Source organism: Thermobia domestica, chromosome 13, assembly GCF_964235325.1.
Source record: "Thermobia domestica chromosome 13, izTheDome1.hap1.1, whole genome shotgun sequence".
Classification (NCBI taxonomy): domain Eukaryota; kingdom Metazoa; phylum Arthropoda; class Insecta; order Zygentoma; family Lepismatidae; genus Thermobia; species Thermobia domestica.
Window position 1 is genome coordinate 125,560,851 of NC_137466.1, and position 58,174 is coordinate 125,619,024.

The 58,174-nt window shown below is 37.3% G+C and overlaps 1 protein-coding gene across 3 annotated transcripts; it reads right to left on the reverse strand.

The window, feature by feature from the left end:
• Positions 1-701: 701 nt before the first annotated feature.
• Positions 702-41,307, reverse strand: LOC145669281 (uncharacterized). Of its 3 annotated transcripts, none has more exons than XM_081737600.1 (5): positions 41,213-41,307; positions 35,768-36,187; positions 31,647-31,916; positions 29,875-30,051; positions 702-1,627 (listed from the first exon to the last, which is right to left on the reverse strand). In XM_081737600.1, exons 1-5 carry the CDS (start codon positions 41,216-41,218, stop codon positions 1,100-1,102), a joined length of 1,401 nt encoding a protein of 466 aa, XP_081593726.1. In that variant the 5' UTR covers positions 41,219-41,307; the 3' UTR covers positions 702-1,099. The 3 variants fall into 3 exon arrangements, with proteins under 3 accessions (XP_081593726.1, XP_081593725.1, XP_081593727.1); XM_081737599.1 differs by having other exon boundaries at positions 41,207-41,262; XM_081737601.1 differs by lacking the exon at positions 31,647-31,916 and having other exon boundaries at positions 41,207-41,262.
• Positions 41,308-58,174: the final 16,867 nt, after the last annotated feature.

The window sequence follows — 58,174 nt, forward strand, 5'->3', positions numbered from 1 at the left end:
CATCTACTGAATGAATAAAATGCTTGTGTGCACGCTCGTTCATGACAAAGTAAACAATTGTTCCATCTTCTCCTTAAAAGCGTACTGAGTTTGTCATTTTTTAACAATTAATTACCATATACATAGAAAATAGTTTCCATATTATACCTCGGTAAGTAATATTTTTCGAAATTACTTGTATAAAGTATCCACAATTAAATAAATTCAATGTTTGGTATTTCATCTGCACTTCATTTATTATATTTTAACTTAGTCTATGTTTCGAACGTAGTCAGTGCTTTTGAAATCTACGTTAAAATAAAATAAATAAGGTGTGGATGGAATACCAAAAATCGAATTTTTTAATTACATATATTACCATGAAAATTATGGAATATATCTACAACTAATTTGAAGTACAGAAAATTATTATTGTCTAAAAGAAAGTAAAAAAAGAATATAAATATGCTGAACTCGTATGTAGTCGAGCTCAACAGAAACTTTTAGAATATTTCATGTCCAATTTTATAATTGTCATTTGCAGTAAAATAATCCTGCAATCATAGAATACAATAATCATTCATATATTTATATAATATATATTTTATCTAAGTTGAATCGTGAAACGAATAATCTCTTCAGTACTTAAAAAGTTATATTTAGAAATAACTTTTAGAAACAAAGTGTGAATATTTGTTTAGCAATATATTTTTTCACTTAAAAGTTACAAATAAAGGACTAGTTGCAAAAGTTGTCTGGTGTAAAGGATCAAGAAGGATTTTTTTTTTAAATATTAAGTTATAGTGTCTTCTATTCAAATTCTAGAAAAGTAAAATCAAAATGAGTTATCAATTGGAATCTAATATTTCTTTTATCAAAAATGTTACACATTACAGTGTACCGATAATTGTATGAAATGCAGTCTCTTGTATCATTCCAGTTCAACTGTTTTACCAACTGAGTATCAATCCGTAATACGCGTGTTAAGATGTATTTTATTTTGTGTTTCGTAAAACACAAAGAGTACACGCTGGAGATGATATAAACATGTGTGTAACTAATCACACAAGAAACCTAATCTTTTTTTTTTTTTTAATTCGTCCATAAAATTACTTTATATTTACTTGATATTCCTGTAATCAGGAATTCTCTTAGTATAACTAGTGGCTGCGATAACATTCTTGACTTTATTCGAAGTTATTATCTCTGTTGAAGAACATTTTTTCACTCCAAATTGATTGTTTAGCGGTATACCGGCGGAAGAATAAATATAAGCATCGCTTACTTGAACAGTGCGATGATTAACTGTATGATTTCTCTGGATAATACTGTATGGCTTTTCATTACTGTTATGTGATGGCAAAACAATTACCAAATTTTTTTCCTTTTTTTGTAGCGTTTCAGGTTCCATTTTAGTGGTACCTTTTTCATTCAGTTCAGGAGAAAATGAATTGGAGAGCATGGATATTTCATTGTCTTTGTCAGGTATTGCATTATGATTTATTTCTCCGTGTAGAACATTGAGTGCTTCCAAATTTAAAGCACACAAACCACGCATTAAAGCCTGTCGCATTGAAGTTTCACAGTCTGCTTTGGCACCTAACAAACGGACTCGATCTTCCTTCAAGGTTTCTACTTCATTCGTTAACTGAAATTAAAATGAAGATACGGTGTAAATACAGAATTGTCCTTATTTCTATCCAGTAACAATATTGAAAGGTGTTTTAATAACAAGCTTGTACATAATTATAATTATTGAAAATAAATTACAAATAAAATATACGCAATGAACGTTAGTAATGACAAAAACCCCATACTAAAATTAGCAACAACATGAGAGCAATTCTGATTTCATACTACACATGTATTAGTTTCGATAAAATGAAATAACAAAACCGAGACAAGATTCATAAGTTGATGTAGAGAGAAACTGAAACACGCACAATGAAAAGTTGAAACCAATGGATGCCTATTACACAGAGATTCAAAAATGATGCAGAGAGAGAGAAGAAAGAAAGAGAAAAGAAAAAGAAAAAGAAAAGGGAGAACAGATAAAACTGTGGAATTCAAACGTAGTAAAAAGAACCTAACATTATAAAGTTCCGTTTCCAGAAATCCAACAGTAATATAGAAATAACGTTTCTTTTTACATATTGTTTTTTCAGAACTATTCGAATATATAGAGGATGTTTTAACATTCATTATGTCACTCTCGTAATGGATAACATACTCAATTTCCAGTAGAACTGTATATCTCCGAGACACATCTAGGATCATGCCAAAAGTTTAACACTCATGCTTTGTTTCCGCGTGGTTCGATTGCAAATTCGGTAGTGTTTATTGGACGTACAGATTCAAAACACAGTCTAATATACCCACTAAATAGCGTTGGTCATATCCTCCATTTCAGACTACTAATGCAAACTAAACAAGAAAAATAAAACGAAACCAAAAGAAAAAGAAAGAAAGAGAAAATTGAAGAGTGCTATTTACTGCTAAATTTCTATCAGAAATACCCTATATTAAAAGTCCAAACTGTATCGTAACGAAAAGTTACAACTGTTCGAAAGGAAAAGTTCATGTTTCTCATAGATGTAGCATGTTTCAAATTTCAACGTGAATAAACCCATTGAATTATAGGATGGGAACAAATTTTGTGTCGAACTAGTATAAATAAAACTTTGTTTTCAAATAACCAAAGAGATTACCATTTTCTAGTCTTTTCCGAAGATTTATTTGTTCAGAACATCCAGCATTGATTTCGTCTCTTCCGGATATAACGTAATTTGCACAGATAGAATGAACACGCTAAGAGCTGAACCGGATCATCGTGTCAGTCGGATGATGTAGACCACCACTGGGTCGAGGATTCAAATCCGTAGTGACCCAGTAATTCGACTGAGACTCGGTAACCCAGAGGATAAAAAAGGGATTTTATTTATTCACTTGCGTTTAAACAGTATTTCTGAAGATGTTATTCCCAGAGCACGAAAAACACGACGCCAAAGTTCCCAGTTAATTAGATTCTCCTGGTATATCGAGCTCTTGCTCCGTTTTAACTGTGGAACATAAAGTGCGTGTGTGTGAAAAAGAGAGAGGGAAGAAGTGAAAGATGCAAAGACAGAATAGGGAAACTTCAAGAAAGAGAGAGAGAAGGAGGACGAATATAAATATGAAACACACTTATCACTGCAGTGTATGATGTAGAACGCACATACTGTTTACTCGAATTATCTCTAGTGATGCTTTTTAAGTTTTTCATCAGAAGATGAATCTTTGCAGCCATTATTTTATGCTAAAAGATCATACTTCCTGATGGGGAACCGAACCAAGATTTTCCATTTGGAAGTCTAACACGCTACCACTACACCACCGATTGCTTTATCCAAACTTTGTTTAACAAATGGTGTAGTGTTTCTTTCTGAGAACGATAACATGAAAAGTGTATACTGCAGATCAATGATGTCTTTGGAATGTCTTGTAATTCCCTTGCTCTTTCCCAACCAACATTCCTAAAGCGTTTCTATCATGATACAGGTGTTTGCTTCCACATTCTTACGTATTGCTTGTGCAGTATGATAAGTCGATCCTTCACAATCACTTTGTAAAAAAAATAACGTTGGCGTGAACAAGATTTGAAGCTGTTACATAGCTGTATTATTCACAAGGCCATTACGTTACCCCTACACTATCATGCTACCTGAAATTACAAGCCAAATATTACTTACTTTAGCCCTGATCTTTGGAAAAAACCGGCTTCTTCCTGTAACGTAATTTGCACCAAAGTGCACAGATAAATTCATTTATTCGACGGCCTACAGATAAATCAGTGCCCACTAATAAAGAAAAAACATACAATCCAGGAAAAATAGAGAAATAAAACATATTTTGCAGTAATTTAATCGTGCAAGTTCAAAAGTATAATAATAATAATAATAATAATAATAATAATAATAATAATAATAATAATAATAATAATAATAATAATAACCTATATTATAAAATTGAAAGTAACTATGTTTGTGGCTCCTAATCTCTTGATCCATCCAACCGATCTCGACCTAAGTTTCAACATTGATAAGGTTTGGGCCTGGGAAGCTTTTTTATCATTTCATTTTAACGGTAGAACTTAGGGGAAGGAGGGTTGATATATAAAAATGAATAAATCGTAATAATTCTTGAACAACCAGACCAATCTCTATCGATCTTTCAACATAGATAAGGTTCAGATCTTTGACGACTTTTATCATTTCAGTTTGACGGTGCAACGTAGGGACCGGAGAGAAAGAGATAAATCTAGAAAAAAATGAAAATGAAAGTGACTGTCTTTGTGACTTCATCACTCGTGAACCACCCGACCAATCTCGATTAAATTTTCAACATAGATGAGGTTCAGGCCTAAGATAGTATTTATCTATTTACTTTGACGATATAACTTAGGGTTGAGGAGAAGGAGGAGTTAAAAAGAATAAATAAAACTTGATAACTCGTCAAACAACGGATCAATCTCGATCAAATTTATAAATTAGGTGAGGTTCGGACCTAAGATGATTTTTATCAGTTCACTTTCACGGGAGAATTTGGGGATGGGAATGGGAGAGGGAGATATATAAAAATAAATAAAGCTTAATGCCTCTTGAACTACCAAACGAATCTCGATCAAATTTTCAACCTAGATGAAGTTCGAACCTGAGATGTTTTCTGTCATATTACTTTGACGGTGTAACTTAAGAGATGGGGAGGGGAAGCGACATTTAAAAAAGAACGAAAAAAGACCGGTATTAGTGGCGAATCTATAATTTTTGGAGTCGCTGAGATAAACAGTAACGCATCTGATGCTGTTTAAATCCAAATTCAGCTCCGCAACTTGGAGGAAGGGGAGACATATAAAAGTGATCGAAATAACCAATATCAGTGTCGAATTCATAGTTTTCCGGCTCGCTGAGATGAACAATGACACTGCAGATGCCGTGCCCCACAACATAAGTTGGGGAGGGGATATATATAAAACTCATCGGAAATGACCGATATCAAAGAGCGCTTTAGTAATATTAAACAATGACTGAGTAACGGAACATATTACTATTTTCTCTCAATTTAACCCAACGAAGCGGGTAATTATTATTATTATTATTATTAATAATAATAATAATAATAATAATAATAATAATAAATAATAAATAATAATAATAATAATAATAATAGACAACCATACTGTGAATGTGAACATTCATCATCATCATTATTATTATTATTATTATTATTATTATTATTATTATTATTATTATTATTATTATTATTATTATTATTATTATTATTATCACTCACGTACTTTTGAACTTGCACGACGAAATTACTGAAAAATGTTTTATTTCTGTAATTTTTCCTGGATTGTATGTTCTTCCTTTATTAGTGGGCATTAACTTCTCTCTAGGATGTCGAATAAATGAATTTCGTTGTGCACTTTGGTTCGTTCCAAAGATCAGGGCTAAAGTAAGTAATATTTGGCTTGTAATTTCAGTTGGCATGATATTGTAGGGGTAACGTAATGGCCTTATGAATAATACAGCTATTTAACATTGGTTCAAATCTTGTTCACGCCAAAGTTAATTTTTTACAAAGGGATTGTGAAGATTCGACCTATCATACTGGACAAGCAATACATAAGAATGTAGAAGCAAACACATGTATCATGACAGAAACGATTTAGGAATGTTGGTTGTTAAAGGGCAAGGGAATTACCGGGACATTCCAAAGACATCGTTGATCTGCAGCATACACTTTTCGTGTTATCATTCTCAGAAAGAAACAATACACCATTTGTTAAACAAGGTTTGGATAAAGCAATCGATGGTGTAGTGGTAGCGTGCTAGACTCCCAAATGGAAAATCTTGGTTCGATTCCCCAAATGGAAAATCTTGGTTCGGCGTTCTACATCATACACTGCAATGATAAGTATGTTTCATATTTATAATCGTCCCCCCTCTCTCTCTCTTTCTTGACGCTTCCCTATCCTGTCTTTGCGTCTTTCACTCCTCCCCCTCTCTCTCACGCACTTTATATTCCAAAGTTAAAATGGAGCAAGAGCTCGATATACCTGATCTGGAGGATCTAATTAACTAGGAACATCGACGTCGTGTTTTTCGTGCTCTGGGGATAACATTCCCAGTCCTGGTCACCTCTGTCAGAAATAACGTTTAAACGCAAGGGAACGCAGTAAAATCTCTTTTTTATCCTCTGGTTTACCGAATCTCAGTCGAATTACCGGGTCACTACGGAATTGAATCCTCGACCCAGTGGTGGTCTACATCATCCGACTGACACGATGATCCGGTTCAGCTCTTAGCGTGTTCATTCTATCTGTGCAAATTACGTTATATACGGAAGAGATGAAATCAACGCTGGATGTTCGGAACAAATAAATCTTCGGAAAAGACTAGAAAATGGTAATCTCTTTGGTTATTTGAAAACAAAATTTTATTTATACTAGTTCGACACAAAATTTGTTCCCATCCTATAATTCAATGTGTTTATTCACGTTGAAATTTGAAACATGCTACATCTATGAGGAACATGAACTTTTCCTTTCGAACAGTTGTAACTTTTCATTACGATACAGTTTGGACTTTTAATATAGGGTATTTCTGATAGAAATTTAGCAGTAAATAGCACTCTTCAATTTTCTCTTTCTTTCTTTCTTTCTTTTTCTTTTCATTTCGTTTTATTTTTCTTGTTTAGTTTGCATTAGTAGTCTGAAATGGGGGATATGACAAACGCTATTTAGTGGGTATATTAGAATGTGTTTTGAATCTGTACGTCCAATGAACACTACCGAAATTGCAATCGAACCACGCGGAAACAAAGCATGTGTGTTAAACTTTTGGCATGATCCTAGATGTGTCTCGGAGATATACAGTTCTACTGGAAATTGAGTATGCTATCCATTACGAAAGTGACATAATGAATGTTTAAAACATCCGCGGTGGCTCAGTGGTTAAGCGTTCACCTCTGGTGCTTGGGGTCCCGGGTTTAAACCCTGCTTTCGCCAAGTAAACTTTGTGGTGGACAAACCGCGTGCGTGGGTTTTATCGGGGTTGTCCCGTGTCCTCCCACTTTAACATTCCACCATTTCATTCATCTCTCATCATCACCGTCCCCTTTAGTTTAACCGGCATAAGCGTGGGACGTAAAACTCAAAAAAATCATTTCATTTTTTTCGAATAGTTCTGAAAAAATATGTAGAAAGAAACGTTATCCTGTTGGATTTCTGGAAACGGAACTTTATAATGTTGGGTTCTTTTCTTACTACGTTTGAATTCCACAATTTTATCTGTTCTCCTTTTTCTTTTCCTTCTCTCTCTCTGTCTGTCTGTTTCTCTCTCTGACTCATTTTTGAATCTCTGTGTAATAGACGTAATCTGTGTGTAATTGAGTAATGGTTTCAATTTTTCATTGTGTGTTTCAGTTTCTCCCTACATCAACTCATGAATCTTGTTTCGTCTCGGTTTTGTTATTTCATTTTATCGAAGCTAATACATGTGTAGTTTGAAATTAGGATTACTCTCATGTTGTTAGCTAATTTTAGTATGGGAGAGAAGAAAGGAGGAGAGAGAGGGAGGTCTCTTTACCTGACACGATTATGGGATAAGAAGGTGTATATTGGGTGGCCTAACTGCACGGCGTTAGCTGTCGCAATTTTTTTGATGCGGAGTGTACAGTACAGTCTTGAAATTGCATAATCATGCATCTAACAAGTGTCAACACGTCTTAAGAGGCAGTGTACGAATATGTAACTGAACGAAGCAGCGTGTAGTAATTAGTTGGCGCAATTTCACAGATCAAGCAACGCTTAACCACCAAGTTCATGTGCAAATGGGCAAAAATCGGCTTCAGAGACTCTGATAGCCTTAAAAATAGTTTAGCGCGAAAGGATGTTTGGCTCTTCTCAAAGTTAAAAATGGGCCCAAAGGTACCCGTCAAAGAAGAGATCAAAGCCACTATGTGAGCAATTTATTGCATTGCATTTATTGCATTTTAAAAACAAATTCTATTCAAGAATAAACAAACAGAACGCAAACATTTCATGCAATTCCCATCAAATTCAAAATAAATAATAAATTAGAGGAATGTTGCCAACGATTTTTTTCAGTTTATGTTTAGTAGAATTTTTGTCATGGGCTGAAGAAGTCTTACCCGAAAGTTTCATCCGCATTTGCTGTGCATTTTTTTTAAACGTAGAACGCATTGTTAAATCAGCAACAAAGTAATCATTAATATATTTTAGGAAGGTAAAGAATTGAAACAACCATATACGTATAATATTTATCTCTGATCTGTCAGCTGAAATACTCTAAACTCTCCCCTTTTATTTTAAACGTAAAGTTTCAGGTGCGTGAAGCTGGCAGGACCACTAAAAGCTCAAATTCTGAAACTCGGTGCAGAATTTGAGTAAAATTTGAGCTCTCAGAAAAACCAACTCCCAGAATTTGAGCTTTCAATTTAAAGGCTCTAAGTCCATTTGAAAGGTGGTCCTGCCAACTTCACGCTGCAGGACCTCCGAAAGCTCAAATTCTCAAACTCCGTCCAAATATTCACTAGAATTTGAGCTTTCAAACAAACCAACTCCCGGAATTTGAGCTTTCAATTTAAAGGTTCTAAGTCCACTTAAAATCTGCAATTTTGAACACATCGTACCAGGAAAAAAAAAAGCTCAAATTCTGAAACTTCATGCAGATATTGAGTAGAATTTGAGCTCTCAGAGAAACCAACTCCCAGAATTTGAGCTTTCAATTTAAAGGCTTTTAAGTCCATTTGAAAGGTGGTCCTTCCAACTTCACGCTGCAGGACCACCGAAAGCTCAAATTCTCAAACTCCGTCAAGATATTTAGTAGAATTTGAGCTTTCAAAAAAACATCCCGGAATTTGAGCTTTCAATTTAAAGGGTCTAAGTCCATTTGAAAGGTGGTCCTGCCAACTTCACGCCGCAGGACCACCGAAAGCTCAAATTTTGAAACTCCGTCCAAATATTCACTACAATTTGAGCTTTTGAAAAAACCAACTCCCGGAATTTGAGCTTCAAATTTAAAGGGTCTAAGTCCACTTAAAAGCAGCAAATTTGAACACGTACTAGGACACCAACGATGCAGATATTGAGTAGAATTTGAGCTCTCAGAAAAAACAACTCCCAGAATTTGAGCTTTCAATTTAACGGTTCTAAGTCCATTTGAAAGGTGGTCCTGCCAACTTCACGCTGCAGGATCACCGAAAGCTCAAAATCTCAAACTCCGTCCAGATAATCAGTAGAATTTGAACTTTCAAAAAAAAACAACTCCCGGAATTTGAGCTTTCAATTTAAAGGGTCTAAGTCTACTTAAAATCTGCAATTTTGAACACATCGTATCAGGACACCAACAGCTCAAACTCTGAAACTTCGTGCAGATATTGAGTAGAATTTGAGCTCTCAGAGAAACCAACTCCCAGAATTTGAGCTTTCAATTTAAAGGCTCTTAAGTCCATTTGAAAGGTGGTCCTTCCAACTTCACGCTGCAGGACCACCGAAAGCTCAAATTCTCAAACTCCGTCAAGATATTTAGTAGAATTTGAGCTTTCAAAAAAACATCCCGGAATTTGAGCTTTCAATTTAAAGGGTCTAAGTCCATTTGAAAGGTGGTCCTGCCAACTTCACGCCGCAGGACCACCGAAAGCTCAAATTTTGAAACTCCGTCCAAATATTCACTACAATTTGAGCTTTCGAAAAAACCAACTCCCGGAATTTGAGCTTCAAATTTAAAGGGTCTAAGTCCACTTAAAAGCAGCAAATTTGAACACGTACTAGGACACCAACGATGCAGATATTGAGTAGAATTTGAGCTCTCAGAAAAAACAACTCCCAGAATTTGAGCTTTCAATTTAACGGTTCTAAGTCCATTTGAAAGGTGGTCCTGCCAACTTCACGCTGCAGGACCACCGAAAGCTCAAATTCTCAAACTCCGTCCAGATATTCAGTAGAATTTGAGCTTTCGAAAAAACCAACTCCCAGAATTTGAGCTTTCAATTTAAAGGGTCTATGTCCGCTTAAAAGCTGCAAATTTGAACACATCGTACTAGGACACCAACAGCTCAAATTCTGATACTCGGTGCAGATATTGAGTAGAATTGAGCTCTCAGAAAAAACAACTCCCGGAATTTGAGCTTTCAATTTAAAGGCTCTAAGTCTATGTGAAAGGTGGTCCTGCCAACTTCACGCCGCAGGACGACCGAAAGCTCAAACTCTCAAGCTCCGTCCAGATATTCACTAGAATTTGAGCTTTCGAAAGAACCAACTCCCGGAATTTGAGCTTTCAATTTAAAGGCTCTAAGTCCACTTAAAAGCTGCAAATTTGAACACATCGTACTAGGACACAAAAAGCTCAAATTCTGAAACTCGGTGCAGATATTGAGTAGAATTTGAGCTTTCAGAAAAACCAACTCCCAGAATTTGAGCTTTCAATTTAACGGTTCTAAGTCCATTTGAAAGGTGGTCCTGCCAACTTCACGCTGCAGGATCACCGAAAGCTCAAAATCTCAAACTCCGTCCAGATAATCAGTAGAATTTGAGCTTTCAAAAAAAAAAAACAACTCCCGGAATTTGAGCTTTCAATTTAAAGGGTCTAAGTCTACTTAAAATCTGCAATTTTGAACACATCGTATCAGGACACGAACAGCTCAAATTCTGAAACTTCGTGCAGATATTGAGTAGAATTTGAGCTCTCAGAGAAACCAACTCCCAGAATTTGAGCTTTCAATTTAAAGGCTCTAAGTCCATTTGAAAGGTGGTCCTGCCAACTTCACGCCGAAGGACCACCGAAAGCTCAAATTCTGAAACTCCGTCCAGATATTCACTAGAATTTGAGATTTCAAAAAAACCAACTCCCGGAATTTGAGCTTTCAATTTAAAGGGTCTAAGTCCACTTAAAAGCTGCAAATTTGAACACATCGCACTAGGACACGAACAGCTCAAATTCTGAAACTTGGTGCAGATATTGAGTAGAATTTGAGCTCTCAGAAAAAACAACTCCCAGAATTTGAGCTTTGAATTTAAAGGCTCTAAGTCCATGTGAAAGGTGGTCCTGCCAACTTCACGCTGCAGGACCACCGAAAGCTCAAATTTTCAAACTCCGTCCAAATATTAAGTAGAATTTGAGCTTTCAAAAAAAATCCACGAATTTGAGCTTTCAATTTAAAGGCTCTAAGTCCATGTGAAAGGTGGTCCTTCCAACTTCACACTGCAGGACCACCGAAAGCTCAAATCCTCAATCTCCGTCCAGATATTCAGTAGAATTTTAGTTTTCAAAAGAACTAACTCCCGGAATTTGAGCTTTCAATTTAAAGGGTCTAAATCCACTTAAAAGCTACAATTTTGAACACATCGTACCAGGACAGAAACAGCTCAAGTTCTGAAACTTCGTGCAGATATTGAGTAGAATTTTAGCTCTCAGAAAAACCAACTCCCATTATATGAGCTTTCAATTTAAAACCTCTAAGTCCATTTGAAAGGCGGTCCTGCCAACTTCACGCTGCAGGACTAACGAAAGCTCAAATTCTCAATCTCCGTCCAATTCCTGGAGTTGGTTTTTTGAAATCTCAAATTCTACATAACAAAGTTTCAGAATGTGACCTGTTAGTTGTGCAGCTTTTAAGTGGGCTTAGATCTTTAACATTGAGAGCTGAAATTCCGGGAGTTGGTTTTTTTGAAAGCTTATATTCTACTGAATATCTGGACGGATTTTCGGAATTTGAGCTTTCGGTGGTCCTGCAGCGTGAAGTTGGCAGGACCACTTTTCAAATGGACTTAGAGCCTTTAGATTGAAAGCTAGAATTGTGGGAGTTCGTTTCTCTAAGAGCTAAAATTCTACTCAAATGCAGCACCGAATTTCAGAATTTGAGCTGTTAATGGCGCAGCTTTTAAGTGGACTTGCATCTTTTACATTGAGAGATCAAATTCCGGGAGTTGGTTTTTTTGAAAGCTCAGATTGTACTGAATATCTGGACGGATTTTGAGAATTTGATCTTTCGGTTGTCCTGCAGCGTGAAATTGGGAGGACAACCTTTCAAATGGAATTACAGCCTTTAAATTGAAAACTCAAATTCTGGGAGTTTGTTTTTCTGAGAGCTCAAATTCTACTCAATATCTGCACAAAGTTTCAGAATTTGAGCTGTTGCTGTCCTGATATGATGAATTCAAAATTGCAGCTTTTAAGTGAACTTAGAGCCTTTAAATTGAAAGCTCAAATTCCGGGAGTTGGTTTTTTTGAAAGCTCAAATCCTACTGAATATTTGGACGGAGTTTGAGAATTTGAGCTTTCGGTGGTCCTGCGGCGTGAAGTTGGCAGGACCACCTTTCACATAGACTTAGAGCCTTTAAATTGAAAGCTCAAATTCTGGGAGTTGGTTTTTTCGAAAGCTCAAATTCTACTGAATATCTGGACGGAGTTTGAGAGTTTGAGGCTTCGGTCGTCCTGCGGCGTGAAGTTGGGAGGACCACCTTTCAAATGGACTTAGAGCCTTTAAATTGAAAGCTCAAATTCTGGGAGTTGGTTTTTTCGAAAGCTCAAATTCTACTGAATATCTGGACGGAGTTTGAGAATTTGAGCTTTCGGTGGTCCTGCAGCGTGAAGTTGGCAGGACCACCTTTCAAATGGACTTAGACTCTTTAAATTGAAAGCTCAAATTCCGGGAGTTGGTTTTTTTGAAAGCTCAAATTCTACTGAATATCTGGACGGAGTTTGAAAATTTGAGCTTTCGGTGGTCCTGCGGCGTGAAGTTGGCAGGACCACCTTTCAAATGGACTTAGAGCCTTTAAATTGAAAGCTCAAATTATGGGAGTTGGTTTTTTCGAAAGCTCAAATTCTACTGAATATCTGGACGGAGTTTGAGAATTTGAGGTTTCGGTGGTCCTGCAGCGTGAAGTTGGCAGGACCACCTTTTAAATGGACTTAGAGCCTTTAAATTGAAAGCTCAAATTCTGGGAGTTGGTTTTTTTGAGAGCTCAAATTGTACTCATTATCTGCTCGAAGTTTCAGAATTTGAGCTGTTGGTGTCCTGGTACGATGTGTTCAAAATTGCAGATTTTAAGTGGACCTAGACCCTTTAAATTGAAAGCTCAAATTCCGGGAGTTGGTTTTTTTGAAAGCTCAAATTCTACTGAATATCTGGACGGAGTTTGAGAATTTGAGCTTTCGGTGGTCCTGCAGCGTGAAGTTGGCAGGACCACCTTTCGAATGGACTTAGAGCCTTTAAATTGAATGCTCAAATTCTGGGAGTTGGTTTTTCTGAGAGCTCAAATTATACTCAATATCTGCACGAAGTTTCAGAATTTGAGCTGTTGGTGTCCTGGTACGATGTGTTCAAAATTGCAGATTTTAAGTGGACCTAGACCCTTTAAATTGAAAGCTCAAATTCCGGAAGTTGGTTTTTTTGAAAGCTAAAATTCTACTGAATATCTGGACGGAGTTTGAGAATTTGAGCTTTCGGTGGTCCTGCAGCGTGAAGTTGGCAGGACCACCTTTCAAATGGACTTAGAACCGTTAAATTGAAAGCTCAAATTCTGGGAGTTGTTTTTTCTGAAAGCTCAAATTCTACTCAATATCTGCACCGAGTTTCAGAATTTGAGCTTTTTGTGTCCTAGTACGATGTGTTCAAATTTGCAGCTTTTAAGTGGACTTAGAGCCTTTAAATTGAAAGCTCAAATTCCGGGAGTTGGTTCTTTCGAAAGCTCAAATTCTAGTGAATATCTGGACGGAGCTTGAGAGTTTGAGCTTTCGGTCGTCCTACGGCGTGAAGTTGGCAGGACCACCTTTCACATAGACTTAGAGCCTTTAAATTGAAAGCTCAAATTCCGGGAGTTGTTTTTTCTGAGAGCTCAATTCTACTCAATATCTGCACCGAGTATCAGAATTTGAGCTGTTGGTGTCCTAGTACGATGTGTTCAAATTTGCAGCTTTTAAGCGGACATAGACCCTTTAAATTGAAAGCTCAAATTCTGGGAGTTGGTTTTTTTGAAAGCTCAAATCCTACTGAATATTTGGACGGAGTTTGAGAATTTGAGCTTTCGGTGGTCCTGCGGCGTGAAGTTGGCAGGACCACCTTTCACATAGACTTAGAGCCTTTAAATTGAAAGCTCAAATTCTGGGAGTTGGTTTTTTCGAAAGCTCAAATTCTACTGAATATCTGGACGGAGTTTGAGAGTTTGAGGCTTCGGTCGTCCTGCGGCGTGAAGTTGGGAGGACCACCTTTCAAATGGACTTAGAACCGTTAAATTGAAAGCTCAAATTCTGGGAGTTGGTTTTTCTGAAAGCTCAAATTCTACTCAATATCTGCACCGAGTTTCAGAATTTGAGCTTTTTGTGTCCTAGTACGATGTGTTCAAATTTGCAGCTTTTAAGTGGACTTAGAGCCTTTAAATTGAAAGCTCAAATTCCGGGAGTTGGTTCTTTCGAAAGCTCAAATTCTAGTGAATATCTGGACGGATTTTGAGAATTTGATCTTTCGGTTGTCCTGCAGCGTGAAATTGGGAGGACAACCTTTCAAATGGAATTACAGCCTTTAAATTGAAAACTCAAATTCTGGGAGTTTGTTTTTCTGAGAGCTCAAATTCTACTCAATATCTGCACAAAGTTTCAGAATTTGAGCTGTTGCTGTCCTGATATGATGAATTCAAAACTGCAGCTTTTAAGTGGACTTAGAGCCTTTAAATTGAAAGCTCAAATTCCGGGAGTTGGTTTTTTTGAAAGCTCAAATCCTACTGAATATTTGGACGGAGTTTGAGAATTTGAGCTTTCGGTGGTCCTGCGGCGTGAAGTTGGCAGGACCACCTTTCACATAGACTTAGAGCCTTTAAATTGAAAGCTCAAATTCTGGGAGTTGGTTTTTTCGAAAGCTCAAATTCTACTGAATATCTGGACGGAGTTTGAGAGTTTGAGGCTTCGGTCGTCCTGCGGCGTGAAGTTGGGAGGACCACCTTTCAAATGGACTTAGAGCCTTTAAATTGAAAGCTCAAATTCTGGGAGTTGTTTTTTTCGAAAGCTCAAATTCTACTGAATATCTGGACGGAGTTTGAGAATTTGAGCTTTCGGTGGTCCTGCAGCGTGAAGTTGGCAGGACCACCTTTCAAATGGACTTAGACTCTTTAAATTGAAAGCTCAAATTCCGGGAGTTGGTTTTTTTGAAAGCTCAAATTCTACTGAATATCTGGACGGAGTTTGAAAATTTGAGCTTTCGGTGGTCCTGCGGCGTGAAGTTGGCAGGACCACCTTTCAAATGGACTTAGAGCCTTTAAATTGAAAGCTCAAATTATGGGAGTTGGTTTTTTCGAAAGCTCAAATTCTACTGAATATCTGGACGGAGTTTGAGAATTTGAGGTTTCGGTGGTCCTGCAGCGTGAAGTTGGCAGGACCACCTTTTAAATGGACTTAGAGCCTTTAAATTGAAAGCTCAAATTCTGGGAGTTGGTTTTTTTGAGAGCTCAAATTGTACTCATTATCTGCTCGAAGTTTCAGAATTTGAGCTGTTGGTGTCCTGGTACGATGTGTTCAAAATTGCAGATTTTAAGTGGACCTAGACCCTTTAAATTGAAAGCTCAAATTCCGGGAGTTGGTTTTTTTGAAAGCTCAAATTCTACTGAATATCTGGACGGAGTTTGAGAATTTGAGCTTTCGGTGGTCCTGCAGCGTGAAGTTGGCAGGACCACCTTTCGAATGGACTTAGAGCCTTTAAATTGAATGCTCAAATTCTGGGAGTTGGTTTTTCTGAGAGCTCAAATTATACTCAATATCTGCACGAAGTTTCAGAATTTGAGCTTTTGGTGTCCTTGTACGATGTGTTCAAAATTGCATATTTTAAGTGGACTTAGACCCTTTAAATTGAAAGCTCAAATTCCGGGAGTTGTTTTTTTCGAAACCTCAAATTCTACTGAATATCTGGACGGAGTTTGAGAATTTGAGCTTTCGGTGGTCCTGCAGCGTGAAGTTGGCAGGCCCACCTTTCAAATGGACTTAGAGCCTTTAAATTGAAAGCTCAAATTCTGGGAGTTGTTTTTTTTGAGAGCTCAAATTGTACTCAATATCTGCACGAAGTTTCAGAATTTGAGCTGTTGGTGTCCTGGTACGATGTGTTCAAAATTGCAGATTTTAAGTGGACCTAGACCCTTTAAATTGAAAGCTCAAATTCCGGAAGTTGGTTTTTTTGAAAGCTAAAATTCTACTGAATATCTGGACGGAGTTTGAGAATTTGAGCTTTCGGTGGTCCTGCAGCGTGAAGTTGGCAGGACCACCTTTCAAATGGACTTAGAACCGTTAAATTGAAAGCTCAAATTCTGGGAGTTGGTTTTTCTGAAAGCTCAAATTCTACTCAATATCTGCACCGAGTTTCAGAATTTGAGCTTTTTGTGTCCTAGTACGATGTGTTCAAATTTGCAGCTTTTAAGTGGACTTAGAGCCTTTAAATTGAAAGCTCAAATTCCGGGAGTTGGTTCTTTCGAAAGCTCAAATTCTAGTGAATATCTGGACGGAGCTTGAGAGTTTGAGCTTTCGGTCGTCCTACGGCGTGAAGTTGGCAGGACCACCTTTCACATAGACTTAGAGCCTTTAAATTGAAAGCTCAAATTCCGGGAGTTGTTTTTTCTGAGAGCTCAATTCTACTCAATATCTGCACCGAGTATCAGAATTTGAGCTGTTGGTGTCCTAGTACGATGTGTTCAAATTTGCAGCTTTTAAGCGGACATAGACCCTTTAAATTGAAAGCTCAAATTCTGGGAGTTGGTTTTTTCGAAAGCTCAAATTCTACTGAATATCTGGACGGAGTTTGAGAATTTGAGCTTTCGGTGGTCCTGCAGCGTGAAGTTGGCAGGACCACCTTTCAAATGGACTTAGAGCCTTTAAATTGAAAGCTCAAATTCTGGGAGTTGGTTTTTTCGAAAGCTCAAATTCTACTGAATATCTGGACGGAGTTTGAGAATTTGAGGTTTCGGTGGTCCTGCAGCGTGAAGTTGGCAGGACCACCTTTCAAATGGACTTAGAGCCTTTAAATTGAAAGCTCAAATTCTGGGAGTTGGTTTTTTTGAGAGCTCAAATTGTACTCATTATCTGCTCGAAGTTTCAGAATTTGAGCTGTTGGTGTCCTGGTACGATGTGTTCAAAATTGCAGATTTTAAGTGGACCTAGACCCTTTAAATTGAAAGCTCAAATTCCGGGAGTTGGTTTTTTTGAAAGCTCAAATTCTACTGAATATCTGGACGGAGTTTGAGAATTTGAGCTTTCGGAGGTCCTGCAGCGTGAAGTTGGCAGGACCACCTTTCGAATGGACTTAGAACCGTTAAATTGAAAGCTCAAATTCTGGGAGTTGGTTTTTCTGAAAACTCAAATTCTACTCAATATCTGCACCGAGTTTCAGAATTTGAGCTTTTTGTGTCCTAGTACGATGTGTTCAAATTTGCAGCTTTTAAGTGGACTTAGACCCTTTAAATTGAAAGCTCAAATTCCGGGAGTTGGTTCTTTCGAAAGCTCAAATTCTACTGAATATCTGGACGGAGTTTGAGATTTTGAGCTTTCGGTGGTCCTGCAGCGTGAAGTTGGCAGGACCACTTTTAAATGGACTTAGAGCCTTTAAATTGAATGCTCAAATTCTGGGAGTTGGTTTTTCTGAGAGCTCAAATTATACTCAATATGTGCACGAAGTTTCAGAATTTGAGCTTTTGGTGTCCTGGTACGATGTGTTCAAAATTGCAGATTTTAAGTGGACTTAGACCCTTTAAATTGAAAGCTCAAATTCCGGGAGTTGGTTTTTTTGAAAGCTCAAATTCTACTGAATATCTGGACGGAGTTTGAGAATTTGAGCTTTCGGTGGTCCTGCGGGGTGAAGTTGGCAGGACCACCTTTCAAATGGACTTAGAGCCTTTACATTGAAAGCTCAAATTCTGGGAGTTGGTTTTTTCTGAGAGCTCAAATTCTACTCAAATTCTGCACGGAGTTTCAGAATTTGAGCTTTTAGTGGTCCTGCCAACTTCACGCACCTTAAAGTTTCTTTGTCTTGTACTCGTACGTTTGATAAAGTCCCTTCTTTGCAAACATTTTTCTTACGTATCGTTTATTAATATTTATCGTTTATGTAACATTTAAATAGCTTGAACGCTTAACTTCAGATGACTGTACTTATCCACAGAGTAAAATCATCTTGTCATTTTCTTATAATATTGTAGTATGTTTTTATACGCATTTTTTGTTCACTTGTTTAAGTGAATCTGATACCCGAGACAGATAGTACCTTAAACTGGGCATACTTTGCCCCATTTTTTTGAATTTTTAAAATTCCCATTCTAACATCACCTAAGATCAGGGAGATCTTGGCATTTCTCCTTGTTAAAATGCAATTCTTTGGCTTTCTTTTGAAAGCAGTGAAAACTCAGTGTGATCAAGAATGATTATAGTTCCAATTTTTTGATGCCATGCAAGATTTTTCATGATCGGGGTAACTTTAGCCCATTTGTCAAAATGACTAATTAATACAAGAAAGTATTATCGTAACACTGTATTTAAGAAACAGAATAGAACAGAGTATTATAAACACATTGGTGAATTATCAATGTTTTTACTCAATTTCATTGGAGCGAAAAATATCGTCTGATGAAAATACTTGTATTCTACTTGGGTGAATATGAAACATCTATAAAAGAACGCTACAAATTTCTGAATACTGAACTTAAAATACCTATATTACAAACATAGGGGTGAAATCATCTTGTTCAATTTAGAGGCAAACAAAAATAACGCTCAATGAAAATCTCTCCAAGTGGATGAATACTTAACATCCAAAAATAAGAGCACCATACTGCTGTTTTAGGAAGAAAATTCTTGCAATTCAGGCACTATTTAACATCCTCTTTTAGAAGCTAGAGGGGGTTAATCTTCCTTATTACATTGCACTATTTGTATACCACTTCATCTTTAATATTTGACCTTTACCAACACAGAAAATATAGGCCAATATTACTCCCAAAATTGGGCCAATGTTACCACACGCACAAGGGCGCCGATTTCTCTGTAATTTTTGGGGGGCCTATATATATATTATATATGTATATATGTATGTATATATATATATATATATATATATATATATATATATATATATATATATATAGGCCTATATGAGGATTTTAAGACAAATTGAATTCATATTATGCCAAACATTGTATATTCATAAATACAATAGGGGGGCCCACACGAGCTTTGGGGGTGCGGGACCCCCACAGGATCGGCGCCCTTGCCCATGCAATTAAACGGTACAATTTGCAGTGTTATAGCAGAAGAAAATAGAATCGACCACAGAAAATAGAACGTCTTTCCATTCAGTTGCTAGTCGATTAGTCGCTTTCGATCAACAAGCGACGGTCGATTAAGTTGAAAGTGACGTCAATTCAACTGAATCGAACGCAAATCGACTAAGTCTAAACGCCCCATAACTGTTACTTGTGTGTATGAAGTTTGGAAGTACATGCATCTGAAGTCCTGTCCTGATATCAATGGGAAACTCCAAACCGAATACCTGTAAAATTTGTTTTAATCACAGTTATCCGAAATTTCTCTTCGAAAATTCTTTGCTTTTGTTTTTAAAATAAAGAAAACGTTGTTTGTCTGAGAAAGAGGGCTGTATCCGCTCACTGGCATAACCTTGTAACTTTCGGTTGCTTAAAGAGGGAAACATTGACATTTCGGAATGACTGAAAGTTGCCAACTAATTATTTTTGTATATAAACATTGCTTGTCTAATAATCTAACTTTCTACATAGGAGTATTAGCTGTTATTTTCGTAATGATAAGTTTTAACATTGCTCTGTGTGTGTGTGTGTGTGTGTGTGTGTGTGTGTGTGTGTGTGTGTGTGTGTGTGTGTGTGTGTGTGTGTGTGTGTGTGTGTGTGTATGGTGTGTGTGTGTGTGTGTGCACACACACTCAGGTGAGCAGAAGAGTTGTGTTTCTGCAGATATCGCCACCGTGGAGGGTTGAGAAAGGAAGACAGGTGATGTGCTTTCTAAATAGTCTTTATAGGCTTTATGCAGAGTCGTTCTGATTCGTGATTAGTGCCATACTGAAGAGTTCGACTGATATATGTTTCCTGCAGTAGTCAAACCTTTAGTATGAAGCTAATCACACGTCAAAACGACTCTGCATAAGGCCCTATGCGTTTATCTGTTATTTGTGGCTTTATTATAGTGATATATATTACAGTGGTCGAAGTGAGACGGTATGCGGTGGTATGCCATACCGCCTCTGGTTGTTCAGTGATGAAGACATACCATCTCTGGTTTTTCACTGATCAAGACATACCGTCACTGGAAAGTGGATGCTAATATACCTTTAGTAAAACCGTCTTTATACACAGTAATTGACGAGTAACTTTGCATGTCAAAGATTTTACTTTATTTAGAAATAATTTCTAAGTTGCCAACACTGAATTTTTTTGTTATTTTATCTACCTTTTGCTTTTAAAATGAGATGTCTACAAAGAAGTTCACCTCTTTCTCCTATACAAGAATTCGTGTTGGTTACCGATAAGGGTCGTGACAGAAAGGAATGCATTAGGCCCAATCCAAAGGTAGTGTATTGAGGCGACTCGTTTAAACTGACATCGGAAAGGATTATAATGAAACCTGTCAACTTTGCCACCTCTCTAAGTTGGCTACCTGCTTATCTTGGCCTAGTTCGTCTTGAACCTGGATTTTCCCATAAGACATCCGTTACTTACTACTCTATAAGTTGGCCACCTGTCTATCTTGGAAGTTGGCCACACTGAAGCAATGTTTATCCTATGATGATAATGAAAATTTACCTGCGTATCTTGGCCATGCAAAATACCGTTTTGTTATTTTTCTTAACTCTTCGTATTGCCGTATGAGAGGCAGTTGTTCTGTATTTGTGACTGGAGGAAAGAAGCAAGGATTCCCGCGATTTGCTCTTGGAGACTATCCTGATAAAGGGATGGTGAAGGAAGATGTGAATAAGAAAAAGCATGTACAGGAATTCAGGAAATGGTTGTACTTGTACGTGTTTCTTTACCCTGTCTGTTTTGGTAAAACCATTAGCTATATCAGTGGGGAGCTTTAGTAATTCCGGAAAATTCTCAAGGTTAAAACCTAACCATCTCAATTGTCAACTATTGGCACCTGTCGGCTTACGAAGTTTTTGAGATATGAATTCCCTCAAGATTTTCTCAAAACATCTTTTGCTCCGAGGGAAACACTTCTAGCTCATTATCAAGAGGTAGTTAACTACAATATTAGAATGTGCATATCTGCCAAAAAGAATAAAACAAATACTGTACGTCTAGAATAAACCACCATTCAGTGAGAACTGAAATGAAGTCATATAAATTGCATATTAATTTCTCAATATATAACAGCTTTTCTTGTTTTCAATCTGAATAACTCAGTGTGCTATAATATCAGTTTCAATAAACTGCATACATACGCTTCTATTTCATGGTTGTTTGTGTTATTGTGTTTTCAATCCAAATAATCCAATGTACCAGATTAGTTTTCAGGAAGAGAAACGTATGCACATATATTAAACATACTATATTAATATTTTCTAGTACTGTATATTTTTATGACTACTCTATATACATTATTTATAAGTAGCTATCGTGCCACTGCTTATTACAATGTTACAATCAAGTAATACTAGAAATCCTATTCTAAAAGTACACAAATCACACTTATTTTCTGTAAGTTGGCCACCTGTCTAAGTTGGCCGCTTTTCGATGCAACCGATGGTGGCCAACACAGACAGGTTTCACTGTATTATGAATTCATCAGGACCAGGAGCAGGACCAGAGCCGGCATTAGGCAATTTGGCGCCTTTTACAATGACATCATTTGCTGCCCCTTTCTTCAGAAAAAACAAATCTTAAAAGCCACGATTTTAAGTGTGCCACCCCATCATGAACAACGAACGGGAGGGAGAGGGAACGTACTCAGAAAGGCCTAAACATTACAAATACAATCTCATTGTGTTTGTTTTTCTTTAAATAATAATCTATTATGTTAGTGAAAGATATAGCAAACACGCCTGCAGAGAAAAGATGGTAATCCTTTTTACAGAATTCAATATCAAGCTTCAATCGACCTAAATATGATTTACCAATATAGTATTCAAATAGAAAGTCAGCTTAGTAAATTTAATTATCATCATCATGGAGTCTGTTTTCGACAAGAAATACTTATTTTAAATAATATAGTTATAACAGATTTTGCTGCCCCGTGCAAATGCACGTGTTGCATTTGTGGTATAACTGGTCTTGGTCGGTATTTCTTTTGTACATACAGTGATAAAGAAATACGTAAGTAAGTCCGGTATTTATGAGAAAAAAATGTTATCAAATCCAAAAAAAAATGTTGTTTTCATTTTAAAAATGTATTCTTGCGTCTTTCTAATAATTGGATAAAACTGTGAATACGTATGTGGTCATTATCTGTGTGCATGATTATCCCTAATATTTAGATCTTTGTGGCGATTACTTTTAATTCAATCTGATATTGGTAGTAAATGGAAGTTAAGTATTTTCAACATGGAGAAGTTCTTAGTTCCTTACATCCTTCCTTAGTTTCTTAGTAAAAAATCATTCATGAGGAACTTAATTCTGATGACATGAATTTTGCTGCATGTCTTTATTATCTTACTAAAGCACAATGGGAGGCCAAATTTAAAGAACATAAGTGGCTGACATAAAATCTGAAAATTTGAGCATGAACGGATTTAGGGGTTGTCTGCTATGGAGGCAGGCGAACTTTCCGAGGATCTGAAATAGACCTACCCTCAGTTAAGTAGGGATCCGGAGTAGTCCCGCGAGAAATTGTTTAAAAATCGCTCATACAAAAATTCGGTTTTTGACATTTTTGTGTATAATTATCTATATATAACATAAGCGAATATATTTTTTTTTCAGAAAGTTGGGGCGGGGAACAAAGCCCCTCCTTGCTCCCTTTCCTCGTAACTACGGAGAAGTTCTCCAGTGGTTTTGAGTCATTATATAAATAGAAATACAAATGCAATCTTTGAGGCAACATACCCTTACTGTATTTCAACATTTAAATAGCCTGTATGTCGAGTGAAAATTGTAATAAAACATATTGTCTCTGCGTTTCTCCGCTTCTCCATATTATATATATATATATATATATATATATATATATATATATATATATATATATATATATATATATATATATATATATATATATATATATATATGTGTGTGTGTGTGTGTGTGTATCATTGTACTTAGTAAACTATGAAGGACCTTTGTATATAGTTGGCTCTTGATAAAGAGCACATGCGAGGATTTATATTTGAGTACAAAAACACATGAGGGGTTAACTGCATTTGGTTTTTGATATGTCGAAAGCAAGTGACTTCCAAAACAATACTGATGCTACATAGGAGTTATATCCGATATTGGATTCGTTCTCAGCGTTCATACAAGTGTTGCGCTATAAAATAATAATATGCTCTTGGTATACTAGACATGTGAGTAGAAGGACTGATACAATGTTCACTCAACACAAGAGTAACTATATCGGCATAATTTTGAAGTCGAAATCTATACGGTCACCCTAAATCTTCCAAAAAACTGAATTCATTCTCAATGAGAAAAGGAATGAGGGAATGAAGACATTCCAGAGAGCTACGGTTCGTACTAATACGGAAGAGAGTGTGACAAAGACCAACCAGCCAACGAGGATAACCCTGAACATGGCTACAGATATTTCATGGAAGATTTTAGTATTATTGTTGATATCTGTTATATACATATTTACATATTTTGATATATGTTTATTTTATTAAGCTAACTCTCAAGTGAATGCTTGATAAAAAATATCTTAAATTAATTCCTTATGAATAGTGTGGCATGTGAATTGTTAGTGTGTATGTGTTGATAACATATCACATATGAACTGGAAAATAAGTACATGTTTAGCAGCATTCTGTTGTTTGGGTGTTCGATGTTCCTGTCTTTGACCAGAGAAAGTAAGTTCTCAGTGATTGTATATATGTTTTCTTGCAAGAACAACTAATGTGCCTGTGACTTATGTGTATCTGCCAAAAATACTGCATGTATGGCACATCTCCAACGGGGTAGGGGATGAGAAATACTTTACCCAGAATTCTGCAATTATTATGTGAAGGAGATAAGTTAAGTGAGGTAATTGAAATTTACTTATAATTCTTTTTTTTTTCTTTTTTAACTGCAACTCCAGAGTTAATATTTCAGGAAACGATATTTTTCCCTATGGATTTGATAATAATCTTTCCTGCCCTCCCTTAATACTTTTATTATACTACAATCCCATGTTTATTAGCATAATTAATGACCTTACTCATTAAGGCTCGTTACATAAATCTTGCCACCCGGTGTAGTGATTATTTACAAACAACATATGCGCCCACAGCTACAAAATTGAATTAATTTCCTTATTGTGCTGTCGTTCTACAGCTTAAAGGTTTGGCTTTGTGAGTTTCATTGATTCTTTCAGATTTCGATGCTTGGCTTCGTCGGCAGGGGAGTCACTTTAGACTTTGTTTGAGGCGGGCAAGAGTACCATCGACATAAGACTTTCATGTTTTGTACAAGTATATTAGTAGACAATCGATTAAGGTATAGGTATTCCACAAACTCTTGGGGGAGCAATTGCCCCCTTCTGACCCCCTAAATAACGTCCTTGTTTGTCGGAACTAGATTTTAGTTGTCACGCATTTCCAATTAGATGCTAGAGATGATTGCCCCGAACTTCCGGGAACTATCCAAAGTAGTAATATTTTGCCTTTTCGTTTTCCTCTTGTGGATTTCCGTAACCGAGGTATCAAAAGAATTGTGTTGAGATAGCAAAAGATTTTGCTACCTGTTGACTCCTTACCTGAATCACATGGCTATCATTGCAAGGGATGAAAACCAAAGATCAATAGCACTGGCGGACCCACGTGGGGGGCGGAGGGGGCGACCGCCCCCCCCCAAAGGTCTTCTACTTCCAGCATGTATCGTTCGGAAATACAAATATTCTCTTTTCCCGGCTGATCCAATCTGTGTAACAAGCCTAGTAGATCAAAATGTGTGGTACTTAATGGTACTTCATCATCATCATAGGTATTCTGCCTTTATTGGCAGGTCACTTGCCGCAGCTGAGAAGCTTCCATGCTCCACGGTCCTCCGCTAACTTCTTCGTCTTCGCGTATGATCTTTCTGTTTTTATATCATCCATTAATTGTAGTCTCCTTCGCCCCCTCCCTCTCTTTCCCGACACCATACCCTCTAGGACGTCCCTCATGATACAATCTCTTCTTAGGCAATGTCCCAACCAGTTTCTCTTCCTCTTCCTAATAATATCTAAAAGCGTTCTTTTCTCACCCACCATTTCTAACACTCTCTCATTCGTTTTGCGCTCGACCCAACTAATTCTTTCCATTCTTCTCCACACCCACATTTCGAAGGCTTCCAGTCGATTTTCATCACCTTTACGTAATGTCCACGTTTCCGCCCCATACAGTACAACAGTTCACACGAAGCATTTTATGAGTCTTTTTCTCAACTCTTTATTCAAGGTCCCACAAAACAGACTTTTCTTCCTCCTAAAGGCTTCTTTCGCCATTCCTATCCTTGCCATTTATTTCACGTTCGCACTTCATGTTATTACTAAGAATACTACCCAGATATCGAAAACTATTCACTTGTTCTATTTTCTCCCCTCCTACTTTTATATTTGACACAGACCCCTTCGTTCCAATAACCATGGCCTTTGTCTTTCTAACATTTATTTTCATCCCATATTCTTCAAAGCCCTTTCTAATTTTTTCTAACATTTTATTGATTTTCTTTTCAGATTCTGCAAGAAGCGCCATATCGTCTGCAAATCTTATGCATCTAATCATTCTACCTCCTACCGAAATGCCGTCATCATTATGTAAACTCTTTTTCACTATCTCTTCTAGATAGACATTAAATAGTGTTGGCGAGAGGCAGCATCCTTGTCGAACTCCCCTTCCAATTGCTCTCTCTTCCGTCAGTTCTTCCCCTATCCTAACACTTACTTGTTGGTTCATGTATAAGATTCTTATAAGTCTTCTATCTTTCCATTCCAACCCTATCTTCGTTAGAACTCCCAACAACAATTCCCAATTCACGCGGTCAAAAGCCTTTTCTAGATCAATAAATATAACATACACCTCTTTCCCTTTTTCTATAAATCTTTCACCGATCGCCCTTAATAATCCAATTGCATCTCTTGTGCCCTTGCCTCTTCTGAACCCGAATTGCTCCTCCTTAACTTCTTTATTTGTTCTTTCACATAACCTTCTGTTCAGTATTCGGAGCAGAATTTTAGCTGCATGAGATATGAGACTAATAGTTCTATAATCCTCACATCTCTTTGGGTTCGATTTCTTAGCCATAGGTATCATGATCGTTTTCAGAAAGTCTTTTGGCCATTGTCCTGTTTCATATATTTCATTACATAGTCGGAACAATTTTTTCTTTCCCTTGTCTCCTATATTTTTAATGAATTCGATTGGTATGTTATCTATTCCGGTTGCCTTTCCATTCCTAATCTCGGATATAGCCTTTTCAAACTCATCTCTAAGAATACTAAATCCTTTATCATCCTCGCCTACTTCATTTTCTACTTCAACATTTAGGCTACACGGTCTATCCCTACTCTCATAATGGTACTTAATACAGACATATTTGAATTGTGAATACTTCTGTCCCTAGTACCTTGGGACGGTTACCGTAAGCCGCAAACTAGACAGAATGATTCACACGTTAAACGAACAGCTGTAGGAAGAAGGAAAGACGGCTCACTCTGGGAACTAAAAGATATTTTAAATTGTGTCCTAAGGGAAAAAAAAATGTGGGGATGCAAATCAAAACCTGAAACTTCAATTATCTTTACCTTGAATAAAGAGAAATATAGAATATTCAGCGCTCCTTACTGTAAAGCTCTCTGAATCTGAGATGAGACTTTTAGGTTGGTTGATTGACTAATATGTATTTACGTCGTTCGTCAAAAGCGATGCTTTACAGAACGAGAACTAGAGTTTAAAGTTGGATCTGAAACGCTGTAGTGCGTTTGATATTCACTCACCGGGTATCAAACCACAGAACCTCATGCATCAAAGATCAAAGGTACTCTCGCTCAACAAAGAACTGTGGCTTTTGAGGTTCAACACAGAAACATTCATTGTGACTTTTAATGGCATTTCATCTTTTCTTGGGAAATAATACAAGCTACAAACCGTCATTGTAATCATATATAACAGAAGTCGTCCTGATCTTCGCACAGGCCAAACCGCTTAAGCTAAAAACTTGAAATTCGGACAGTAGATAGGATTTGTGATCTAGGATACCACTAAGGAAGGCTTTTGGGAAATTCAAAGAAATTAAGGGGGAAAGGGATGGAAATTATTTTAATAAGATGGTCATCCCTCCACATCCTTTAAGGTTAGAGACTTGAAATTTGGATTTGTGTTTCTCATTTAAAGTAATTTGACACGCGTTTCAACATTTTTGATACTTTGGTAAAAAGGGAAAAAGAGGTGAAAGAAAAGGGGGTTGAAATTATTATAATAAGATATCTAAGAATCTTTGAAGATTAGAAACATGGAATTTGGTATATTGACTTCTCACTTAAAACAATTCAATACATATTTCAGCGTTTTTGTATTCTTCTTCTTCTTCTTCTTCTTCTTCTTCTTCTTCTTCTTATTATTATTATTATTATTATTATTATTATTATTATTATTATTATTATTATTATTATTATTATTATTATTATTATTATTATTATAAGATGCCTGTATGTCGGGATTACTTACGGCTAGATATATGAAAGTTCCTAGTTTGATTATTCATTTAAAATCAAGAAACATGGATTTGAGCATTTTTTGCCACTTAATGTAGAAGGGCAAAAACAGAGGTGAAGGTTCACTAAAATGTTTGTGAGGTGTTTGAATTTCGTGACAGCGTTTTAGCTCAATCCAATTCTATATGAAAGACACAGAAGGGAGAACGCGAAATATTGTGCCACAGTACAACGTATAAGCATTTGCTGTATTGTGCGAAGCCGTATTCCGAACAAATTGGGGCTCTGGGAGCGAAATCCCATCTAAGCGAAGGCTACTATAATATACTTTTATTGTTGTTGTAAGCATAACTATAATTATACATGTTTCTAAATGCTGCTTTTAAGAAATTACCTAATAGAGCCAATTTCCAATCCCCTATTCCTAATCTGGTCTAATGCGTTTTTTTTCTTTACATACTCAATTATACCACTGTAAAAGCGGAGTATTCGGACAAAATACCCTATACGGTGCTCATGGGCCCGGGTTCGATTCCCGGTGAGGGTACATTTTAACGAAAAAGGTGGTTCGAATTCCACTATAATCAGTAGGTGCACGTCTTCTTTAGCCGTCATGTCATTACCGTGGAACGTTAAACTCAAGCAACAAATTAAAATACCCTATGTACAGAGGTCTATACTTTTGTAATAATGTCCTATATTTGTCTTCTTGCTCTCTCCTGTTTAAGTGGAAAATTCCTGGATGTACCAGGAATTGAATTCCTTATACACTCATCTTTAAATACACCAATTGAGTACAGTTGGGAGCTCTTCTTGAGAAATGAACAATTCCATGGGTGTCAAAGTTTATCAGTCAGTGACTCTCCAACTCCTCGGGAATCCTGGGTCCTATACCAATCATAATGTTTTCTTCACCTTTGATACATCAGAAGATTTTGGTACGATTTATATAGCCGCAATCTTAACGCACACTTAAGAAAACGTCAACAATGTTGACAAACTGAAATCATGGTGAAAAACGAAACGTAACGGAAATTCAACATCTTGTCCTCAGGAAATGTTATTCGCATAGCGCCAGAGATCAAAGATAATGTCCCTCTCAGAGAGGCACTGAAAAAATGTCATGGATACGGATCGACGACCGGAACATACCCTCTCATTCTATTGGATAATGAAATTGATAGATTTATGTCAAGCTTCATGTTTTCTTGCGATCACTTTAGTGAAACAAAGGGAAGCTATATTTATATACACAGAGGAGAAATGGGACAGGCTTCGTGGCAGATAACAGATGACAGGACAAATACCATCGTCAACATAGCACTTTCTTTTGTGTAAGTATTGTTCAATACAGCGCATCTAATAAATCGCGGTGACTAAATGTGAAGTGAATCATGATACTGCCATGCCTCCGAAACGGAAGTGCGTATTTAATTTAAATCTAGAGAAAGAATATAATTTCATTAAAAAAAAAAACTTACAAATTCGGGTCATAAAATATAGTCTGGGAATCTAGTTTACACCCCCCTCCAGCCCCGGATTATGTGTCCCATTTTTGCAAATTGAAATTCTGGTCACTTTGAGGCTATGCTCATCTTCCAGGAAGCGAACCGCCCCCTCCAAATGATTCTTCTGAATACGCTAGTGATCAATAGACAGAAGTAAACTCTTCCCAAAAAGGGTTAAATCACTTATACAAATATACATTTTACTTTATTTCGAAGGGCTGAAATAAATTGGCCACAATTGAAACAAGGAGTATATATACTAAATTTTCAGCGTATATAAGTATTTGTTCATAAATTAAGGTAAGTATAGTCTAGACTACAAAAATATTAGGTGGTTATACGCTATACACCTTTCATTACATTCCTAGTTAGTACCGAACCTATTGGTTCTGCTGTATAAACTATTATATAATCGCTGTTCATGTAATATTTTTCAGTTGAGCGACCGTTTTGTTTTATATTTAGTTTACTTCGTTTTACTTCATAACTTTATCTTAACAACTTACTTGTTCTATGTGTGTTTGACTTTCTTTTAGTTTACAATCAATCTCTTCCAGCTGCTTCTCATGGCATGCGACTACCTGTCCTTTCCAGTGGTTGAGAGCGTTTGATTGCAACGCTGAAAATGATTTTCGTTTCAATTTTTGGTCATAGAATCTGCATACAAATTTGACTGACATCCTCTGCCACATAGAAAAATATAAAAAGTATAGTAACATCACCACATTAAGTCCAAACTTAAAGTAATATTTAATTGAATATGTGCAGAATAAAACCATGGGTAAGACTTCTGCCGAAAACATGAAAAAGTGAATTCTAAAGGTCCATAGCTCCAAAACTATGAGGCCTACTGTAGTCGGGTCAATACTTTACTTAGGTACTAGTATGTGCTTTATCCAAAAATACGTGTTTTAGAATCCTAAGGTACTCAAGCAACAATTTTTATGGAGGTAGTTGGAGAGTACTTTATATCATAGGCCCGTAGTCAAACTCCCTCTATAAAAATTGTTGTGGAAGCACCTCAGGAGGATGCACTCCAACTAAAGAAGCTGAAAATTAACGACAGAACATATGTATGAGTTATGAGTCAACTTACATGTTTTGCAACAAAAAAAAAAAAAAAAAAAAAAAAAAAAAACTTCGGTTACATCTGGTAACACTGTGTTGTTCCTAGTGTACTTCAATCGTTGTTTCCTAGTTTAAAAATATATGCATGAACAAGGCTTCATTTTGGTATAACTATTATTTGTGTATCACTTCAGGTTCAAAAGTTCTACTATCCCAAATTCCGGGTTGCATTGTATATTGGACACCCTGTAGAATGTGTCACTTTCAATTAAAAATGATGCCCCCAAAAGAAAACTCATTGTGTAGAATATTTCCTCGTCTCTTAGGCATTCTTCTTCATACGTTCTGAGGCCGCGGTGGCTTAATGGTAGAGCGTTCACCTCTGGTGCTTGGGGTCCCGGGTTCAAACCCTTCTCCCGCCAAGTGAACTTTGTGGTAGACAAACACCGTGTGCGTGGGTTTTCTCGGGATTCTCCCGTTTCCTCCCACTTTCTTCATTCCACCATTTCATTCATTTCTCATCATCACCGTCTCCTTTAGCCTAAATAGCATAAACGTAGGACGTAAAACTCAAAAATTTCATTTCATTTTTCTCCATACGTTCTTTTTTTTTTTTTTTTTTTTTTGCGATGCAAACGCTGAAGCCACTTTGCCGCTAACTGTGAGATGAAGTGTGATTGACTTGATCCTTTTAAACTCGCTTATTTATTTATTTTTACATCGCGCTTCCGATTAGTGGTCATCCTACATTTAAAATAATTATGAAGGGATCGGAGGAATGAAGATGTGGAAGGAAACCGAAAAAAGTCGAGAAAACCCACTAACACGATGTCGTCCCCCACAAATTGACATAGTGGGGTTGAACCAGAGACCCGATGTACCAGTGGTGAATGCTGTACTACTGAATCATCGATCTCCTTAAAATATTTGCAAAAAATTATTTGTTTCCAACAACTGTCTTGACAAAGGGCTAAGAAGTTAGGCTCAAATACTAGATAATAATTGGCGGCTTTTCATGATAGTCACATCAAAATTTATCGTTGCAATCAAATAGGAGAAAACTTACCTATAAAATTTTAATACTTACTGATGTCGCTTCCTTCAAGAACTGCCACATATAATAATAATAAATAACTTCTACTGTACATGGGTTTCTAAAGTTACTAGTTAGACATAACTTATTTGTGAGACGAACAAGTAAAAATCTTACTTCATGTTTCTCTTCTTCAGTATTTAGCTTCCAATGATAAAATATTTTCTGAAGCCTAAACTTTTCTTTCTGCTTACGTAGTGCATCAATGATATTGGTAATTACATGACTAGTCGATTCCAAAGTGTTTTCATATTTGGAGATCCATTTTTGCATTTCAGACATTGCCTTCTTTCTGTGTTCAACTTCAGTTTTCGTTCTACGTAAGTCTTCGATCAGACTATTAAGCTGTTTCTCTTTCAGCTCAAGTCCAAATTGATCAAACCAATTCTGAAACATTGGTCATAAACATAATATATATATATATATATATATATATATATATATATATATATATATATATATATATATATATATATATATATATATATATATATATATATATATAAATTTTTAATATTACAATGTATAAAAGTATTATAATTTTTCTGTTATTATACTAAACAGTATTATAGAATTTGCTTATGGGTGTTACTTGGGAAGAGCCACTGAGTTTTTAAAAAAAATACGAGGGTCAATCAAAAAATTAGTTGCAATGCTTAAGAAAATTAAACAGGAGAGAAATTTTAGAATAACTTTATTTGTATTGTAAAGTTCCATTCATAATCTGCTTTTCAACGTAATTGCCTCCATTATTTAAGCATTTGTCGAGGCGTGGCACAAGTTTTTCTGTGCCTTTTGCAAAGAAATCCGTCTAATGTCCGATAACCATTCTTGGACTGCAGCTTTCACCTCGTCATCCGAGTGGTATCGTCGCTTTGAAAGTTCATCTTTCATAGGATCAAACACACGGAAGTCACACGGTAAAAGGTCTGGGCTATAAGGAGGTTGATGGTTTTCCCTCGCCCTCAGCATCGTTAATATCTGTAGGTCCGTTCTCAAACATGTTGCACCACTTCGCTATAGCTTGACGTGACATTGCATTTTCAACATACACTTCATGCAACTGCCAATAAAGTACAGTGCAGTTACACCTTTTCGCCCACAAAAACTGAATCACTGCACGCACTCCCAATTTGGACGCTGCTTGCAGTTATCGAGACATGTTTACCACTGATTATCAGAACACCTTCACTTGCCTCTTGAAGCCGCTATGTTACACGATACAGCTATAAGTATGCAGTGTTGCCACACAGTTTCATCAAAATAGCCTTTGACTGAAAATATTTACGAAGGAGTGCAATTAACTTTCTGACTGACCCACATACATTTAAAAATCAATTTATACTAACCTTTAATAATATTAACACAATTGTGTGTGTGTTTCATTAGCTTTTTGCATTGAAAGGAGTCACCTAGAACCACCAAATTTTTGTATACAAGCAAATCTAGATTGTGTACCAGATCTAATCACGTACGAAACCCGTTTCTCATTTCCAGCCCAGAAAGAGATTGACCGGGGGAGATGAACGTTTCTGGCTGTTTCTAAGCGCGCCTTGTCTGTATGCAACCAACATTACGCATTTGTTATAAGTTTACATAACAGCAAAAGTAAAATACCCGGGCAGTGGCATAGTTGTGGGAACATTCTCTCAATTTATCCAGATTCTGATTTAAGACCCTGCAAATGGGTGCTTACAGCTTGTATAAGAAGAAAACAAAACGTGCAACTCTTATGTTGGTAGAGAATCTTGTTTCTCTTTCCTAAAAAAAAAAAAAAAAAAAAAAAAAAAAAAAAAAAAAAAAACTGAAATGCTACTGTCTTGCATTTCTTTGTATTCAGCTTTTAGGCCTACTTGCAGCTTTGGTCGTAATGGTTATGTATAAGAGAAACAAAATAAAAGCATCATGGAATAAAATGATGCAAGCTGACTAAAGAGGAAGACAACAACAATGCTTTGCCTTACGTGATTACATAAGTGCTGCTATGACTGTCTGTAAAACAGAGTGGCTAGGCAGATTTTTATTACTATCAATATTTTTTCTTTCAAGTTCAGGTTGCTGTTGCATAGTATTTTCCTTGTACCAGTATCTGTGCATCAATGTAATTTTTCAAACTGTCTTCCATTTATTAAATCAATAACTGTTTCGTGTTTGTCTTAGTAGAATAAGTAAATTTTCAAAACCTGAATTTTATTTTTGGTTCCGAATAATTTTTTTTTTAATCTTTCGCAATCTGCAACTACGGTAGATTTCCATGCGAATTCAACACTCAAACTTGAAATAGCTCATCATATCCCCAACTATAAAGGTAACCAAGAAAGTTCTGTCGCTTTTTCACTTACTATCTTCGAACATCGATATGTCACCTAAGACTTACCTGGAAGATCAAAACTCGTCCCCATCAGCATCGACGATCTTCTGTCAATGTTCTGGAAGGCCATGGATTCCATTACAGTAGAACTTGGTGGTCCGTGAAGAGAAGAAGGTATCAAGTGCAGTTTGCACATCTACTAGGGATTTGAACTGGCGTCTTCTAACTGATTGTCCAAGGAATGGAACAGGTGATAATCGAACAATGCAATGTCCGGGAGTATGGCGGATGCAATAGTGTTTTCCATCCAAAGTGTAGAATGGTGTCCCGGGTCATCCTAGATACGTGGGGCTTAGTGTTGTTCTGTAACAGGACCCCTTTGCGATTCAGAAGTGCTAGCTCCAGAGTTTTCAGTTTTTCTTGAACACGACTCAACTGCTGACAGTATACACTTGCATTGATGCTCTGATCAGCTGGTAACAGTTCCCGATGCACGATACCGCGAGCAGTCCACCAAACACTCAGGAGCACCTTCTTCGTGTGCAGACTATTTTGGAAACTGTTCATGGGATGCTATACACTGATGACGGCGCCGTGGAGCTTCGTACAGGACTCATATCTCATCACATTCAACACCCTGTCTAAAAATGAACCCTCTTGGAAGATACGTTGGTGGCGTGCAAACCCATTGAGCACTCTGAATGCCTGGTCATCGCGTTTTAAGTGTTCGTACAGTCGATCCAATGGTATACCCATTGCCCCAATCGGCCGCTGTTAACGCCACGTTTACAACGTCCGTATAGTCCAGGTCCTAGAGGACTTTCAGCTATCTATCACTGAATTCCAGATACACTCTGTATTAGGTAAATGATACTTTAATAAAAAGTATATGTAACATACAGACAATCCAGATTAAAAAAAAAAAAAAAACAGTTAGTTGAAGAGCTGTGTACAAGTTTAAAATGCTCTGTAGAATTGTTGCACAGATGATATTAGTTTAAAAATAAGACTGTAATTGGGACTATGATGTGAAAAAATGAATACAAGATCTAAAACACATTCTCACAATAATACGAGCATTATTTGAGAAGTGTAGTCAGTTTGACACTAGTGTCATCTGTATGATCAGTCTATCAGATACTTGAAGATTATGTGTCACTGTCCAAATAACGTTATGCGTCTAGGTGTCTCGGCAAATTTTTATTTGTTGTCGATGGGAAATTTGTCTGGAAAAAACCTACAAAGATTGGCATATGAAACTTTAGAATTATCTTCATCGTGTGACCATCTGTATGGCCATAGGTATGTCTTTCCGTTCATCTGTCTACCCATATATCCATCTGTCTGTCTGAGTGCCCGTTTTGTCCATCTTACTGTTTGTCGACAAGCATATTAAACAAGTAAAATTTTGGTGCCCCACGCTACCCAGAGCTAAAACTGGGTTAATGATTCACGTTCAATTAGGTGCTGCGTTCTTACGGCATCGGTTTCCAATGCCATATATTTATGAGTTCCTCTAAATCGTAGTGGAGCTCAGTGGTAGAATGTTCAGCGCGAAACAAGGGGTTTGTACTCAAAGGGTCCATTTGATTACTATTATTATTTAGTGGTTTTCTAACCGTATATTGTAGTTCTCTTTCGATCGTAAAAAGTACAGCTCACAGATGACGAGCAGAACCCTAGCAGAAATAGTGTGACGTAGGTATGGGCTCTCCCACTTTCCACACGGGGGTTTCAAATGACACCACGGAATAGCACACAGATAACTACCCGGAGTAGCAGACGACATTTAAGTATAGACCACACCTCAAAAACCGAAAATGGACTTGACCGTGTTGTTGACCTTTCCCTGCTTCCCCTGTTTTAGGTTTCTTCTCGTCATCTGTGAGCTGTATGTTGCGAGAAATAGTGAAAATGAATTACTTACCAACAAGTTTAGTTTAAAATTTTGTGAAAGAACTTTTAACATCCCTCTAGCTCCTGATATTTCGTTACCAAACTTCTCTTCCAGATCCGAGAACCCTGAGTCACTATTTTCAACCCCAGTTGTTATTTCCTCCGGCTCACACCAGTCCCTGAAATTTTTCGTTTTCCCACTTAAATAGGTAATGGAGCGAAAGCAATATAGAGACGATAAGGATGGAGACGAATTTTCATGTGATATGACTTCATCCTCTGATTGTGATTCTGATTCACTCGTGGAAGCCTCATCATCATCATTCACGTCATGATGACTTAAACCTGCCTGAAATTCATTTTCTTCAGCAGTAACGATCGCAGTGGATGCGAAATTAGCATGAAAGTCATTTTGAGTCATATTCGAATTTTTTTCTGGGGATTTATTTTCCTGTAAATGAAAATCATAAATGTAAAAATTCATAATAACCAATCGATATATTTAATAGTAATATTGTGTTTGGTAAAAGCGAGCGAAAAATGTTTACACGTTCAACAGCCTTAACATTCAAGTGATACAAATTGATAACGAACTTACACCCTTTACTCATTTGATAGGTATAATTATAATCTTAAAAGAAAATATACATCAAATCAGTACCATACACAGAATTTTATCAATGACAAGGGTGGGGTACAAACGCACAAAGTGTTCCTTATTTCTACTGTTTCTATACATATCTTAATGGTAGATGTTTTTTCCCCTCAATATCTTGTTCATGATAATTAAATTTCTGAAAGGCCTTCTTGCGTACATCCCTGCATTATATCCAATTTTTCTACAACAGTAACTGTTTAAACAGTAATAAATTGACTATGACATCTCAGAATACCCAAATTTTCATGTTGGTAGATCGTACTTATTATTATATACCAGGGATGCAAATAACACTCGCCCACTCACCCGGGGCGAGTGGTTTATCGGCGCGGGCGAGTATTTTTGCCGTCCTAAGCGAAAAGACCTTAACTCCACATTTTTCGAAAATCGAGATATTGGTATGGGAATGTTCGTAGTACAATTCTGTATCTATCTAAAGTGAAATTGACATGGTTTGACCAATAGGTAGGGGGTAATGACGTCATGAGTGTTTACCTTATGTTCAAAACTGTAACTGAAAGTAAGCAAAAAGATCTTCAGTGGCAATTCATAAGCAAAAATATTTAACTGTATTACCACACAAATTTTAGATCGTGAAAATATATTTAATAAAGTTTTACTGAAATACAACAAATTTGAACGTACAGCCTAAGCCAAAACGCGTTTTGCTTATTTTCTCGAAAGTATGTGAAATGGAGATAAGACCTTTTCGCTTAGCAGGGCAGATTTAATATCATACCGAAATTAAGTAAATGATTTCTATTGTGGGATATGGGCTAATAGCTTCTTTTTTCGGGCTAGCAAAAGTTTGTTGCTTATTTGCATCCCTGTTATATACGTATTTGTACAATTTGAATCCGAAGCAACAAGAACACCATATCTTGATAAGTTTTTTTTTTTAAGTTTAAAATTTCACGTTTATGTACAGAGAATAAGGGAGGCGGTGATGAAGAGATAGATGATAATGGTGGAATGATGAAAATGGGAGAGAACGAGAAAAAAATAGAGAAAACTCACCCACCAACTTTTTCACGAAAGTTATTATAAAACACACATACACTGTATCTTGAAACACCGATGTAACTTTTCAACTGAAGATTAAACATTACAATTTTGTAGGATGCAAATATCATCAGGAAACATTGTTTCACATACTCTGCAATACTATTAGATAACAGTATTGTCAACCCAACATATACTTACGTTGTTGATTTTTTTCAAATCTAAATTTATGAACGTATTAAATTGTAACTTACAAAACCATTCATATTATTCATTGTCACTAACCAAGTACGGCATAGTATCACAAACAAATATTAGAGGTATTTTACAGCAGTAACTAACAACGCAAATGATACAGGCAGGTTCGCAGGACAATGAGTATTCAAAGCACATTAGTGACTAAATAGTATGATCATTATGTGAAGCACTTCGAATGCACAGGATTTTTCAAAATGCTTTATTTCGAAAAGCTGCTTACATACTGTAACTATCACATCCAGCCCCATAGATAGCTTTCAATAGTCGTCAAGATTATAATGCAATGGTGTATATCAATTTAATATCTCAAACCTTTCAAGGGATATGATAAACATGGATAAAGTTTGCATAATTCCAAGAACTTGTAACTAATACTACCAAAACTATTGCTGTAATGTAGAAGCACAGAAAAAGAACAGTCATTTTTAAAATTGTAGATAATGTAAGGACGCACTTTTAAACGACAATAGCTCATGATGAATTCCGGAAGCGTAGGCAGATTAATATTAAAAATCAGGGATTCAGTTGGATTGGAAGCAGTTTGCCTGGATTCTTATTTCCGATTAGAGCTGCTTTAACGGATCTATAATAAAGCGCCCAACGGTCACACAGCAGAAACACCCACAAGAACGGTCGAAACGCCTTATTGCCAAATCGGTCAGAACGCCCAATTGCGAAAACCGTATAAACAATTAACGAACACATCGCTCAAAAAATCGGTGAGAAAACCCAACCGAATAGTTCGAATGTCTACCTTCAATCTTTATTGACGTCAACAAAGTGGAGTGTTCTTGCTAGACCAGCCTTACAATTATGGACGGTCAGTATTTTCCCACACAGAATGTATGTAACCTGGAGTCTTAACAAATAACCTCATACGGGTTTGGGTACAAAACCCCGCCGCCCGAAGCTTCACGGCTCAAAATCTCGCTTGGCCGAAACCTCGCCTAGCCAGAACTTCACCGCCCAAAACCTCGCGTCTCAAAATCTAGCCTGACCGAAACCTCGCGGTCCTATATCTCGCGACACAGAATCTCTCCTGTCTTAAACTACGGGGAACGTAATCTCGCCTAGATGATAACACCAATAAAGTAACCGACAAATTTCGCATTAAAGTTCAGGGCATCAATACAAGAGTAAAGTGTATTTGCGACTTTGATCGGAAACAATTAAGGCTAGGGCATATTAAAGGTAATTATCGGAAGAACCATTTCCACTAATTACCTTCAATTGGCCCTATCTCTGTAATTAAGCATTTCCGACCAGTCAAGGAGTTGAGTTGATTTTAAGTTTAACGTCCCGTTCAGCAGAGAGGCCATATGAATCGCACCCGGGTCTCCCACGCCAAAGGTGCGCACGCTAACCGCTTAGCCACGAAGCCGACCAGTCAAGGATAAACGATTTTCTCTTGTATTGAGATCCTGAACACGTATATGAAGTTCAACAATTGTTTTATTCAATTTAGTCACACAAGGCTTCAAATCCAATGATTGGAGATTTTGGGTTTATTTGACCAATTGACATGTCCATTTATTTTAAACTCGTCGATATTTTTATGCTTTTAATCTCGAAAGTAAACATGTTGCTTATGTTTTCTCCTCGTCTTCTCCTTCTGCTTCGTCTTCTTATTACTATTTGTAATATGGAATTGCATATGAAGAAACTCATTGGGTAAATGTTATGGAGAGGTTTTATCCCGCAAGGTTTTCGACAAGAAGATTTTGGTCCTCGAGGTTTTAGATGGTGAGGTTTGGACTAGGCAAAGATTTTGGCCCACAAGGTTTCAAACGGCGAGGTTTTGGGCACGCGAGATTCTGGCTAGGCGAGATTTAGGCCCTCGGGGTTTTGAGCGATGAGGTTTTGGGCGGCGAAGTTTTAGCCACGCGAGGTTTTGGCCCAGCGAAATTTTGGGCGGCAATGTTTTGGCCGCGAGATTTTGTCCGTATCCCATCTCTGTTCCTCTGCTTGCCCTGCCCAAGAAATTAAACCTGCTGTCATCACTATTGCAATATGTGCTTTCATATGGAAAATATTTCCCGGAGAAGGAGACTAAATGCTAAGGAACTAAGTCATCTATTTTTTCATACATGTGTTGTGAATAAAATATTGGTAACATAACACAGGATCGTGCGCGAGAAGTACCTGGAAGGTGGCAGTTCGAACCAATGTCGAAGGATGTAATCCTAAAATCAGTCAGTAAAGTGAGTAGCTGTAGTGTTGTTGTGATCAAGGGTGCCCATGTTGTGGTTTCCAAGAGGGGACAAGTATAAGCGACATTTCAAATATAGTTTCAAATTTTGCTGTAACTAATGTAAAAATTCTATTGGGTTTTCGATATTCTCAAGTATAATTTCCTCTTAAGGGGGGCGAGCCTGATGGGCGCCTTTGGTTGTGATTGAAGTCAAGATTTCTTTCAGAGAATTTTGTTCGGGTATGGGAAAGCAAAATCAAAATCTGAGGTGGATGAATTTAATGTCTTAATCTTAATTTAATGAACTTAAGTGTCTTAATCTTTATTTCCTGATGAGAACTTTTCAGAAGAGAGACATGAAACACACTATGAAATCATATACTTCCTGAGTAGAAGGGATTCTTTCAGGAGCTTTTGCAGAAGTGCTCCAATTCATGAACTAGTTCCGACTTTCGTAGGAGTCCATCTTTAGAGAAGAAGAAAGATTTTGAAGTGATTTCATACTTTAGAAGGTGCTCGATATCATATTTGCGTAATCTGGCGATATCAATAGGCCTACACATAAAAGAAATGACACTTTTACTTTTAAACTTGTTGCACCAATTTTGTTTTTAACATTTTTTTTTATCAAGGGAAGTAGTACTATCATGACTTGATAAAACTCTTGTCCCCCTGGATTCCTGGCATTGGGGCCATGGTCTAGGGGTTCATTGGACCACACTCTAAAATTTGGCAATGGGAACGTTGGCTCACTCCAGAAGTGGTGGATAGGGCCATCTAGATGTTTGGAGGTCCGTCTCGTTCCTTTTTATGAGTATAAAAGTGTCAAAAATTCAAAATTTGGAGATTTTTGATCTAATGTATCCCCTTTGACGAGGTTTTATAATGTTGTGGATAAGTATAGGGGCCAATTGTCTTTCACAGGACATAGACACTTAATATACAGCCTCAGGGGTTGTATAAGCCCACCTTTAAATTTTGAAGATTGTCAAATTTTAAAATTTGGTATGGTAGTATAGGACCACGGTATGTACTCTTATAAATTTTGATGATCCATCTCATTCCCTCTCAGGGGTAAAAAACTGTCAAAAATGTAGATTTGAAAGATTATTGACCTCATCTATCCTCTTTAATGAAAGTTTAGTATGTTATATGAATATGTAGAGGAGTATATGACCCCATTTTATTTCATAGGTCAGATCATTATCCTGTAGACATAGGACAGGGATACATAATTATACCGAATATAGTATGTCTATCCTGTATTCTGCATTTACTTATATGTTTTAATATTATGAAAATATAAGTTTTGGCAAAATTAGTGAATTGTAACAGAAGATAATTAAAGTAAATTAATTTACCATTACCGTCATAAATAATGATATTTTCTTCCTATTTTTTACCACCGATTCTTCTTCTTCTCCGTTGCATAGCTGTATTTCATATGATGCAAATATAAAGACCTAAGGCAATTCACCAATAACACTTTGTTCCAATAATTGAATTTTATTCAAGTATCTTATTGGGTTAACTGCAGCAGATGGTGGCTCTGAAATGCGAAATTTACGGAGAAATGAACAGAATCAGGTGGACAGGCATCTATTCTTTGCGCGGAACATAGAAAGTTTCTTTTGCCATATCCTTACAAATGTCATCAGTGGCGTATTTAGGGGAGGGAGGCTATCGGGCTCAAGCCTCCCCCGAAATAAATTTATATATAGTATATATAATTCCTGTATACATACATATACCCAGCATATATATATGGCCCCGAAACAAAATCCTAAATACGCCTAAATATGCTCTCACCTGATGTCATAGTAAAGGCAACTTCGTACAGTTTTACATAGGCTGTCAAATTTAAAATAAAATAGCCTTTTGGCTCTGAATAATAGTCTAACATATTCTTCACTCTTATTTCTCTGACCTGTGTCCAAATAATTGCATACAAATTGATAATATGCAAGCAAACTAATGTGCAATAAAAACGATTATTCGTGGAGGGTAGGCATATATTTTGTGAGTCAGGTGATCGCTAGAAAGAGCCAAATCGAACAAGTGAACAGATAATAACACCATCGTGCTTTAGGTCTGCTATACACTATAGGATAGATTCTAGGAAATCTCTTACGATTTGTCCTAGAGTCAGAATCTCAACGTGTATGTCATCAGATCGCATGTCATTTCCTGTGTTCTGAACAATCCTATGAGATTTCTCTTGTTTAGAGCACACTCTGTTTCAGAAAGAAAATTGGTAAGATTTCGATTTAAGCGACATCAGGTGAGAGCAATTGAAAACAAACAGCTGATGAGGTTGTTTTGCTAATTTATCTGCAGGATCGTGCAGGTTTACTTTCAAGCATCACTCGAAATAATTGTTGGAAAATTATAATTTGTCACTAATTTACTTCTTATTGTTTCCTAAATGATTTGGCTGACCGACATGAAAATATTTCACATGACATAGATGAAATTAAAGGGGACCATCAAAACTACTTGTTGAAAATCTACAGGTCTTTAACGATTTACGTATAAACACGACGTCCGGATGTATAGTATAAAAACTATAATGCAAAAACCACAAACCAATCTGTGCTAGGTGGCCACTGGAAAGCACGAATGCTATTTAACGGAGTCCAATCAGAGCGAAGTTGGGGCCGGTACGTTAGCGAGGGGGTGTCCGAAGGAAGCAGGCGCGTCAGCGAAGATAGTGAAAGAGTGGGTTTTGGCAATGATACGCGTTTGAATAGCACTTGTCATGGTATCATGGTAGTTGCACTCCACTTTTAAACATAAATTACAGCTTCTGTAAACTGTGCAGAAATACACCTATGGTGGAAAATAGTAATACCGGTCATCTTTTATATGCACTCACTTAGGTAAATGTATCGCAGAAGGGATCCAGAAGTACGTAAAAAATACAAATTTTACGGGAGAAAAGGAAGATGCAAGTACTTAGATCTAACTCAACCTAACCAAATCTAACCTAATTAAGCTAAAGTAACCTAATATTAATAGAAATAAGTGAAATTCTATCAATTTTTTTGAAAATTATGCGGACCCCTATACTAATATAATCTAACACAACATGACCTAACCGTAACTAACCTACAATAAACTAATGTGAACACAAACTACCGAAATCATATTATTTCTCAGAAAAAATAGCTAGAACCCTTCCTCTAAATAGTGTCCCTCACTTACTTTATCCGTCGTAAAACATTTATAATAATTTTACTACACTAGTAAATACACTAGTAAGCCTACACTTGTAAACATAAATTACAGATGTATTACTTTGTATTTCATTCTATTGCTTGCAGAAGTTTGTTCTTTATAAATATGTCTTTTCAGGCAAACTATTAAATTTTACCTGTTAATCTTCTAAAATGTGGTGCGCCAAAAGTAGGGCCTACACCAGCACCTTCTGACTTTTATGGCTTTTTAAAATTTTTTTTAAGGCGTATCCAATTTAACAATATAGCCTAGCGTCTGGGGAAATGTACAGTGTAGTTAGCACAGGAATTCATCGATTTTGTAATTTTATTAAATAGAACTATGGTTAGAGGGAAGCAAACTGGGCCCCATCTTTTTTCGCTTGATTCTTATAGTATGTGACGAGACAAACACGACGATATCAAAATTATCGAAATTGCACTGGGGGAACATGGGTAATTTGGGTAATTTTGTTGTAAAATGAAGGGGAGGGAGCAAACTGGGCACCATGTTTTTCGCTTGATTCTTGTAGTATGTGACGAGACAAACACGACGGTACCAAAACTATCGAAATTGCACCGGGGGAACATGGGTAATTTGAGTAATTTTGTTGTAAAATGAAGGGGAGGGAGCATACAGGGCCCCATGTTTTTTCGCTTGATTCTTGTAGTATGTGACGAGACGAACACGAGGGTACCAAAATTATCGAAATTGCACCGGGGGAACATGGGTAATTAGGGTAATTTTGTTGTAAAATGAAGGGGAGGGAGCAAACTGGGCCCCATCTTTTTCCGCTTGATTCTTGTAGTATGTGACGAGACAAACACGACGGTACCAAAATTATCGAAATTGCACCGGGGGAACATGGGTAATTTGGGTAATTTTGTTGTAAAATGAAGGGGAGGGGGCAAATTGGGCCCCATGTCTTTTCGCTTGATTATTGTAGTATGTGACGAGACGAACATGACGGTACCAAAATTATCGAAATTGCAACCGGGGGAACATGGGTAATTTGGGTAATTTTGTTGTAAAATGAAGGGGAGGGAGGAAACTGGACCACATGTTTTTTCGCTTGATTCTTGTAGTATGTGACGAGACAAACACGACTGTACCAAAATTATCGAAATTGCACCGGGGGAACATGGGTAATTTTGGTAATTTTGCAGCGCGGTATGGAAAATGAAGGGGAGGGAGCAAACTGGGCCCCATGTTTTTTCGCTTGATTTTTGTAGTATGTGACGAGACAAACTCGACGGTACCGTAATTATCGAAATTGCACCGGGGGAAAATGGGTAATTTTGTTGTGAAATGAAGGTGAGGGGGCAAACTGGGCCCCATCTTTTTTTCGCTTGATTCTTTTAGTATTTGACGGGAAAGGATTAAGGGAGTTGTCTGCCAGGGCCTGTATCGAAAGTGCTATCCCAGCATTTGCCTGGTGTGATTGAAGGCAAACCTGGAAAACCCTAAGTCAGGATGATCCGTTGTCGGTGGTATGACAGTTATGCGGACTGATTGATAATAAAGGAATTTAAAATTTCACATGAAAAATATGAAAAAAAGTTGTCAGGTGCTTCTAGTTCACCGAAATCTGCGGAGTGCATGCATTGACTTCACCACTTGAACATTCTTTTAACCTCTGTTACATGTCTTATCTCGCAGATATCTCCTTTGTTTTCGACAAAGCAGAAAGAAAATACAAATCAGTCGGCATTCTCATTCACTTCAATGTTGAAATTCGTGCTAAATCTGGGAAGTTTACAAAATTATACACTGCAGTATAACATTACACTTGCGTTGGACAGAAGCATTTTTCCAACGCTAGTTATTATAAAGAAATTAATTCTGATTTACTATGTCAACGTTAGTGCTCTCAAACGGGTCGGGTCGGGTCAGTCGGGTCAACTCAGGTAGGGTTGTCGGGTCAGGCTAGTCGGGTCGGGTCAATCGGGTCAGCTCGGGTCGGGTTATCGGGTCGGATCAGTTGGGTCAGCTCGGGTCAGGACAATTGGATTGGATCATGGGTCGGGTCGGGTCAGTCAATTCGGGTTACGGGTCGGGTCGGTCTTCAACCCGACCCGACCCGACCCGTTGAGAGCACTAGTCAACATTCAGCTAGCGGTGTAGTAAATTCTGACGATGCCCTCGGCGAGAAATGTTCAATGATCCCTGGGCAAGAGAAGTTTGTAATGTCTCAAGCTCACTGCCTGTCGCCTATGTTAGTGGCCTAATATTACAAGAATAGATGATAAGTTTCTTTTAAGGCACCATTCTGTAATGTTTTATGTAAATAAATCCGAATTCATAATTGTTTGTATTTACATTCCTAATTCTTGAATCGATGGGTCTTTACAAAAGACAGTGTCAAATTGTATTTTGGTTCGTTGGTCTTATAGCGTGAGGTCATGAGTCATCGCCCAACGTTTGCGACGCCACTGTGACAACAAATCACAACTATTAAATGATAATAATAATAATAATAATAATAATAATAATAATAATAATAATAATAATAATAATAATAATAATAATAATAATAATAATAATAATAGGGTCTAATATTTTCAAATTGTCATGCCTGGTTTAACATTAGAAGAAAGCACAAGTTTTTATTATTTCTGAAATAATCATTCTGTTGTTTGGATGCAAATCTTTTAAGAAAGATAAGATACAGAGCACTAACATCATGTATTATCTGCTATCGACACTGCCTCTCCCTCTCGATTACTTTCTGGTTTTGTATCTAGCACTTTAATTTTCTAGCGCTTTAAACTGCTGGCAACTCTCAGAAAGTACCTGTTCTCTTATATAAACAAAACGACACTACCGACCTCAAGAGAAGGGAGTCAGCGCTTGGTTGCGAAGTACTTACAGATCCCCAGCAGCTCAGTTGTACAGCGTAGCCGCAGCATTTGGGAATTCGTGAATTCGATACCACCGACAACGGATCATCCTGACTTAGGGTTTTCCAGGTTTGCCTTCAGCCACACCAGGCAAATGCTGGGATGGCACTTTCGACACAGGCCCTGGCAGACAACTCCCTTAATCCTTTCCCGTCACATACTATAAGAATCAAGCGAAAAAAATGGGACCCAGTTTGCTCCCTCTCCTTCATTTTACAACAAAATTACCCTAATTACCCATGTTCCCCCGGTGCAATTTCGATAGTTTTGGCACCGTCGTGTTTGCTTCGTCACATACTACAAGAAACAAGCGAAAAAACATGGGACCCAGTTTGCTCCCTCACCTTCATTTCACAACAAAATTACCCATATTACTCATTTTCCCCCGGTGCAATTTCGATAATTTTGGTACCGTCGTGTTTCTCTCGTCACATACTACAAGAATCAAGCGAAAAAACATGGGGCCCAGTTTGCTCCCTCCCCTTCATTTTACAACAAAATTACCCAAATTACCCATGTTCCCCCGGTGCAATTTCGATAATTTTGGTACCGTCGTGTTCGTCTCGTCACATACTACAAGAATCAAGCGAAAAAACATGGGGCCCAGTTTGCTCCCTCCCCTTCATTTTACAACAAAATTACCCAAATTACCCATGTTTCCCCGGTGCAATTTCGATAGTTTTGGTACCGTCGTGTTTGTCTCGTCACATACTACAAGAATCAAGCGAAAAAACATGGGGCCCAGTTTGCTCCCTCCCTTTCATTTTACAACAAAATTACCCAAATTACCCATGTTCCCCCGGTTCAATTTCGATAATTTTGGTACCGTCGTGTTTGTCTCGTCACATACTACAAGAATCAAGCGGAAAAAGATGGGGCCCAGTTTGCTTCCCTCTAACCAGAACTATTTCATAATATTGAAAAACATTATTCGGTCAGACAGGAAAACTCTTTACATGTGTGGCATAAAAGGGTAGGATTTCCTACGAGATATGACGTAACATTTTTCTGAAGATAAATCCTAAGATATTTCCTAGGATTTATCTCGTAGTGTATATAAGGCCTAACACCAAGGGCGCCGATCCCAGGGGGGCCCGAGCCCCTCCAAAGCTCATGTGAGCAGCTGCATTGTATTTATGGACATAGAATATTTGACATCATTTGAATGCAATTTATCTTAAAAATCCTCATATATGCCTTCTGCATCTGAATGCTCCCCCCCCAATTTACAGAGAAATCGGCGCCTTGCATAACACTTTGTTGACTAATCTTCCACGATATCAATCAAGGTTTCCAGCTGCATATTAAAAATATTTTAGATATGGAATTTGATTTTCTAAAACATTGTTAAATTATTACTTTCGCCGGTTTCTTTTATTTGTTTATTTATGAAACTATTACACGATATGAATACGTCGGAATTGGCCTTCAATTAATTCAAACAATGTTTCTAATAATTAGCACATTGTAATTACTAAGTTTAGGATTTCGTTAATCTCGTATAATTTTCTTCGACGAATAGAAACGGAGTGAAGAAACATTATTTTATTTTATTTTATTTTATTTTATTTTATTTTATTTTATTTTATTTTATTTCTTACCAATTTCTGTATAGAAGTGCGTTTTTCATTTCATCCTAACCAAATCTAACCTAATTAAACTAAACTAACCTAATATTAATAGAAATAAGTGAAATTCTATCAATTTTTTGGGCAAATTTACATTCACTTTCAGTATTTTTAAAATTATTTTTTACTACATATCTTATAAAAGTTAACGAAACTTAAAAAAAAGGGGGGGAACAAGATACAATATTTTCTAAGTTCACTTCACCTGAAGAAAAAATAACATGTTCAGGTTTTTCCATTGTTGAGAATTGCAATTGTTGTATTATTATGTTCCCTTTCCTTTTCTCCCATTCGCCTACAACTGTGTAGATAAGATATTTTCAGAGCAATTATAAGCTACATTAATGATTGTGGGAAGCAGTTTTGAATAGCATACAGCTTTGTTATTTCAAAATGCCTAAAGTTAAAGAAAGACATCCGCGAAACTAAATACGTAATTCTGTTTCTGAATTTAATTGTGGGAAAGTTTTTATCACAGATGACTATTCCCTACTGTTTAGTGTGAGTGATACGGCAGTTGCAGCTGAAAGAAAACTTAAACTGTGAAACAGCATGCGCTTGGCAGGCCGGTAGCCAGCCCAAAAATGTAGGGGGGATGAAGTTAGGGGGAGCCCGATCCAACCATATAGTTCATTTGCAAGCCTATCGTGGAAATTTTAAGGGGACCCGCCCCTTTGGATACGAGCCTGGCGCTTGGGCAAAACATAAATGTGGACTTAAGCTACGTGCGAATGACTGTGCTAATCTTTCTTTGTGTAAAATGAACAGAGTGAGATTGCGTTAATTTTTTAAAAATACTGATCCCATAAGAACTATGCAAAAAGAATTTACGAAAAAAAAAAAACTACATTGAATATTAGGCATGAAATGAAAGGAAAGAAAAAGTGGTTGTGTGGTACAAAAGATGTAATTTGCAGAGTCTTAATGTTGTAAATGTTATTTGTGAAGAAATATAAATAGGATGTCTGAAAAAGATTGTACTCTTTCTTTATTTTTTTTATAGGTGACCAGTAGGTTGAGAGAGGTTAGTGACAAGGATTGCTATGAGATACTCAAGTTTTGACTGAAATACCCAAGGATGTTATAAAATAGAGGATTTGCCTATACAACAAAATTGTGAAGCCATACGTCACACTTTCGCCACACCTATTCTGCCCACTCCGCGCCACTAAGATCGCAATGTTTCGAGCCAACAAACATGGCGGAAACGAGAGTAGCCAATCAGACGTGCCGGCTAAGACGATGCTCAGTTGTGTTTTTGCTTCACTGAGTTCATAGGATGAAAATACGTATGGGCAGATCCTCTATTTTATAATATCCTTGGAAATACCCGCCATTCCCAAGACCACAATTTCTTCAAGATGGCGTCCACACGACAACAAAAGTCATTTTGTGCTGTCGACTATGCGAAGACAACGTCCGTTATCACAATTCAAAGTAATTTTTGGCGACAGTTTGGTGTCGATCCACCTGACAAGAAATCCATTAAGCGTTGACATACACAACTAAGGAGACAGGTTGCCTATGCAAAGACTGAAGCACTGGCTGTCTTTCGCATTCAAAGGAGATAGTGGATAGAGTTCGGCAATCCTTCCAACGTAGCACTGCGAAGTCAGTTAGCATTGTCCTAAACAATAGTCTGGGATGTTTTTCGTGTTTGAAATTCAAGGTTTACAAGCTGTAACTTGCGCAGCCACTCAGTGAAAATGACAAAAAGCTTCACACTGTCTTCAGTGTAGACACGTTGGAATTCCTGGAAAATGATTTCAGGGACGGGATAGTCTTCAGTGATGAGGCGACTTTCCATATCAACGACCAAGTCAATAGACATAATGTTAGAATCTGGGGTTAAAACATCCTCGGCGAATCATTGAACATGCTGCCATATGCAGAACAAAGTTTAATGGGTTATTTTTCTTTGCAGAAAAAAATGTAACTTGATACTCATATTTTGGCATGCTCCAGATACCACAATTTGAAGAGGACTCTCGAGGTTTCATTTTCCAACAGGAATGAGTTACACCCCACTTCCATAATGAGTGAGAATGTATTTGAGTTGACATCCCTCACAGCGCTGGATAGGTCGCACTGGTCCTGATGATGAAACGTTGGTGAGATGGCCTCCGAGGTATCCAGATATACAAGTATGCAACTCTTTTTAATGGAACTTTGTCAAAAGACTGCTTCTTTGTCCCACCATTGCCTCGAGATCTGACGAACTGCTAGACTAGATCGCAGAATCCTTTGCTGCTGCCGTTATGAGACATGTTGATTTGAGTATGGAAGAAAATGGACTATCGATTAGACATCTACCGTGTCACAAAGGGCGCACATATTGAATCTTCGTAAGGTAAAATACTTGATATATAAGCATGCTTTTGGTGTACAAAGAATTTTAATATCACATTAGGAGGTCCGAGAATACTTTTTTTTTAAATAGTACATACTCTTTTGGACACAAGAAATTTTAGAGCATAAATGCATTTTTTTATTCTGCATTTTCTGCAAATTTATAGTGAAATAACTACTTTTTGAAGATTTTGCTTAATTTCTTTACAGTGGATTTTGTTTTATGGAAAATGTTTTATGTATATATGGGGTGTAAGACCGTTCCCATATATACATATAAGCGATGTTGAAAATATTTATGAAGTTGAATAACAATGCTATGGAGGATCAGGGGAGCAGAATAGTCTTCAATATTGGGAGGCGAGCTACTTTTAAGAGCTCCAAACTCTGAGATCGGAGTTATTTATATATATAAAATTAGAAAGTTTCCTCTTCTGAGGGGGTGATTGCCCCCCTGGATCCGTCACTGCTGGAAGTGATCCATCCATTTGGTCCCAAGATATGGACAATCAAAAATCGGTTCGGGGGGCGCGGTGGCTCAGTGGTAGAGCGTTCACCTCTGGTGCTTGGGGTCCCGGGTTCGATCCCAGCCTCCGCCAAGTGAACTTTGTGGTGGACAAACACCGTGCTCGTAGGTTTTCTCGGGGTTCTCCCGTTTCCTCCCAATTTCTTCATTCCACCATTTCACTCATCTCTCATAATCACCGTCTCCTTTAGCCTAACCGGCATAACCGTGGGACGTAAAACTCAAAGATTTCATTTTTTTTCAAAAATCGGTTCCTCATTTATTCCTATGGGACTAGTACGGATATAACTCTTGCTTGATATACTGCCCGGTGTTGTATTGAGATTAGCGGGTTAGTATAACGCTAAGAATGTAGAATATATATAGTGAATCAGAAGTCGCTTACCACCCCTTATAAAATAAAAGCGTTTGTAGATAGCCGGGTAATTGTAGGGATACGTTAGCCCGAGAGGAGACCTTTATGATGCGTGTGTCAGATGAACAGCCACCATCTTGCTGTCCACCATTTTGAATCACTAAAAAATGTAAATGGGAAGGGATCATTTAATATATGAAACATTGCTAGAATTCTAAGAGAAACTCAACACTGTGATCAGATTTCACATAATTGTAATGTGGAGTGCCATTGATAGTGTTTTAAACCGGCAGTCACGAGGCGGGGAAAAAGTGTTCGAACGTGTGACAACCTGGAACGAGTGCTCATATCATTTGAACACAGCTCTACACTTTCAATACGGCTACATGCACAAACATTACAGTTGTCGCGACGTTCATTGGGCCGCTTACTGGAGGATTTGAGGTTTCATCCATAAAACTGCAGGTGGTTCAAGAGTTGAGACACACTGATAGGGAAAACGGACTCGCCAACTGCACTGACATTCTTACAATGGTTAATCGAGAACCACTGTTTCTTCAACAGCTACAGAGGCCCGATAAAGCAAACTTTTTCATGACTGGATATGTTAATAAGCAAACCTTCTGAGGAAAATTTACGGTGTTTACATGGAAAGCCCCAGGCTAATTCAAAAGTTGTGATATGGTGTGCAGTTGGCATGTTGCAGCTGTGAATAGCTATAGCTATACCTCAGCGTCCTTCGTCCCAAGAAGGCTCGAACGAGTAAATCAAAGATCAAGACCATGCTCATTTATTATTGACATCAGGGGAATCGTCCACCATGAGTTTGTACCTTCCGGGAGAACAGTTAACTCTAAATTTTATGCAAAAGTCCTCAAGATACTGAGCGCAAGCATCCGGCGCGTTAGACCAGATAACGGCGGTGATTGGAGATTTCATCATGGCAACGCACCAGCCTACACTGCCTTCGTTGTGACCAGCTACCTGGCCAAATCTAAGATTAGAACGATGCCCCTGTCACCCTACAGTCCCGACGTAGTTCCCGCAGACTTCTTTTTGTTTCCCCGTTTGAAATCCCCGTGAAAGGACATCGTTACAGAACTATTTACAACGTGAAAGCAGCCTGTGTCCTTGTAAAATGGTTTTAATCCGCTTCCTGAACAAACCTTCCAGGATGCCTTTGCAGATTGGATATCCCACTGGCAAAGGTGTGTAGACGCAAGAGGACAATATTTTGAAGAATATTAATGTACAGTACATATATTATCATACTTATTATTATGTAAATAAATATTTTCTCTTTCATACTTGTAAGCTTGGTGACATTATTTTCCAGACAGACTTTGTATATAGGAACATCTTTTAGACAGACGGTAGTTAGAAATGTCAAATTCCTTGTATAATGTCTTGAAATATATAAAGTTATTATAGCTATATAACAAATTCAGTTTGCAATAATTTAAGATTCGTAATGGTTCTTTTTTGCGACAACTTCAAAATATCTTACATTGTCCACATCTTTTCCTGAAAAACGCTCAAGTTTCCTACGTGAGCATAAATAAAGTAAGTTTTGGATCGTTTCTAAACTATTTAACACATAATTCATACTTCTATTCCAGATACTAGAACAATACTTTCACTTCTTACATAGGCGTAATAACAACTTAGGTAAACTTTCTCACAATTACAGTCTCCTGACATCCATTTCAATACGACATTATATTTTATTATCGGAAAAGTTGTATTCATATATATGCTTATTTGAAATAAGTTTATCAAATACATCAGTCAAATCTCTTAATGAAATCTAGAACTTTGCCGATGTTTTTTCAACAGCATAAGTAAAGAACTGGATTAATTTTGTTTGTAAAAAAATCATGCCAAAATCTTTCATTACAATTTAACGGTGACACATTACTTTCGGATAAATACTGAACGTTGTTAATATTGTTTTGAATTACAAAGCAATTGCAATGTTCCTTTGTTTTTCTTCTTTATCGAAAGGATAATGTCCTCTGTAATCTGACTCCACTAAACTTCTTTTATATAAATCTCTTTCCATAGCACACTATAATAAAAGCTCGCATGGACGGATTAATATGTTTATATGTTAAATTATTGCTCATTAATATATTGAATAAGTATATTTTCCGCGTTAGCTATACAATTGTTACAATGTCGCACGGACGTCTATCGTACCTCTCCAACTAACTTATTGGACCAACTTTTCACATTCAGTTTATCCAACTACAATATAATACCACTAATTCAATTCTTTTTTTCTTTTTTATGAATACAAAATAATTCAACTGATCTTTACAAAATATTAAACACTACACAATTATCCATATCCTTACGAAATTTATACATTTTTAAAGCAGCATACATTAGAAATTTGCAATTTAAGTTGCTACTAATATCGAGGCCCGTATTTATATATTGTGTGGCCCTGTACTCTAAATAATCCCTCCCACGCACAAACATATGTCTCAAACAAGGAAACAAGCCGTCACCGATACCGACCCACAGAAAGTGGAAGAGGAGTGACATCCGAGTCCACAGACAGAGAGAGAGAGTTACCTACTACAAATGTCTTTTAGATTTTATAGATTTTTAGGTCTTCTAAATTTACTTAGTAGAGATCTAATGAGATCGTGATTTTGAAGCTTGAATTGGTTGACATCCATTGGTGGACGTCACTGTGAGACACCAATAACTAATAAGAAAAATAATTGTTTACATTATTCACCGTCAGTAATGGTATTAAAACATCTATATTAATAATACAATAAGCTGTCTGTAGCGCTTTTCAACTCGAGAACCATAATAGAGAGAAACATGAAATTTTAATGTTTTATAGCTCTCGGAGAAATGATCCAAATGACCTGTTCAAGGTCGCTAGGTCATACCTGAGCTGAGATACGGGGTGCAAAGTCCCCATAAAAATAAAATGTAGGCATTTTAAAAATAATCGAAACCGACCAACATTAGAGTTGAATTCACAGTTTTTGGGATGGCTGAGATGAATAGAACAGTTTTAATAACATTCAACTTTAAGGTCATATTCCACTCCCCAGGAAGGAGGGCAAGATTTTAAACGTAATCGAAAACAACAGATTGAATTCATACATTTCGAGGTCGCTGAGTAGACTATAACGGTATCAATTTTCATTATGTTCAACTTCATCCTCACTCTTTGTGGTGGGGGTGGGAGAGGATGACTTTTAAAAATAATCAAATAAGCTAGCTAATTAGTAACTATTGTAATTAGAACTAATTAAACACATTAACATGTTTTCTCGTGCTTGCGCGGGACTCTGCGGATTAGGGATGGGCGCGAGTCGAGCTAAAACTCGACTCGACTCTCAACTCGAAGTTAATTCGAGTCGAATCAATGGTAATTTTCTCGAGTCGAGTTCCAAGCCGAGTCACTGTTTTGAGGTCGAGTTTCGAGTCGAGTAGAGATTGATAAATGGCTCTCTCGTTCAGCTCGCTTTGAAATCCTGGCCTTATTAGACTGGAAAGCGAAAGCTATGAGAAATGTAAGCAGTAATGTGGAATATTTTTAGTGTTGCTCACGAGATGGGACATTGCTCACATCTCATCTCGATTAATAAGACGACAATGGATTTTTATAACAAGACAGTCTCAAATGTCATGAGCACCAATATAAGTATATAGAGCCTAGTGTAGTTGTTACAACCAAGGCTGAGACCTGCACGGTCGAAGTTTTGAGTCCAAGCAGAAGCCCAACCCGGGTAGTGATGTTAACCGGCTCGGCTCGGTTTAACTGAGCGAACAGCTCGAGCCGGCTGGGTTGGGATAAGGCACCGACTCGGCTCAGATAAGCCATCAGCTTGGTTCGTTTCAGCTCGAGCCGATTCGGTTGGGTGAGATGTTGGCTTGGCTCGATAGCGTGTGAGCCAAACCGCTCGAGCCGTTGAGAACCCTAAACTCGGGCAGAGCAGTTTTGAACATGTTTGGCCGGTGCACTGTAACATTTAACAACGCGGATACTTGCTCCTCCGGAACTCAAACCCAGAATCTCGTGAACGATATCTTTGCCTCCTAGACTTCACGAATACTGAGGTCAGCAGTCAAGTAGTTTTTAATATTCAGATACAAACCGCCTATCTTTCATGTTTATACATGGTGGTGTTGATATAATAATAATAATAATAATAATAATAATAATAATAATAATAATAATAATAATAATAATAATAATAATAATAATAATAATAATAATAATATAAGTTGTAGTAGAAGTATGTATCATTGATAATAATTACATCGTTTATGTAGGATACTTGAAGAGAGTACTTGAAACTACACACAGCATTTAGCTCGATTTGGCTCGACTTGACTGGAAACTCGAGTCGAGTTGGAGGAAATTTTTCGAGCCGAGTTCTCGAGTCGAGCCCAAAGATGTCTGTTTCGAGTCGAGTCGAGTTTCAATGAAAACTCGCTCGTTCCCATCCCTAGTGCGGATTACTAGTTTCAAATATTACTTTACTGTGAATCTTTAAAAGAATCCAAAATATTTCCATACCCTAAATTCTGCCACCCTGTACTCGAGAACAGAATAGCTCTTACCTAAATACGGGCCTGCTTATATCAATAATAAACATGAGAAATGATATTGGATCCAAATTAGACTCCGGAAGAACATCAGAATAAATATTGAGGCTATCAGAATAGTGATGAGCGCAAGTCTTGGTCTTGCAGTTTTTGGAAGAGTCTTGCATGCAAGACCAAGACCAAGGGGCAAGACCAAGACCAAGACCAAGACCATACCTGCAAGACCAAGACCAAGACTCTTGCACAAGTACAGGTACTACTTGATTTTCTTCTTATTTTTTTATTTTATTTTTATTTTTTTTTATGGAATGTAAAATGGGGAAAATCGTTACATTTTTCACTTGAATTTCTTGGTTTCATTAAAAATGCCACTGGAGTGAATGTGTTCCCAGTAGTTTATGCAATCCCTGTGAGTCAATCTGCCCCTGTATAGCATATAGCTACAGTATGTCGCTTTCTGAATCGTTTGTTCGCGTTTTCTGCAGTTATTACTCGTTTTCAAGCCACAGGTGTCATTCAATAATAATCAAAGCTTGTTGCACACAAAGAAATGTGTCATTGGTGCTGGGTTACGATGCATTCCTGCGTTTCTAAACAATGAGAATTACTTATCGGGAAATCAGAAACTATTCTACAGGTGTGTGTTATTTGAAGTAAACTTAATCCTTTGACCTTCGAGCTGGTAATGTTTGTCGACTCGTCCTAGGATAATCTCGCCTTCGGTCCTGGGTTCGATTCCAGGTGGGGGCACTCGATCTAAAAAGTGTAAAAAGCTTTTTCAGGGCAGCCATCCTGATTGAGGTTTTCCTGGGTTTTCTTCATTCACACCAGGCAAATGCTTAGGTCCCAGGCCGTTTCCTTCCCTTTCCCAAGATAGTGTGCTCGCCGAGGGACGTCATCCCTCAAAAGTAACGGGCTAAATGGCCATAGATATCGAAAGCCCAGAAATTTAAATCCTAATCCTAATCGTCCTGGGATAAATATAGAAAACATTGATTTGTTTTTCACCCTTCAGCTGCTTTCCCTCATGCAGTCTGCTGACGAAACGCCACAAATGTCCAGTAGGAAGAAATTTGTAAAATAAAAACATCAAGTGGCGAGCGCAAAAAGTTAATTTCATGCGTGCTTCGGAGATTTCTTTAAAGCTGGTTTAATTATCAATATTATTTTAATTTTTTCTCTCTTTTTTTGGCCAATATTGCTAACATACCTTCATCATAGCTATTCTGCCATTATTGGCAGGTCACTTGCTGCAACTGAGAAGCTTCGATGTATATACATTGTTCTCAGCTAGTCTCTTCATCTTGACGTAGCAATTTTCTGTTTTAATACCTTCCTTCAACTACAGTCTCCTTCGCTTCTCCCTCCCTTTTCTTCCACCTTACCACCTAGCACGTCTCTCATAATACAGTTCCTCCTCAGCCAATGTCCCAACCAGTTCCTCTTCCTCCTCTTAACTACATTTAAAATTATTCTTTTCTCCGCTACTGATACTATTTCTAACATCTCATTCGTTTTTCGTTCAACCCAGCTAATTCTCTCCTTTTCCCCCCATGCCCACGCCTCCATTTTTCATTGCTTTTGCGTAATGTCCATGTTTCTGCCTTATAGAGTACATATGGGAATCAGTAAAACAAAATGTCAATACTGTAAAATTCTCTCTATTTTTGTAGGGTAGAGCAATTATCGTACACGAGAGATTGGACTTTCCCATCACCTTTTATTATAAAAGATCCTCCTGAATACAGAAATATATTACAATAAGTAGTTTCCTCTACTATTTTTAGGTAAGAAAGCGGAAGGAACCCAATGACCAAGCGTCTTAGAGCTTTTTAGGAAAGGTATCTCTCAATTCACCAAGCGTCGTGAGAGGTTAAGATTTTCCCAATGAACAGGTGCCTTAGGGCTTTTGGTGGTTTGATCAACCTGGAAAGATGGATAATTCTTGGGGTGTGCTGCTGTATTTATCCTGAAATGTCGGTTACCTTCGTTGATCTCCGTCTTGCCGACTGTTGGCGATTTGGGGCGACTCCTCTTCGGTACTGTCGTCTGCGCTGTATTTATTTACTGCAAACACGTGAAATAAACACATGGCTATAGCCTGAAGTGAAGACATGCGGAACCTTACAATATTTAATTGGAAGTTTGTTCAATACAAAGATTAGCTAATTGAGGTTGAAAAGTAAAAAATCCGACGCCTTCAGAATGTAAAAATAATTTTGCAATTCATGGTATTTCAGTAATCTGGGCCGTGTTGATTTTCTTTCATGCGTCTCACAGTCAGGGGCTTATGATATTTTAATCACGCTCGACTTTAGACATAGGAGCTGAATACGGTTCTGATTATTTGAAGTTATCCGTTTCTAGCCATGTAGCATAACACTTTTATCATTAAAATAATATAAAAATAATACTCATTTCCCCTTCTAGTAATATATAATGCATAAAAAGTTATTTACTTACGTTACGAAACATAGCTGAGTAGGGATACGCACGAGACAACATTTGAGGCTGTCTCGTCTCGAAAATGTGCTGTAAAAGCGATGTCTCGACTCGAAAAATGTATATTTCTCCATTGGAAGATCTGTGTCTCGACTCGAATTTTGTCAGGAAATTTCTGACTCGACTCGTCTCGTGCGCATCCCTATAGTTGAGCGATCGTCAGCGAGCGAAGGGGGTGGGAAGTCCCGCAGTGCTCGTTTTGTTCCACCTTGATCCCCATGATAATACCACTTGACATCACGTCACAACGGGTTGTGCAACTTTGATGTAAA

Excerpts from the sequence above, each read along its gene's own strand:
- LOC145669281 (XM_081737599.1), bottom strand. Across the intron at positions 30,052-31,646 it reads CTGAAGAAGAGAAACATGAA|AGGATGTCAGTCAAATTTGT; the intron begins GTAAGATTTTTA and ends TCTATGTGGCAG. Across the intron at positions 1,628-29,874 it reads GTCAAACACACATAGAACAA|TTAACGAATGAAGTAGAAAC; the intron begins GTAAGTTGTTAA and ends TTTTAATTTCAG.